Here is a 72,089-nt window from a genome sequence, read left to right on the forward strand (position 1 = left end):
CAAATCTGAATTCTTTGTTCTTCACTTTCATTTCTTCATTTCTTAAGCTCCTTTGACCTTCAAACTCGTCCATTCCTTGTGCTCCATTAGCATACACTCCATTCTAGCTCAATTTTGCTCTAAAATGCTCCATTTTGCACTTCTTTGCATACTTCGTCTCTAAACCTGAAATTGCACGAAAATGACTTTAAACACTAAAATAACTAAAGAAAAACAACATAAATACTTAAGAACAAGCCAACTAAGTCGCATAAATATGCTCCTATCACTCTCCTCTCTGAATCTAAGGTTCTTTCTCCAATTCTGAATCTGAGATTCTTCTTCCTCCTCCCTGTTTTCTTGCAATTTTTCTTTTTCTCTCTTTGTTCTACCCTCCTATTTCTCTTCCAACTTTTTTTTTCAATCAGATTGAATCTGATTGTTGTTTTTCTCTCAAATTTTTGCAAATGATTTTATAAATTTTCAATTGCTAAAGAACCCATCTGCCTCTTTTGGGTCATATCATTCATAACCATTCTACTTTTGCTGGGCTAATTTGTAGCTAAAAAAAAAAGAAGGATTGGGAAAAAAAACGATGAGAATTTGAAAGGTGGGTTTTGCTGGGTTTCTTGTTGCTGCCTTTGTGATGGGGTTTAGTTGAGGGGAGCAGACGGGGAAGAAGAAGAAGGGATAGAGAGGGAGGGAGTTTTGGGGGGGGGGGTTTGCGGCGGAGAGATCTAAGAACAAAAGTGATGATTTTAGTTTTTTTTTTTAATTTTATTTTAAGTTTAGTTTTATTTTAAGTTTGATTCTTCATATCTGGTATAATACCAAACACAGTATAAATAATACGGTCATTAGTCTGATACTGCACCAAACGTTTGACTAATTTAGTCAGTACTATCCGGTGACTATTTATCCTATCTGACAAAAATAGTCAGTGTAGTCCGAGCTGCTAAATGAGGCCTTAAAGTATGTTGTGGGCATTGGATCGGATTGTTAATTCATAAAATTCAAGGGTTTTGAGGTAATTAGAAGAGATTAGACATGAAATAAAGGTACGTATCCCTTTTGATCCTACCATTTTGTGGGCATTGTAAGGGATAAGCATCTTAACGAGTAATCTAACTTCTAATCTTGTGGTTGGACAAAATTTCTTCAAAATACCTTGAATCCAATGCCCAATTCGATCCAATCTTAGGCGCCAAACAAGTCCTCAATGTGCCTACACGTCTAGAATGAGTTAAGTATGGATTGTGTTATTTCTTATTTTGTGCATATATTACTACATTGGAAAGCTGAGCGTAAGAGCGATATATCCAGTTTTAGGATTATTTTTGCTAGAGCTCATAACTAGTAGATCAACAATAGTAAGAGATGTAGCACCTGACCTTCGCGCTTATTTCAATGGGTGGCTTCTAAATTTGAGAGAATGGAAATTGAGAGCATAGTGGATTCAAGAATACAGGGTCAGCACAGCAACTTTTCCACTCGAAAAGCTACAGAAACTGCCACGGCATGTGTGCCTTCGACGTCAACCAAAGGTCGAATATAATGTTCGTCTATAACGAATTGAAGGAATGTTTTGAAATTACAGAGACTCCGAAGAGCATTGATACTAGTTCATTGTTCATGTGAAGCTGAATTATCAAGGGCATACCACCACCTATAACAAAAAACATGTTTTCACATTGTTACCAAATGAGGGGTAGACTGTTGCCCCCTGCACCCGAGGTTATGAAGTTGACTCTCCCGTCCCCATTATAGCTTGCATAAAATAATAATAATAATAATAATAATGTGTATAATTGTTAGAAGGGGAAACTTGATATAGGTCCAATTTTTGTAAGCAATTACTAGATATAGTCCAGTTTTAATTATTAGGTTAGATCCAGTGATTCATTGTCCACATCATCTTAATTGTAGGATTAGTTTTAAACAATACTATCTATTCTTCCAAATAATTACTCCTGTACAGCCAGTCTCTTGTACGTGGTCTTCTACTTCCTCTATTCCGTCTTTTTGTTCCTCCTCTACAAAATCACTTCTTCTTTCTTCCACAAATTGCAAAATCTTATGATTCTTGTTTATGCATATATAATTGCAGGCTCTCACGATTAATTTCTTCTTCAGTTTTTTGGTATGTATTAAGTAGAATAAATCCGCTTTATAGGTATAAAGTATTTGTCTTCCTAAAGAGTAGGTATACATAAAATTGAATGTATCTGGAAAATCAAATCCTAAATGCCCCACCAAAGGAATAAACCCTCCATCCCCAACACTCATAGTCACCAAACTGCTGCTCCACTTTAATTTGCGCCTTCCACCAATTCAGGTAAACAAAATTTTGTTTCATTTTATTGGGACACAAGGGAGAATATTAAACAAATTAAGATGGCATCATATTTAAAGATCCCCAAACACCAAGGTACAAGCACAGAAACTAAGACAAGCTTTGAATCAAATGGGTATATACAAACTCTGGCCATACGAGGAGGGATTGGGTGTGCCATGAATTATACACACAAGGAGAATTGGAGATACATAAATCATTCCACCAAAACAGGTAGATAAAAATAAATTAATTAATTCCACCCATAGAGGTAGAATGAAAACCCTTTTCCACCCACAGAGGTAGACAAAAACACATAACTTACGTACCTCTATCACAAGTTTTTTTTTTTTTTTTTTTAAATTTTTTTTTTAATCTACCTCTCACAATTGTTTTACGTTTATTTTTTATAAACTTATCATATTTTTTGTATATGTTGCAGTCCTATTAGATTAGGAATGTGATTGTGTAAATCCTAGTGTATCTAGAGATATCTTGGAATATTCTCTAGGCTTAGATATCCTATTAGAGTTGTAATCTTAATAAGGATTTAACCTTCTCTGCTACTATAAATAAAGTCATAATGGGGTGATATAACACACACCTCACAATTACACATCTCTCTCTTTCTCTTTATGCTGCACCTCTCTCTCTATGGCCTCCATAATTGTTCAGTAAATTATGCATATAGCACGTTATCAGCACGCTCTTGACGCTGTGCTAAAGAAGTTTGATCTTTAATCAGGGGAATATTACATTTTAATCATTCTTTTTATGATTAATTTATTATTTTGTTGAATTGTTCTACATGGTATTGATTCAATTTAATTTTTCTTTGTTGAACGTGATACAATGCATTGGAGATGCAATTTTGGCTTTCCGAGAATGATCTTCTACAATTTAATTTTTCATCATGATGTCGTTGACATAGACCTTGATTGTTACTTCAATCTGCTTCTTGAACATCATGTTTACCCGTCATTGGTAGGTGGCTCCCGCATTCTTGAGATCAAAGGGCATGACTTTGTAACAGTAGGTGCCTTTCTCGATCATGAACACGGTATTTTCCTTGTTAGGCTGGTGCATGACAATCTAATTGTAGCTTGAGTATGCAGCTAAGTAGCTAGTTCCCGAATGCCAAGCCACTGGTCCAATTTGGGGAACTGGATAAAGGTCTTTATGTTGGATAAAAGTTATGGAAAATTTGCTATATATTTTATTATAAATTATTAAATAATACACAATAAAATCTCTACAAATGCAAGAAGAACAAGGAATAGAAGAACCTTAAGAGATCGAGGCTAGAATTTGATTCTATAGCCTTAAGATAAGATTGCCCCTCAATGGTGCCTCAAGGTTTGCGTTGGCAAATGTCTCCCAGTATACAACGATCTTTCTCTTTGCGGAAGTAGCACTCCAATCCACAAAGAATAGCGAACCAAAAGTGTTTAAAACTCTCTTTGTTGAACACTAAACTACTCTAATTTCTATATGATTTCTGAATGCAAAAGTATATCTAAAATGTTTGACTTGGTGGTCTATTTATAGGCTTCGAAATGCCCCATTTTCAAAGGTTGTGTCTGTTTCCAAAAGGCAAAGGATGCAGCCTTTGTTCAAAGTTGCATCCGTTTCCAAAAAAACAGAGTTTGCATCTGCAATGCAACCTTTTTGTTCAAATGACGAAAAGCTACAAAGATTGCAAACTCAATTGACAAAAGCTGCAAAGGTTGCGTCTGCAACCTTTTGTTCAAATGTACATAACCTTTGAAAACTGCCGATCAAACCCATCCATGACTATTTTTAATTTTCATTCACTTGAACATTTAAAGTTTAAATATTAATAATACTAATATTTAAATATTAAATTTCTAACAATCCCCACATGAATGGAAATTAACAAAATTTAATGCAAATGAAGATGCAGACACTTAGAGAGAGTTTAATTGGACAAATACCGTATGGGGAGAGGTAGCTTTTGGCTTTGAACCTTCCTTAGGGAAATAGTATCGGATTTACTAGCTAATCAGTGAACGCGATGTCTTGAACTGCTCAGCCGTTGATGTAAACCAAGACAATAATATTCACACGGTATTCCTCCAAACACATATGGTTCTACGATTGTGTTCATTTTGGCCCTGAACAATTCTCGGTAATCCTGAGTGCTTTAGAGAATTTAGCCTTATAATTCTCATAGAAACGGCCACTTTTCACACTCATGTAGGTGATATCCCATTAAGAGTATCCTGCACAATACCCCACTTGTTATTTCCAAGTATAGGAATCATTAAAAGCAAAGCTTATCCTAAACACGCTGCAGATAGCACTGTTTCATCATAGGACATAGGTAGGAGATTATCTCTGCAGTGCTCCCACTGAATCATCCACAATTCGGTTGTCCATTTGAACCTAGATCTTGGGATCTCCAGTCAGCTAGGTTGGGTTGCCATTATGGCGATTCTTAAGACATAGGCTTTAAACCCATTCCCCTCGATGATTTATAAACTTGCTCTCTAGTCAAACCTTTAGTAAACGGATCCGCTATATTTTCTTTTGACCTTATGTAATCAATGGTAATTATACCACTTGAGAGAAGTTGCCTAACGGTATTATGTCTACGACGTATGTGTGGAGACTTACCGTTATACATGTGATTTTGTGCCCTTCCAATCGCTGATTGGCTATCACAATGTATACATATGGCGGGCACCGGCTTCAGCCAATTGGGAATATCCTCTAAGAAATTACAAAGTCATTCAGCTTCTTCCCCTGCTTTGTCTAATGCAATGAACTCAGATTCCATAGTGGATCTAGCTATACACGTTTGTTTAGAGGATTTTCATGAGATGGCTCCGCCTCCCAAAGTAAACACATATCCACTTGTGGACTTCGAGTCTTGTGTATCAGATATCCAGTTAGCATCATAATAGCCTTCAAGTACTGTTGGATATCTTGTGAAGTGTAATTCATAGTTCTGCGTAAATTTCAAATAATCAAGAACCCTTGCAATTGCCTTCCAATGATCCTTTCCAGGATTACTCGTGTATCTACTCAATTTGTTAACTGAATATGCAATGTCCGGACGTGTACAATTTGTAATGTACATTAGACTACCAATTATTTGTGCATATTCACTTTGAGATATACATTGACCAATATTCTTTGATAAATGCATATTAACATCATATGGTGTTTTTGCAGGACTATTTACATAATTATTAAATTTTGTAAGTATTTTCTCAATATAATGTCATTGAGATAAAGTTAGTCCTTCAGACGTTCTAGAAATCTTGATTCCTAGTATAACATCTGCAACTCCCATATCTTTCATATCAAACTTATTAGCCAACATTCTTTTGGTAGATTTAATAATCTTATGATTACTACCAATAATTAGCATATCATCGACATATAGACACACAATGACATATCCCTCTTGTGTGCTTTTAGTGTAAACACATTTGTCACACTCATTTATTTTAAATCCATTTGACAACATTGTAGTGTCAAACTTATGGTGCCATTGCTTAGGTGCTTGTTTTAAACCATAAAGTGATTTAATAAGTCTACATACCTTTCTCACTTGGCCATGCACTATGAAACCTTCAGGTTGTTCCATATAAATTTCCTCGTCCAAATCACCATTTAGAAAAGCAGTCTTGACATCCATTTGATGAATCTCAAGATTATGAATTGCTGCAATAGCAATCAACATACGGATGGATGTTATCCTCGTGACTGGTGAATATGTATCAAAATAGTCTAAGCCTTCTTTTTGCTTATAACCTTTGGCGACAAGTCTTGCCTTGTACTTGTCAATAGATCCATCTGCTTTCATCTTCTTTTTGAAAATCCATTTATAACCTAAAGGTTTGTTTCCAGGAGGAAGATCCACCAATTCCCATGTATGATTTTGCATGATGGATTCAATTTCAGCATTAATAGCCTCTTTCCAAAATGGAGCTTCTGGAGAGGATATAGCTTCCTTATACGTTTGAGGCTCATTTTCTAATAAGTAAGTAAGAAAATCAGGTCCAAAAGACGTTGATGTCTTAGCCCTCTTACTACGTCTTGGTTCAATATCTTGTACATGTTCTCGGTCTACAGAATTATCATTACTTTCTTTATGACTGCTACTAAAGTCATCATAAATTCTTTTCAAAGAACTTTGTTCTTGTGCAATTTTCCATGGAAATACGTTTTCAAAGAATGTAGCATTCATTGATTCAAATATTGTATTAACATGTACTTCGGGATTATCCGATTTATGTACAAGAAATCGATATGCACCACTATTTATGGCATAACCAATGAAAACACAATCAATGGTTTTAGGTCCTATTTTAATCTTCTTAGGATCAGGGACCATTGCCTTAGCTAAACACCCCCAGACTTTGAGAAATTTATAAGAAGGCTTTTTGCCTTTCCATAATTCATAAGGTGTTTTATCTAACTTCTTATGAAGTAATTTGTTGAGAATGTGGTTTGCAGAAAGCAATGCTTCTCCCCACAAATTCTGAGCTGCCCCAGAACTTATCAACATAGTGTTCATCATTTGTTTCAATGTACGATTTTTGCATTCAGCAACTCCATTTTGTTGAGGTGAATAAGGAGCAGTAGTTTGGTGAATAATCCCATGCTGAGTACAAAATTCAGAAAATGGTGCAACATATTCACCTCCCCTATCGCTTATTATAACCTTTATCTTTTTGCTAAGTTGATTCTCAACTTCATTCTTATAATTTATGAATGCTTCTAAGGCTTCATCTTTGCTTCTTAGCAAATACACATAGCAGTACCTTGTGCAATCGTCTATGAAAGTAATAAAATATTTCTTGCCTCCTCTAGTTTGCACAAACTTTAGATCACAAATATCACTATGAATTAATTCTAGAGGTTCCGTACTTCTTTCAACGGAGTGAAATGGTGCTTTAGTTGACTTTGCTTCCACACAAGTTTCACATTTATGACTTATATCAATATGAAACTTAGGTAATAGGTCCATGTTAATTAGCCTACGTATAGTATCATAATTCACATGTCCTAACCTCCCATGCCATATATTTGGTGATTCCACAATATAAACAGAAGAATTAACTTTATTGATAATTTTGGGTACAACAGTCATTACATTCAATTTGAAAAGACCATCACTGAGATATCCTTTCCCAACATACATTCCACTCTTTGTTAGTACAAACTTATCAGACTCAAAAACCAAACGGAAACCATTTTTGCTCAACAATGGTCCGGAGACTAAGTTCTTTCTGATATCAGGCACATGAAGGACATCGTTAAGAGTAAGTTCCTTTCCAGAAGTCATCTTTATAATTATCTTTCCTAGGCCTTGAACCTTGGATGTAGAAGAATTCCCCATGAACAGTTGCTCTCCGTGAGTAACTTCTTGATAGGTGGTAAACATGTTTCTATCAGAGCAAATGTGGCGAGTAGTCTCAGTGTCAACCCACCATTCCTTAGTGTTTCCCACCATGTTGACTTCAGATACCACGGCCGCAAGATTTATGTCAGCAATCTCATTAGACAACCTCTTTTCCTCGGTTATGTGTACCTCATTATTCTTCCATTTCGAATTGTCTTGGCCTTTGCGGTTTCGACATTCGCTAGCACGGTGTCCTGTCTTGTTGCAAACAAAGCACTTGCCTTTGAACTTCTTAGAATTCCCTTGGCTTAAGCTTTCATCAGAATGCTTCCTCTTTTTGTTATTCTTTGATCCACCCTCCACAATGTGTGCCTTGGCTTGCATAAGTTGATTGTTAGACTTCTTTTCAGAGCAACGATTATCCTCCTCAATTTTTAATCTTACGATTAAATCCTCAAGTCCCATCTCTTTGCGCTTATGCTTGAGATAATTTTTTAAATCTTTCCAAGCAGGAGGTAATTTTTCAATTACTGCAGCCACTTGAAAGGTCTCACTTAGCGACATGCCTTCAGCATGTATTTCATGAAGAATAAGTTGTAGCTCTTGGACTTGATTGATAACCTTCTTGGAATCTGTCATCTTGTAGTCAAGAAATCGACCGACCACGAATTTCTTCATGCCATCATCTTCAGTTTTATATTTCTTGTCAAGAGAATTCCATAAGGCTTTTGCATTTTTAATTGGACTATACACATTGTATAGTGCATTATCTAATGCATTGAGGATGTAATTCTTGCAAAGAAAATCAGAATGGTTCCATGCATCTACTGCAGCCACTTCTTCTGCGGTAGTTCCAGACACAGGCGCATCTTCAGTAAGAAACTTTGCCAAGTTCAGAGTGGTGAGGTAAAATAACATTTTCTGTTGCCACCTCTTGAAGTCTGTCCCATTGAACTTTTCAGGCTTCTCACCATGATTGGTGGAAGATGGGATCACCACGGGCATAACACTTGCAATTGACGTGCTACCCAATTTAGTAGAAGAATTACTAGTATCAACCATTTTCCCTTAAGAGAGAAAATCACACAATTCAATATTTTATACTTAAAGTAAAAGCAACAAAGTATTATGAAGCAAATAGACTTTAGTTTCTTAACACTGTAACCCACAAGATTATTTAAATAAACTTGGCTAATAAAATATAACAATTTAACAAAACTGGAAGATATTGTTTGAAAAATTAAGGTTTATTTGCTATATCTAAAATTGGTTTGTCAAACAAACAAAGAACTAAGTAATTAATCATATTAATTTATGAGCATGCATCGAAATTACCATCATAATCATCATGAATCATGCTTCATTTATAAATGCAAATACCAATCAGTACTATAATGCAAATGTACTGCTTCACAATATATATCTTCAAATAATCAATTAATATATAGGCAGCACTATTGTAATCAATATGCACAACAATATTGGACGCAAGAAAGAACATACAAAATTCAAATCTTGTCTTAAGTTGTTGGATAAAAGTTATGGAAAATTTGCTATATATTTTATTATAAATTATTAAATAATACACAATAAAATCTCTACAAATGCAAGAAGAACAAGGAATAGAAGAACCTTAAGAGATCGAGGCTAGAATTTGATTCTATAGCCTTAAGATAAGATTGCCCCTCAGTGGTGCCTCAAGGTTTGCGTTGGCAAATGTCTCCCAGGATACAACGATCTTTCTCTTTGCGGAAGTAGCACTCCAATCCACAAAGAACAGCGAACCAAAAGTGTTTAAAACTCTCTTTGTTGAACACTAAACTACTCTAATTTCTATATGATTTCTGAATGCAAAAGTATATCTAAAATGCTTGACTTGGTGGTCTATTTATAGGCTTCGAAATGCCCCATTTTCAAAGGTTGTGTCTGTTTCCAAAAGGCAAAGGATGCAGCCTTTGTTCAAAGTTGCATCCGTTTCCAAAAAAACAGAGTTTGCATCTGCAATGCAATCTTTTTGTTCAAATGACGAAAAGCTACAAAGATTGCAAACTCAATTGACAAAAGCTGCAAAGGTTGCGTCTGCAACCTTTTGTTCAAATGTACATAACCTTTGAAAACTGCCGGTCAAACCCATCCATGACTATTTTTAATTTTCATTCACTTGAACATTTAAAGTTTAAATATTAATAATACTAATATTTAAATATTAAATTTCTAACACTTTAAGGAACGACGTTGGCTAGCCATGTTGAGTGCATCACTTTCGCGATGAACCCGACCTATGACAACTTGTTTATCTTCGTTCCATCATCATCACCCATTCGGGAGCAAAATGTCACCTATTCTGGATCACTGGTTTAACAACAGGGTCGACGTGTAGCTTGTGGAAAGTTATCTCGGGATCGATGTCGGACATGTCAGAGGGTGACCAAGCATAGACATCACATTTTTCCTAAGTAAAATGGTGAGTCGATTCTAACCGTCTTCCCGGGCTGTTGGGGATCAAGAACAATGTGCTTGGCGTCTTCTTTTGGTTTCCATCTTGGCTCATCTGTCATGGTGTCGACCTGGATACCATCTTTTTGATCCGCTTGCATGCTATTAATCAGGTGGAGGTTGAACCGTCATTCTTCACATTTTTAAATGGTTAATTATGTGAAGCATTTTTATTGGATTATGTATATGCTATCAAACAAGCAAACATAATGGTACATAAAATAAGTAAACATATTTGTCCTGTGATTCCTCTAAAATTGAGGTATTAGGAAAATATTTAGCTTTCAAAATTCGAGCTAAGAGTGACTCCGGGAATAACATGACCTTCCAACCAATTTTTGCCAGCATATGGGCAAGGTTGAAAAAGGGTTGTTCATTGAAGCCTGCCCGGTGCACCCCTATTTGAGTTTTTTTATCCCTCCACCAAAAGTGCGCAAGCAAGCGTTCAATTTCTTTGGATGAATTCACAGGGAGCTTAAAGCAGTAGAAGTATTTAGTTTACACTACACACCAGTAAAATTGTGGATTTAATGAAACCCAAAGAACCAAAAAATTTGTAAAAGAGAAAAGGAAAAACATGAAGAACATGGAGAGCTAAGACAAACATACATATATAACTGGCTAAAATATTACATTGATCACTTCATTCACTCTCAAGGTGCATATGATCAAAACATACGTCAAAAAAATTAACAGATGCACGTAGCCAAAATACAACATGACTTAATTACGGAGGTTCCAAAAAAGATTTGTGCATAATCTTTCATGGCCCTTTCGTAACTGTAACACGGCATGGCAGGAACATAACTTGGAACACTGATATGTATATCGATAAGGTCGATTCCTTTGGTTTTGGGAATCTTGGTAGTGAAATCTTGTGATCAGGTATGTTCATTTGTGCTATTGTGATGATCGGCACTTACTGGCAGCTCAAGGTTACGAGTTTTCTCATCTTTCAACGGTGCGCTTGAGGCTAGAGGGTCCTTGCTTTTGCCCCAGACCACAGTGTAGAGCCCGAACACTATGCAAATCGCTCCAATTATACTGAGACAGAGAACAAGGGAGACAACCAGCAAAATAAATAAAACAACTATGATGATTGCTTTGTTTTGTAGAGTTATGCATGCATTCATGAATGACTATTAGCTATTAATAGTACATTTGTACGTGCGAGATTCACTAAATAACTTATATGCATCTACGGTGACAATTATCCACATGAGCTATCATATATAATTTTTAATACTTATAGCAAAGAAATTGGTCCATGAATTGTATCATCTCTCTAATAGATATGTGAGTCATAAACCTCACCAGTCTTTCATTTAATTAGAGAGATGGTTCAACACATGATCAATTGAGACGATAGAAATAGTTTTATTCAATTTATAGAGAAATTTTAGCTTTATATACCTTCCAAGGTGGACTTGCTCAGCTAAAACGATAGCTCCTAGAGCAGCGGTAATGATCATGCAGAGGGGGCTGAAAGCGGTCACAAAAACGGGGCCTCGTTCCCTAATCACAACTCCTTGCACATAATATGCAATCCCAGAACAAACCACTCCCTAATTATGATTCACAAGATTAATATATAACGTGTGAGATGATTTTATTATATGTTACAATTGTGAATATGGGAATGTAGTGTTGTATGTGTACTCACAGAGTAAACGGAAGCAAGAAGCCTTGAGTCCCAACCTATAACCCAAACACTCAGTTTTCGTTCCACTGCAAATGTTATTACTCCACCTTCCAACATACCCATCAAGCATATCCAAGCCGTGAGAGAGAGCTCTGCCGGGTATTTCTTCAACGTAAATGACTGATTGCAACACATAAAAGCTTGGATTAACTTAACTATCATATACATTAATATATAAGAAATCTTCAACACTACAAAAACGCCCTTTTAAGCCAATAGAGAATGTGTTTGCAATGATGTCAAATTTTTTAGTTTAAATAGATTAGTATTTTTATGTTGATGCGTGACATTATACTGATAATTTTATAAGTACTTCACATGCCAAATAGAGTTTTCTTGCCAAACTTATATTGATCGACAAATACTTAAATTGTCAGAATGTTAATTTGAACTTCAAATTCAAACAATAGTCAACCTAATCAATAATCCTAATTCCAATTTGGCAAGAGAGGATTTCTCATTATTTGGCAACAAAATATTACCTATATCTGTAAAAATAGGTAGGTGACAAATATTAATTGTGAATAGCTAGGTACTCACTTGAAGAATGAAGAAACTTGCCCAACCACCGCAGCTGCCTATGAGCATCAAGGGGCCAGCAATCCAATGCTGTTCGATGGAGTCGGTGGTGCTGCTGTTGTGGCTGTGTGAGTGTCCTCGTATGATATCCACAATGGGGCCTTTGTACAATGTCATGATCATTGCTCCTCCCACTGTGACTACGGTTCCAATCACCTTCGCTAGGCTATGTAGCTTCTTAACGTTCACAGTCTCTAGCCTAGTTAATCAAACGATAATAGTTAAAATTAGGACAACGGTGAGGTAAACTTTTTTATTATTTTGGATTTGTACATATCATAATTCCATAAGAAAAATAGGATTTTAATTCGATCAAATATATATTAATATCAACCGATCAAATGAGATTATATAGATGCTTGTAAACTTAGAAAGATTGTATATGATAGTATCAATGTATCATGCAATGTTTATAAAAGAGCAAATCATATAATTTTCGATCAAATAACATTTGGACATTCTGTTATCAAATGTATTTTCTCTAATTCTCTTGGGAGACCGACTTATTAATCTTATCTGATTTTCCTCCAAATTAATATGAATTTGTGGGATAGGAAATAGAGAGGAATTATTCGTGGACAGATAAGGACGAAAAATGCACCAGAAGGAAAGAGAATAGTATCTTATGTCATTCAGAGTAAACACTGGATTAATCTCTTAAGTTTTATTCTAGGAAACATAAATTATACCCATATTACCACTACTTTATACAGCAAACTAGCATTGGATTCCACAAGTAGAGAATCCGAATTTCTTGGTTTACATTTTTCTATTTATGAGCAAGAAGAAGTATCACTCGATCATGAGCTATTTAATTAGTTGCAAGTTTATTATTGCTTTTATTTTGACAAAATGATATTTTAATCTATTCTAAGATCATATAATGAAAAGACTCAAATGTTAGACCTATATTCTTTATATTCTGTCATAATAAAAGGGTGGTGTTTTTTAGTATTTTGATTTTCTCCTCCAATGCAAAGACTTACATCCTTAGATCTATATATTTATATTTTGATTTGTAAGATTTGAGTCAAAACTCAAAGTTGTGCATTCGAGAGGATTGCACTCAAAGCTCAAATCTTATTTTTCTTGGTTGAATAAAATTTATCCTTGTTGGTTGGGTTCCACCTTGGACGCCTCATGTTGAAACCCACAATTAATTTGGGTCTCACTTTGGCCAGAAACTCAAATATGAAGCTTAACTCATATAAGATTTGAGTCATTCTCCAATACATTAGAGATGCTATAAACCACGAAGAATGATTCAAACTTATGTATTGATAAGAAAAATTACATTACTTTAACCAATTTGGCTGCCCGTATTAGCAAACTTACTTTTAATTATTAATTATACTTATTTTTTTTTCTCTTTACTGCAAGTGCCACGTGTGAGGACTTACGTCATGTCTTTCAAAACTTTTCCATAGTAATCTAAACAAGGATGAATATTTCTTCTTTCATATTATATATGTGAACTGATTATGATAGAATCATGTCCACCATGATGTCAGCGAAAATAAGAGGAAGAAAAAAGTCTCTAGTCACATGAAGTGGCACGATGTGATTGGAACAGTATATGCCAATCCCCGTAGTGCCTTCCAATGTTTTGTCTCCCAAACATACCTCAAACCTTTTTATTTGTTTAATTTGCATAAGCGCACTAAAAACACTAATCATGCATGCATAAGTTCAGGAGTGAGTATTAACTTTACCTGAAACAAAGTGCCATTATGAAGGTAATGGCCGGAAGGACATTGACAACAGCAGATGCAAATGTTGCTGAGGTGTACTTCATTCCCAGAAAGTATAAGTTTTGATCAAGAACTGGCCTGTATATATTAATATGTTAATCATATTAGTATATGATGATTGTACGTGCATTAATTTGAAAATTTATTTGTTTCACTCCTTAACCTATACTTTCAACCATATTATATATTGCCATTTTTTCTTGTAATCTCTATTGTCAAATTTCACTTGTTTATCAGAAGAAGAAAAATAGAGAAAAGTTAGAGAGTATTACTCAAGAAAACCAAGCAGAACCATTCGGAGGAATATCGGGAGAGTCATTCTTGGCCTTATTTTCCTGTAAAAGAGAGGTAAAAACAATGTGGTCAAATTAGTAGGGTAAAAAAGGAAATATAATATGTATACAGGCATTAACATGCAGGTACTTGCCACTAAGTTGGCATATTACATGTTAAACTAGAATTTTAAACCATTAATCGCATGTAAAATTTTGTATGAATACCATAGGATTTATATTGGCATATTACATGTAACAACGTACGTATCATTTTCATAACAAGTAATTTTAGTAGCAAAACGCCTATCTATATATGCATAAATGCATATATTTTTGAAATATATGAGGTAATAAATGGTAGAGAGAGATGACCTTTCAAGAAAAAAGGCGAAGGGTGCAATGACACAGAAGGCAACAACGTGACGGTAAACGGAGAGAACGAAGTGACTCATGCCATGCTTAAACGAGACCATGCTAATGATGTACATGCCTGAGTATCCAAACTGAAGGGAGATCATAGCCAAGTAAGGCTTTATCTTGATGAGAAATAAACTCAACTTAGACTCTCCCATGATTAATTTTCTATGCACTAGCTAGCTAGTACTAGTACTAGTAGTAGCGTTGCTCTCTCTACTACCTCTTACACACTCCACTAATTAATTTACTTGTGAGAGGATGCGAAAACTAAACTGAGAAATGTCCCTCTTATAAGCCTCAAAAGCAAAAATAAAGCGACAGCAGCCCGGCCACATTTCAAAATGATACGTACATGTCTAAACCACTCAAACACACATACAATCTCTCTCTGTCTCTCTCTGTCTCTCTCTCTCTGTGCGTGTCTAATGTGTCGATACTCTTATCCATTAACCAAGCACACCCACATACAAGCAATCCTCAATTGGGTGGGAATCAAACAAAACTTTAGAGAGAGAGAGAGAGAGAGAGAGAGGAGTTTAATTAAGTGGATCTATATGAAAATAATGCTTTTCCTTTTCTTTCCATACTTAATTTATTAGAAGTGGGGATTTGATTCATTGACCACCAAATCATATTTAGGTTGAGTGCAGCATGATACATGCAAGAGGTTAAACTTACGTGGTGCTTGGGTATAGTAGAAGTGGGTGCTATGAAGAGTGGACGCCACTTTAATATATTAAGGCACTTAACCCATGACCAAGTTAACTCACCATATATACTTGGGGACTTTTTAACTATGGGATGATCAAATTCAATAAATGGGAGAAATTTGAGTGTGACGTGGTGTAGTGGCGGATCAAAGATTTGAATCTTGGGGGGTCTCGGTGTTAAATACAAGTTTTTTAGATAGAAACAAAGTGCAAAGTGCGAAAAAAAAAATTTATTCGTTAAGGCATTTCGTTGAACTCTTGGCGGGCTTGTTGTCGACAGCCAAACCATGTTGCGCACATGTCAACAGATAACGGCCTCTGCCGAAACAATCTGCTAAGTGATCCAGAGAATTTGTTGGTGTTGTCGACACAATCTCTAGAGATATGCCTAACATGCATTACACATCAAACATTTAGTAGGCAATGACCCATACCAAACACTCGGAGTGTCCTCGGGGGACCTTCACATGTATATTTTCCGGACATTGAATGGTCTTGGTACCTCTACTTCCATCCACCCTTGACGTGATGTGTTATTAATTTATGTGTTATAATTTGAGTAAACAATAAAATTGATATTTTACGAATACATGTGTTATAACAAGCATGAATAACAACATGTATGTTGTAGTATGGCAGTTATCATACTATAAAGTTTCTCCCATTAATAAATCTCATTCATATCAAGTAATGTTAGTGGGATTGACATGGAAGGTAAATTTTGTCAAGGTTACGCACTACCTGTTGATCGTCTTTATATAATGTCTCCTAAAACAATCCCTAAAACGTGGTTAAGGTACTCATCTAAATTTCTTGTAGAGTATAATATAATATAACTTTGCCAATCAGAAAGACACTAATGATTCTTTATTTTGTATGGCGACAAATTGAGGATAATAATCGAAAACCTATTCTCCACATTCAGGCATGTTTTGGCTTATAAACACGCTACTATTGATTCTTTCCTGGATTAATTTAGTGCAAACTACACAAAATTGTTAATTTAATACTTCCATCGCTTTCGTAGCTAATTAAGGTATGGAAAAGCACTTACTGGTTTAAACCAAACGCCCTATACATATACATTTTCACGTTAGTACATGTATTTGTCACACTTTTTTTAATATTACATGTAAAACTCACATAAGATATGTGTATTTAATCATTATTGAAAAATTAAAATAAATTAAATATTTCAAATATAAATATTAAAATCTCATATGTGTTCAAATATTTCATCGTATTTTTTTGAGAGAATTTCTGAATAATGTACATACATATTTTTCGGAACTACATTTCTTTTATTAACACACAAAACTATAGATCGCCATAACATGTAGTTCGTGGGCAAACTTGCAACCATATGATGTACCAGAATGGGAAAAGAAAAAAAAAATAATCAACCGATTAGGTGGAATATGCACTTTTTAGATATATAATATAATATGTAACTCACACAGTATTTCCATTTTAACTACTTTTATATGTATAGTCCCTTTACATTGAGGAATTTTTTTTAATAATTTTATTTGAGCGACATCCTGTGGGCTTTATTCTGCAAATTTATTTTCAATGATCCAAAATGTATATATTTTAGTACATAATTCATGGATTATCTTTGTAAAAAATTAGACAAATTCAAAACCACTAAGACATCCTAGTGAATAAAATAGAGGAATATGGTTTTTCAAGAGAAACACTATTATACTATTTAATCCAACGTTTAAATAGTTCGGAAATCAGATGATTTTTTGTAGAAGTAATCTTTGAAAGAAATAATTAAATTGGTGAGTTTCATACACTAGACCTAATTTATACCCATATTCTCCCTCACCATAGGCTAATTAACACAAAATAACTCATATATGTATATGTGTGCGTGTGTGTGTGTATATATTAAACTCACAGTACTATTGCCATTATTTTCCTGGATGAGTGTAAAACACTTGGGGAGATAAAGTCCAAACATATAAAGATGGTGGTTTCGTGTTTGGATTCCACGCAAAATTTAAATAGTTTGGTGGAATCCCACCCTAAAATCTTTGGTTTTTGAATGGAGAATTGGTTGTGGTTAATAATTATTGCAAAAAGAAAACCAAAAACAAAAAACAACATATGTACGCATTTGGCCGACTCTTTTTTTTTTTGTGGTTGTGTTTTTTCCTGTCCTACTTTAAAATTTCTAAGGGTAACGTCATTAATATGTGTGAAATGAAGCTTTATAATTTGGAACTAGCTAGTTGTTATAACAATTGCAATGTTGGGTTAAAACCTAAAATTTGAGGTTTAAACTCTCTTCCTCCCCTTGTCTCAACAACTTCTGTAATATTGGACTACAAATGATTTTGGGTTAATATCTATTTTTGGTCCAAATTCCGTCCAAAATATGAATCTAGGATAAAACGATGGCCTGCCAGTGCGCGTAGACACACTCCACTTTCCTCCAGCAGTAGCAAAACTTTTAGGTATTAACCCAGACAATTGCACATGGTCGTAGGGGAAGAAACAAAAGTAAGAACTATTTATCCAATGTATAAGTGTAAATTTGGACTGTTGGGATAGGACTTTCCTCTTCAGGTAGCTCACAGTTGTAATATCAATTGTAATAGAAAAAAAAAAAAACTAATAAACACGGTCGTCAATTTATTACAAAATTAGCAAAATCACTTTTTTTATTAGAAAACCTCGGCAATAGCCATGAAAACCCCCACGCACCATTTGTAAGTTTGTGTTCGCAATACTGATATTTTCTTGTATCTGAAGAGTCCTCTACCAGTTCTACTTCTACTAACTAGATTGCTCCATGGTTTGAATATGATTGCCTCACTGTTTCGAGTTTCTTCATCAAGCTTGGAAAGAGGTAAGTTGGGAAATATTGGATTTGCAAGTCCGTTTTAATCAGCCATAAAATAAGTGTCGTATCGTAAACGAAAGCACAAAAATGTCATCTAATCAGATATGCGAAAAGAGTCACCTACCGCTGCAACTAATAGCGTGTACAAACGAATTTATAAAGGAAGTGACGAGACAATTATCCTGAATCAAATTCACATGTGTTTGCATGCATTTGCACCAGTTACAAAAAAAGTTAATGAAAAGGACCTCACAGAATTTCTTTTCAACCAAAAATACTTAATGAATTTTTATTAATAATAAAGACAACATAAAAAAAATTAAGGCAATGAACATTTTGTAAGTAAGTTGAATTTTGGTGGCACCGACTGTTTATATGATTAGGTTAATTGTTTGTACACAGGTCACCCTAAACCCTAACTTGTGCATAAACAATTGGCCACATGTGAAGCCTAATGGCCACATACGCTCCATGACTCCACTTGTGTTGTTCGCGTGTTTGACTTGAGTATTTGCACACGTATGAAGGCCAACGGTCACACATACTCCATGCAAGGACGAAGCCAGGGATACTTATAGATGGGGATATCTTCAAACAACAAAGTCACAAAGTAAAAAGCTAAGAATTTAATAAACAAAATACTTATATAATAATTCATAAGATTTTTCATACAACATATTACAATATCGCTCGACTCGTTTCATGTTTTGACAGCGCTGCATGACAACTTCATTACCAACCAGAGGTGATGCACACTGGGATGAAGGTGATCCCAGGATCACCTGAAGTTCAAGAAATATATATATATATATATATATATATATATATATATATATATATATATATATATATATATATATAAAGATCTTCTGAGGACCCTCCGAATGTTTTGTACCTGTTCTCTTTGTACCTACCAAGTGTTTGATGAAATACCTGCTAAGCATATTTCAACATGTTGCGTCGGCAACACTCAACGAATTCTATCGATATCACTCATCTAATTGCTTCCATATATGTCAATATATGTTGACATATGCACATCATGATATGACTCACAACAAGAAGTCCACCCAGTGTTCAACAAAATGCCTTAGTGAATAATTGAAAATCTTTTTTGCGCTTTGCGATCTATTTCTATATAAAAGAAAACTTGAACCCAAGATTCGAATCCTAGATCCGCCATTGGTACCAATACCATCAAACCTCTCTCTATAAGAATAACCATGTTATCATTCATCAATTGATCTCCCATGGCCAAAAATGCCCTTTCAATGTTGGCAATAGCAACTAGAAGAGCTAAGGCTAATGTGACAAGCAAATAAACTAGTGATCGACCTTACTTATGTCTCAAGCATGTACATTTTTTTTTCCAACAAAATAAACTCAGTGAGGGCATCCACCCCCACCTGGCCCAAGGTAGCTCCATTCATGGCTCCACGTCACCCAACTTGTGTAGTATACGTGCTTTACTTGATTATTCTCCAAAGGTGAGGGGGCCACATGTCAAGCCCAACACCCTCATATTGCTAATTGGTTTTATGGTAGAATCTCAAATTTCTTCAACCTTCACATTTAATTTCCGTTAGCATTTAATCTATAAATTACGAGAAATGTAAGATTACACTATAATCCTCATAATTTATAGTCCAATGTTATATGATAAAGGTAAAGTTATAATTAATAAATCAAACGACACTATTATTACAATAATATTATACTATTTTAGTCGGATGTTATTGGTGAGCTTGATTACATTACAAAAATATCATTTGATAAAATGTAATATCACCCATTTTATTTTAAAGAGAGTACCATATACTAACGGTAATTTTCATATTTATGGATGACATTGCTCTCTACTTATAAAAAGTATATATAAATTTCACTCATATGTAAGTGGTTCACCTATAGAAGTAATGCTATTTTTCTTCCAAACAATAGTAGATGTCATTGATAAAGAGTTGCTAAATACAAAGATTTGGACTAATGCCAAGCACGTCATACGTAGATGGGTTTTAGTAAATACACAAGATCGAACAATAAAAACAGATTACATATAAGTAATGCTATTATTAGTAAATAGAGTATTTAATAGCATCATTCCAGATCTTAAAAAATGCCAAAAGCAGAAGAATAAACAATTGGAGAACATTGGGCAATATAGAAGGACGAATAGACCCATGGTATATATTCTTATTGTGGCTTGTTGACACCGTTCTTTGTGTCAGTCCATACTACTACATAAAGCTATAGCTAAGAGCTAAAGAAAAGAGACTTACTACGTAATTACAATCAAAAGGGAATATAATACAGAGGCATTATCAGATTCTTTATACATATAAAGTACTAGTTCCTTCAAGAGCATCCGATAAAATTCGAACGATACATAAAAAGTTCTTGATCAGCATTATATTTGGACTGTCTTTAATTGCATTTGGGAAGGCTGGTCGATGCTACTTGTATCAATCACCAATTTTGCACCACTGATAGCATTTGCATTAGTAATTGGTAACTCCTGAGGTTCATCCTTCACAGTAGTATTGGATTGCACAGCTGGGTTAGTGCCATAATCCTTGCTTTTACCCCACACCACAGAATAAAGGCCAAATGCAATGACCATGCCTCCAATGATACTATATGTCAAGTTTAAATTTGAAAAAAAAAAAATTAGGGGGAATTAAAATGTATTATGTACTATTTAGAAAAAGATAAGAATGATACATATCAAATGCATGCTTAAAGTTGATTGATTACATCACGAAGATACCTTCTAGTAAAATAAGGCAGTATTTGTTCCAAACAAAAGTTATGTCACAAGATGTACAATATCAGAACATATTGTACATTCCATTATTCCTCATTATCAATACTTTTTAATCAGAATTTGTCACATTAGGAGAAAATTTATAATTAAAATAAATATAGGAATAATGCGCAAATATTGCCAAGAAATATCGCATACCATGAGATAATTAGAATTTAGAATTAAGATAAAAATTGCAGGGGAAATACGACATTAGCTCTTTATGTTTACCTGCCAAGGTGAAGTTTCTCAGCTAGAATAATGGAACCCAGAATGGACACGATGATCATGCAGAGTGGGTTAAAAGCCGTTACAAAAACTGGGCCCCTAGTCTTCATAACCAAGCCTTGCACGTAATATGTAATCCCAGAGCTAATTATTCCCTAAACCATTGAAAAAGGCTTTAGTTTCATTTTCCCTAATTCGATTAAACTTAAAACCATCTAATTAAAATGAAAATTCTTGTTCGGGTTGAATTCGTAATAAGTTGTGTGGTAATAATTACCGTGTAGAGAGGTGCAAGGAGCCTTGAATCCCATCCAACCGCCCACGCGCTAGGGCGACGCTCTACAGTAAATGCTACAGCTGAGCCTTGCAACGCTCCCGCCAAGCATATCAAGCAGGAAAGTGAGATGTTTGCTGGGTATTTCTTCACTGTTATAGACTGGATTAATATATAAGTTAGTTAAGTTCACTGTTAATATATTCGAGCTCACGTGCGCATGCATGGAACATAATTCAATTAATACTTATACTTACTTGCAATACGTAGAAACAGGACCAGGCAACACTGCCTAGGAGGATAAAGAGTGTCCCGGCTATCCAGTGTTGGTTGGAGGTTGTGGAACTGCTACTTTCATGGTGGCTGCTGGTTTTGTGCGACCACAGGAGGTCAATGACAGGGCCTTTGTACAGTGTCATCAGCAAAGCACCAGCAAAGGTTACTAGGGTTCCTATCACCTTGGCTTGACTTCGCACCTCTTTGATTTTTACAGTTTCGACCCTGTGTGCATATGTTTCAGGTTTATATAAGTTGTTATTAATTAATTTATGCATGCAAATAGATTTGCATGCTAGCTAGCTACAGACGGAAGGGGATGTAACCGACATATAATTATTTTGTCATACAATGACCTAGGAATGGATTAAGACTATATAATTATGAAGTTATAAGCTCGAAGACCATTTCGTTGGAGAGAAATCTACCTATTTGATTAATTGATTCTTACCTAAAAATAACTGCGATTACAAAGGTGAGAGACGGAACGGCATTCATGATGGCAGATGCAAATGAGGCGGATGTGTATTTCATCCCCAAGTACGTAAATCCCTGATCAATGACTGGCCTGCACAATCAAGTGTTTGTTTTTGTCATAAATATTTTTGAATAAAATTATATGCACCATATATTGATTACATATGTGACAAAGGGTAAATTCACTTGATGGTCAATCATAGAGTTAATATGTGTTGTGTTAATCATCGATGTAGTATAGTATATGCGTGTTAGTGAGATTGAGAGAGTATCTTTACTCTAGAAATCCCAGCACCATAATGTTGAAAAAGGTAGAAATTGTCATTTTCGGCCTCGTTTTCCTGCAAAAATAAATAAATAAATAAAATAAAATAAAAACATTAGTATACCGAGAATTAATTAGTTAATTGATTAAAGGTTATTACTTACATGTGATTAATTAATTAATCTTATGGTAGTTTTAGCTAGTAACCTTTCAAGAACCAAGGCAAAAGGAGCGAGGACAAGTGCTGCAGTAGCATTGCGATAGACGATGAGAACATATCGATTCATACCATGATTGAGAGTGGCCATGCTGATTATGTACATCCCTGCACTGCCAAATTGCAAACTCACCACCAGCAAATAAGGTTTCAGCTTCTTCATCATCACACCAAACCTCCCACCTGAGTTGCTCTGCTCATCATCTCCCATCTCTCTCTCTAACAATTTAACTTAACCCAATTATTTTTTCTTTGTGCAAGAGATGAAACTGTTTAATTAGGGATGGAACTAAGAGGTGCAATGCAAGCTCCTTCTTATAGAGGAAAAAAAGATTAATTATGCTAGGATAACAAACCCACTTCAAGAAAAGGGGTATTATCTTGCAACCTTTGTGGATTGCGTGCATGGCCCTGTCTTGAAACACTATTATATGCTTTCTTTGCTCATTATTTACGATCCCTTTTTTGGTTTTTCTTCATCTTGTTGTAGATTTTATTTTCCTTCAATTGTGATAAAATTTGGAAACATTTGATGGGATATAGATTTTCTTAAAAATAAATTCTAAGTAGTAGTGAATACAATCAAGAAACAGTTGTATATTTTTCACAGCTATTCACGATGACATTGATGTTATAATTACATCATGATCGATTAAAATTTATTAGAGAGTTCTGTATTGAAATGACTATATATGCATGTAAAGTAAGTCCTATATAGAGAGTGTTTGGCTTTAGGGGTGAGAGATTGAAGCCTTGGGATTGGATGTTTGTATGCCCTTAAATGAATTAAAAATTTACCTAAAAGATGGAACACCCGATCCAGCCAGATTATCACCTCTAATATCACATCCATTGGATATAAACAATAAATTAATTAGGAATATTATCCAATTTTATGCATCATACATGACCATTAAATCACTAATACAATAAAGGTTGAAGAACCTATTAGCTTTGATACATACATCTCTAACAGCTGGTTTGCCTAACAAATGGAATAACAATCTTAATCGATCATGATGTAATTATAACATCACTATGTAAACAACTAAACGCAATATAATTAATTGCATTCATTTATAGATCATAAAATTCTTACTTTTTCTTATCCTTTTCCCCCTCTGTGGGGAAGGGGGGTTGAACTGTGTATTATTTTGACTACATAATAGAGATATCACATAACAATATATAACAAATTAAAAAGAATTTTGAAAAATTTCGTGTACTAACTATTTTAGTTATTATATTTTAATTTTTTTTAATTTTATTTTGGGTGTGGCTTCAATGCTACATATCATTCATGTTACGGATGTTTTAGCCGTTAGATTTGATTCCTACAACTGTTTAGAGATTTTATTTTCAATCTCAGTTATTCATTTCTCATATCATTGAATTCTACGTAGTCTTGAAGAAAAAAGCTTTAACTTTTTGGTATATTAGTTTTATTTTTTCTTTGAAAATTAAAAACTTGTTTGATAACTATTTTTAGTTTCAACCAAAATCTACGCAATATTTTGGAAACTCACAAAAATAGCTTCCATTTTTTGGTTTTTCATTTTCATTTTTTTTAAAACCAAAAACAATTATCATATAAGTTTTAAATTTTCAAAGAAAGTAAAAATTAAAATTAAAATTAAAACTATAAAATGAAACAGTTATCAAAACAGTCCCAAGTAAACTGATTAACTCGGTACTCAGACACATACACAAAGGAGGGCAAATATTCTCTGTTTATCTACCCAGTACAAGTTTTGAATATGTGATTTCTGATATTATGCATTGTGAAGAGAAGTCCACTGGAAATAGCCATTAGCCAGCTAAGTAGAGAGTAGTCGATCTCATCTTAAACATGAACTGAAAATTTGGGCAAATGTGTATTGGTACTAGGTTTTGCATATTTAGTCAATTTTACACGGTTTTGCTTAAATTGTGGGCTAAGCAAAGATATAAGATGAACGTAAAATCTGTTTTGGATAACATGAATAATTAAGATGATGTATACATGCACCTAACTTTTTTTATAAGGTTTCCAATTATTAGTGGCTGTGAAAAGAGCCACATATCATCATAAACTTCTGTGCATGCATAATTGCAAACCATTCAGCATGCATGATGAGGACAGGTAATGCTCCTTCGTTATTTATTATTAGGTTTTTAAGAGTACCATCTTTAGTCACCCACTGAATACCTATTTATAAAAGAAGACTGAACTAGTCCTAAAGTCGAAAGACAAAGGCAGCAAGGCAAAAGAAACATTGCGTTTAACTCACCAATCAAAACTAGGGGAGGAGATATTCTAATATAATCTAGATCAGGGGAGGAGATTCTATCTTAGATTCAAAGGCAATAACGTATTGCTTTAGTCCATTTGGTCACGCATAGAATTTACAAATTTGAAATTGAATCATACATTAGCGCAAGAGGACACGATTGCTGACACACCCCGACTGAAGTCGAGACATGTTGGGCGTCACCAGTGGCGGATCCAGAAAATAATGTTTGTGGGGTCAATAAGGATAGCGCGCGCAGCGCGCAATTTTTTTTTAACAGAAACAGCATGCATATCGTCATTTCATACCTGAAGGAAGAAGCTATGACTTTTGAATTAAAGTCCCCAAATTTATTGACCTGTTCTTACAAAAGGATTACCACACTTCTCCAAACCCCACTAAACAAGAGAGGAAGGCAAGGCAAAACAGGGGAAATTAACCCAAAGCTTGAACAAAAGGTGACTAATGGCAAAAGAAATCGAATCACAGGCATCGAATCCTTCCGGTAAATGCAATACATACACTTACACACGAAGGGATTCAACCCTATGCAGAGAATTGAGTACCATCATCAAGTTTTGAGGCAGCTGCCTTGTCCAAAAACCACACCAACTTCCCTTTCAGTGGCTGGAGCACCGAACCTTGAACTTGACAGCATCCTTGATTCTTTCAAACCTTTCGTCGAACACTTGGTGTGCAACCAAGGGGTCTCACCAGCAGCTCCAAGGGGTCTCACCAGCAGCTCCAATGGGTCTCTAAGGTTGTTTCCATGGCTTCCAAGGGGTCGTGCGACCCCATTGACCCCACTGTGGATCCGCCACTGGCCGTCACGTAAGCATGACATAGCCTTGTGCGCAAAGCGGAAGCAATAAAGAATAAGGAAAAACAAACAATTTAAAACCAAGCAACTAGCAATTCCAGTTAAGAAAGGATGCTAGTGAGGGTCTAAGTGTATAAATACACTTTCAGAGTAATCAGTAGATCTTGTTGCAGTTAAGTAGGACAATTACTAAGATACAACACCCTCAGGTGCATCCTACTTTTCGGATTCTGTCAGAACATCATTGGATTCCTCGTGGCCACCAAACTCTGCTACCTAAAACCTAGAGGGGCGAAAAACAAAGTTGAGTGGGTCAGTAAAACACATTTACACAAAAACCTTATTTTCCTTTGAATATACTAACCCCTCGCCGTAAAACAAGTATATAGATACTTTCCCAGAAAATAGAATACATAAATATGTATATATCTCAAATCATGCTCAAAATCAAGATTCATATTTGCATGTATGCCATGCCTATATATAACAAAATAAGCAATTCAGGTAAGAATAGTTTCATAGAAATATAACATGTTAGCCAGAACCTTTGTGGTAGTCTGTACGGCTGAATTCATAGCTCAAAAGTCAATCTAACCGGAGTCACTACAATGACCTATACGGCAATATACTGCATAAGAGTCGGAACCAAATGCAAGGGTCTGTACGACGATAATGGGTGTAATATAATTATACTCAATACTACTCTCACATAATAGCAGGGCGATAAATCACTAGTCACCTACGAGTCGGAACCATAAGTAAGGTCTGTACGACAAGATTGTGCACCTAAATTGGATCAAATGTGAGCATATGGTGCGGGAGGTGACATAATAAACAGGCATGTGTCATACCTCTGGCTAAAATCACAATCACCCTAAGTGCAGTTTTATGAGCTCAGCAATATTCAATCACATATCACATCATCGACAATTCACATAACCAAACATAACTTACCTGAGCTTACCTGAGCCTCCACAGCACCATGCAACAATATGCATAATTATGATAATGCATATACTAAAATATAATATAGGCATAACATGGCATTTCAATCACATTTTCTTAAATACGTTTTCTGGGAAAACGTCAAGTGTATATATATATATATATATATTGAAAATAACTGCCTATTCACTGATATGAAGTCGGGTCGTAACCCCCATGCCTAGCCTGGTTACGCTCATCCTCCGGATAGGTCTCGCCTATAGGAGAATCAACTATATAAACGTCACTTTAATGCACATATACCAAACTATGTAATAACTTCTCATACATAGCTCAAATTGGGCATATGAATATACCACAGTGACCTACACAATGTCAAAATCACCCAGGAATTTTTAAAATAATTTTCTGACCCCGTACGCGCCATCGAGTGCACGGCAATACGCGCAGCCACACGCAGGGAATCCTGATGGATTCTCTAACCCCGTTAGGAATATTTCGTGGAATATTCCTTTAAAAGCTAACAGATTCTGTTAAGTTTACCTGACGGCGTCAGAATATTCCGTCAACTCTGACGGAATATTCGCTCGTCTTCTCCGAATGCTCGCCGGGTTCCTCGTCGTCACCGGAGAACTGGGAAATCGAGAAACCTTCATATCTCAACCAATGCAACACCATTTTCCATGAAATTTTCACTAAAATGAAGCCCTAATCATGAAGAACACAACCTTACCAATTTGAAGTTCCAAAGTTCACGGGATCTCGCCGGAGGAATTCCACAAAATCCGGCCAAGCTTGAAACTCACGATCTCGACGTCCAAAACACATCAACGGACTACTCTGAGCTTCTTGGAGGCGTCTAGAAGCTCCCTATGATCTCCAAAATCACTGAGACCTTCGATTTTACATGTGCATGAACAGTGCACATTTTTGGGTTCTCGGGGAAAATGGAGGTTCTAATCCAATAGAATAGTACCATTCAACTCATAAGGTCACGAGGAACAAGATGGTGACCTTGAATCCCTCGATCTGTGAAGATTTGGCTTAGTTTAGGTGTGGTCTGTAAGGAGAAGGAAGAGAGAGAGAGAGAGTCTGAGAGAGAGAGAGGGCACGGGAGTGAGAGAGAGAGAGAAAGTGGTACTTTTATGTGTGTGTCGTTTACAAACAACCAACCAATCACCACTAATTTCCTTTAGTTCCAATTGGTCCCAAAAACTTAGGAATTTAACATATTAGTCCACTTCTAATAACATGTCACACACAACACATCTCAACACCTAAGGGCATTTTAGTCTTTTCACACCATCGATAATTGAATAATATACTTCTCCGGGACGGGCTGTGACAATCTCCCCACCTTATAAATTTTTTTCCTCGAAATTACATATAACCAATACATCCACTAATAATCATAAAACAATCTGGGATATATCTCTCTCAACCGATCTTCTGACTCCCACGTAGCTTCTTCCACTGAATGGTTTCTCCACAAAACTTTTTCCAAGTATATTGTCTCATTTATCAGGACTTTCTCTTCCACTCCAAAATAGTCACTGGTTCCTCATCATAAGTCAAGTCCGGATTAATCTCCAAAGGTTGAACCAGAATCACAAGCGACGAATCTGCTACATAGTAACGAAGCATCGAAACATGAAATACATTATACACCTTAGCCAATTTTGACGGCAACTCAAACTTGTAAGCATTTCACCGATTCTTTCAATGATCAAAGATGGCCTGATGTACTTAGGTTTTAGCTTGCCTTTCTTTCCAATCCCTACTATCTCTTTCCATGGTGTAAGCTTCAAAAATACCCAATCATTAACCTTGTATACCTGCTCAGCAGCATGCCTGTCAGCTAGGCTCTTTTGTCGATCTGGGGCCGTTTTCCGATTAGGTTTAAGTACCTGAATATTATGAGTAGTCTCCTTCACTAACTCAGGGCTTTAAATTTTTCAAACCTTTCGTGGTTGAACTTTTTGCTTCCCAAAATACCTTCCGTCGACAAGTCCCAAAAATTTCGATACACATGACACCGTTTTCATGGGTCTTATGGTGTCACTTTAGGAAAACTGACGTGGCCAACATACCCAAGAAGCTCAACAGATCCATAAGCCCAAATCTCTTTTCCATAAAACAGATAAATAATTGTTGCACTTACTGGAAAGGTCACTGCTCCCTCACTGAAGAATAATGCACTGACTTAATAAGCCAATCAACTATCATCCAAATTCCATTGTAGCCAAATATGCACGAGAAAGTTTGTACACAAAATCCATAGTGACAATTTCCATTTCCACTGTGGAACGGGCAGTGACTGCATCAATCCAAAAAGTTTCTTCCTTTTTGCTTTAATTTGTAGACAATTGGTACACTTACTAACATATTCAGTAATTTCTCTTTTCATACCCAGCTAATAACAAAATGGTCGAATGGTATGATACATTTTAGTACCTCTATGATGCATCGCATAAGCTGAATTATGTGCTTCATCCAAAATCGCTTTCTTAATTCCACATCATTTAGCACATACATCCTATTCTCTTGCATAAGCATGTCATCTGATTCTCTAACTCTGAGGTCTTCTTTTTCCCGCCGTTTCTAGCTTCGATTAATTCTTGAATTTCTTCATCAATCCTCTGAGTATCAAGTATATGATCCACTACAATTGGCTTGACCTAAAATTAGCCAATAAGGTTTCTTCTCGTTCTTTCACCTTAAACTTCACTCCAGTGGATCTCAAATCCGCAATAAGAGAAACATGGCAAGCATAACAAGCATTAATTCTCACTGGAGTCTTCGTACTAAGCGTATCAGAAACAACATTTGCACGATCACCCTGGTCGTGTAATCATAATCACTAAGCAACTTTATCCATCTTCGTTGCCGAGGATTAAGATCTTTCTGAATAAATATATTGGAGACTCTTATGATCGGTAAAAATCTTGCATTTCTCACCATAAATATAATGTCTCCATAACTTCAAAGGAAAGATGATAGTTGCAAATTCCAAGTCATGATTAGGGTAAGTCTTTTCATAAGGTTTCAATTGCCGTGAAGCATAGGCAATCACCCTACCATGTTGCATCAACACATATTTAAGACCATTCAACGAGGCATCACTGTAGACCACAAAATTACTACTATCATCTGGGAGTGCTAAAACAGGTGTATGAGTGAGATAATACATTTAGCTGTTGACAACTTTGTTTACAATTTTCATCCCACTCAAACTTAACCTCTTCCTCGTCAACTCGTTAATGACAAAGTAATTAATGAAAAATTCCTTAACAACCGTCTATAGTAATCTGCTAAGCCAAGAAAGCTATGTACCTCAGTCACGGTTCACGGTTGCTCCAAATCCTCCACCGCTACTACTTTTTAAGGATCCACTTGAATACCTTCAGCAGATATCACATGTCCCAGAAATGCCACTTGATTCATCCAACATTGGTATTTACTAAACTTGGCATACAACCAATGTTCACTTAATTTCTTTAATACCAAGATAAAATGTTGAACATGGTCCGCTTTCAACTTAGAGTATACTAGAATATCGCCAATGAAAACAATAACAATTTGCCTAGATATTGCTGGAATACTTGATTCATCGAACCCATGAAAGCAGCAGGCACATTCGTCAATCCGAATGGCATCACCAAAAACTCATAAAGACCACAACGAATCCTAAAATCAGTCTTAGGAACGTCCTCACTCCTAATCTTCAACTGATGATAACCAATCCTCAAATCAATCTTTGAAAACACACAGGCACCTCCAAACTGATCAAACAATCATCAATGCGCAACATTGGATAATGGTTCTTAATCGTTACTCGATTCAATTACCTATAATCAATGCATAGCCTTAATGTCCCGTCTTTCTTTCTCACAACAAAACTGGGGCTCCCCAAGATAACGTACTAGGTTAAATGGAACATTTATCAACCAATTCATACAACTGAATTTTTCAGTTTCCTTAACTCAACAGGAACCATTCTTTAATATAAGATCTGTACTTGGAAATAAATCAATAGTGAACTCCACCACTTGGTCTGGTGGCAATCCAGGTAACTCATCCGGAATTACACCAAGAAAATGTCTAATCACCTTTACATTTTCCACACTACTCAGAGTAATATCATTTAGCACTACATGAGCTAAATATCCTTGGTAGCCTTTCGATAACAATCTCGTTGCTCTTACAGCAAGATTAATGGCATACCTCATTCCACTTTGCTCACCCATAAAAGTAATCTCTGGTGATCCAAGACGATGGAAAGTAACTGATTTCCCATAGCACTCTATATTAGCACGATCATAATGCAACCAATATGTGCCTAGAATAACATCAAAATCCATTATATCTAATGGGAAAAATTTGATGACATAACTATATCTTCCACTATCACTGGACATCCTGAAAACACCATGCTAACATAAAATGACTTACCTATTACTTGCTTAAGGAATCCAACGAATAAGTTATTAATATTATAGTCTGCAGCCTGCAATACTGATAACTCACTGTCGTCTTGATAAGTAAGTAACAATTCCCGAGGGTGCAATATTACCATCTTGTCCTTCATTGGAAAAATACATATGCACGCTTCGATCGTGCTCATTCACTACCTTCTTTGGCAACATCGTCCAAAATATAAAATTTCTGCATTCACAACCAATGAACTCTGGCAAAGTGACCAAAATTATTAACGTGCCCATAATTAAGTACGAATGATTCTGAGTATCTTGCAGCGATATGTTAACCCTTCCTTGGCTTGACGTCGTCCCCCACGACCTCTATTAGCTTGAATACCTCGCCCCTACACACTACAGCCTATCTGATCATAACTAATGGATCCAGGAACTTGCTGGATCGGCACTAGTGGTGGCAAAGAATACAGCTGAGGCATCTACTGATTCTGGGAACAATTCGCAGCTCTTTGTTCCATTTGTCCATATGTAAAGCATCCACTGTTTTCTCACATACACCCTCCAAAGTGATTATTATTGTACTTACGACACAAAGATACATTTCCTTTACCAATGTCTCCCTACCTCCGGGATGTGGGACCTTCAGTGAATTTATCACCTCTTCTCAGACCAACAGTACTAAACTTCTGCTAGAAGAACTAGAATTAGCTCCACTTCCTTTTGAAGTTCTGAGTTTTATGAAGTTCTTGATATGACTGACCTTAACCTTGGTCATCTTTCCTTTGATTCCCATTCTTTTCCTCTTCTTCATCACTATCGCTGAACATATTCTCTTTAACCCTTAACAATATCTCATAAAACTCCTGGTAAGAAGTACAACGGGTAATGGTCGCCAAAGAACGCCACTTTTTCTTATTACCCAGCTTAAAATGACGTAACATCTCAACCGGATTAGCAGCAACATCTGAATGGTAACGAGACAAGTCAATAAATCTTCTATAATGCTCATTCGTCGTCATCTTTCCTTGTCTTAATTTGTAAACTCTTGTTTCTTATCATTCATATGTGCTGGAGGAATAAATCTTTTCTTAACAACTCTTTAAACAATTCTCAATCAGCAATTTCCTCTGGCATCAATTGATGAACCTCCTGTCCTTACCAGGATGCAAATTCAGTACTTATAAACCAAGTAGTTGTCTCGATCCACCTTTCAAAAAGAAGATTCCCTTGACTTAGCATAACACGAAACGTCTTTTCCAATGATTGAGCCATCGGTCTGCTCCCTTAAGTCCTTCATTTTTCCATAACATGATTCAGTTTCAATTTATAACCAATCTCAAAAGGAGTCCTTTAAGAAGGACAGACTGAATCATATTAGCAATAGCTTCCCCTTACTGAGCTATGTTAAGGAAACTAGGCTCATCTGAATGACGTGGCTTTCTACGAGGTGGTATAGTTCTGACAAAAGATACTAGGAAATTCTCAAGATATAAAGGACTGCAACCTAGGCTCTGATACCAAACTGACACACCCCGACCGAAGTCAAGACGTGTTGGCCGTCACGTGAGCGTGTCGTAGCCTTAAGCGCAAAGAAGCGATAAAGAATAAGGAAAAACGAACAATTTAAAACCAAGCAACTAGCAATTCCAGTTAAGAAAGGATACTAGTGAGGGTCTAAGTGTATAAATACACTTTCAGAGCAACAAGAAGATCTAGTTGCAGTCAAGTAGGACAATTACTAAGATACAACACCCTAAGGTACATCCTATTTTTCGGATTCTGTCAGAACACCGTTGGATTCCTCGTGGCCACCAAACTCTGCTACCTAAAACCTGGAGGGGCAAAAAACAAAGTTGAGTGGGTCAGTAAAACGCATTTACACAAACCTTATTTTCCTTTGAATATACTAACCCCTTGCCGTAAAATAAGTATATAGATACTTTCCTAGAAAATAGAATACATAAATACGTATATATCTCAAATCATGCTCAAAATCAAGATTCATATTTGTATGTATGTCATGCCTATATATAACAGAATAAGCAATTCAGGTAAGAATAGTTTCATAGAAATATAACATGTTAGCCGGATCCCCTATAGTAGTCTGTACGGCTGAATTCATAGCTCAAAAGTCAATCTAACCTGAGTCACTACAATGACCTATACAGCAATATACTACACAAGAGTCGAAACCAAATGCAAGGGTCTGTACGACGATAATGGGTGTAATATAATTATGCTAAATACTACTCTCACATAATAGTCGGGCAATAAATCGCTAGTCACCTACGAGTCATAAGCATAAGTAAGGTCTGTAAGACAAGACTGTTCACCTAAATTGGATCCAATGTGAGCATATGGTGCGGGAAGTGACATAATAAACAGGCCTGTGTTATATCTCTGGCTAAAATCACAATCACCCTAAGTGCAGTTTTATGAGCTCAACAATATTCAATCACATATCACATCATCGACAATTCACATAACCAAACATAACTTACCTGAGCTTACCTAAGCCTCCACAGCACCATGCAACAATATGCATAGTTATGATAATGCATATACTAAAATAAAATATAGGCATAGCATGGCATGTCAATCACATTTTCTTAAATACGTTTTCTAGGAAAACGTCAAGTATGTATATATATATATATATATACTGAAAATAACTGCCCATTCACAGATATGAAGCTGGGTCCTAACCCCCATGCCTAGCCTAGCTATGCTCGTGCTCCGGATAGGTCTCACCTATAGGAGAAGCAACTATATAAAATCACTTTAATGCACATATACCAAACTATGTAATAACTTCTCATACATAGCTCAAATTGGATATATGGATATACCACAGTGACCTACACAACGTCATGATCACCCAGGAATTTTTAAAATAATTTTCTGACCCCGCACGCGCCGCCACACGCCGGCGAGTGCACGGCAATAAGCGCAGCCACGCGTAGGGAATCCTGACAGATTCTCTAACCCCGTTAGGAATATTCTGTCAACTCTGACGAAATATTCGCTCGTCTTCTCCGAATGCTCGCCGAGCTCCTCGCCGTCGCCAGAGAACTGGGAAATTGAAAAACCTTCATATCTTAGCCAATTCAACACCATTTTCCATGAAATTTTCACTAAAATGAAGCCCTAATCATGAAGAACACAACCTTACCAATTTGAAGTTCCAAAAGTCACGGGATCTCGCCGGAGGAATTCCATAAAATCCGGCCAAGCTTGAAACTCACGATCCCGACGTCCAAAACACATCAACGGACTACTTCGAGCTTCTTGGAGACGTCTAGAAGCTCCCCATGATCTCCAAAATCACTAAAACCTTTGTTTTTACGTGTGCATAAACAATGCACATTTTTGGGTTCTCGGGTTCTCGAGGAAAATGAAGGTTCTAATCCTAGAGAATAGTACTATTCAACTCGTAAGGTCACGAGGAACAAGATGGTGACCTTGAATCCCTCGATCTGTGAAGATTTGGCTTGGTTTAGGGTGGTCCGTACGGAGAAGGAAGAGAGAGAGAAAGTCTGTGAGAGAGGGCACGGGAGTGAGAGAGAAAGAAAGTGGTACTTTTGTGTGTGTGTGGTTTACAAACAACCAACCAATCACCATTAATTTCCTTTAGTTCCAATTGGTCCTAAAAACTTAGGAATTTAACATTTTAGTCCATTTCTAATAGCATGTCACACACAACACATCTCAACACCTAAGGGCATTTTAGTATTTTCACACCATCGATAATTAAATAATATACTTCTCCAAGACGGGCTGTGACAATTGCAGCAATATACTAGCCCAACAAGTCAGTGAGTGTGTTATGCTCATGTTATCCAGCAAGGGGCAGACAACAGACTTCAATGGCGTAGCCATCCCCAAGGCTAAGGTGCTAGATTTGTAGCTCAGGGAGGTTTTCTGTAAGGGTAGTGCTATCCACGCACTCATTTTTACTTCTTGTACACCTCTTTCAATTGTCGGTTGTTCGGATCAAATGAGTTGAAGATGATCACTAACAAAATATTAATTAGGTTGTGTTGGAAGTAAAAGTGGGTTTGTGAATAGATCTATTCTTTTGTAAACTCATGCTTATAGCCTAGTCAATTTCAATATAGATTATTTTTTAATGTATATTTAGTAGAGGAGAGGTAGTAAATAATATGTTTTATGCTAAAAATTATAAATTAGTTCTATCTCCAGTCCCTTTTTATCCTACTCTTTAAAGAAAAAGACCATTTACCTATGTAATTTAGCCTCTGTGCTTCCTACTCAAGAAAAGAAACATAAGTTCTTTAAATCCACAATTAAATCCCTATCTCTGCAATTCTTGACTTTCCGTTGCAATTTTCCAATGAATGCCACCTTTGGTACGTTCTTAATCTCTTTATTTACTTAATCTTGATTTAATTGGTAGGTTAATTATTTATATGGTCCTTGAATTTATCGGTTAGGGTTATGATTTTGAGAATAATTTATAATATATTGTTGTTCTTTTATATTTATAGTTTATATAAGCAAAAAAAAATAAACATATGATTTTATGGTACTATTTTCAGCTAGCCCAGCCAAAAAAAAATTATGGCTTCGCCCTTGGCAAACTTGCACAAGAAAATGAGTAATGGAGAAGATCGAGGAGGCAGTGGAACATTACTGGTGCAAATACTTGTATGGTCATAATCACACGGTGTATATTGCTCAAATTAAACTAAATTGGCAAAACCCTTAAAAGTGTTGGCTTACCATGTTTGGGGAACCACTAAACCATTCACTAAATTATGATGTTTTTTTTTCCCATTAGATTTGAGATTCAGCTAAGATGGTATGAATTTCAAAGCTCTAATTTCATTGGAGAAGTTCAAAATTACCAACTACATTATTTCTACCACTTGATTTTGTTGTTGTTCCCACTGGTCCCTTCAGTTACCCAAATGGGCAAAACAACAATCTTGTGCAAAATAATGCATATGACAGTCCCTGACAGTCCCTGATCCCTTCTGAATTCTGATCAATGTGATAAATTTGCAAGGAGAAATCCAATTTGACCCCCATTTTGAATAGAAATGTTTGGCAGTGCTTGTCTAAATGTCAAGCAAAGGTTTGCATGGATATGTTTGTTTAGGCAGATTCCTATCAAATAAAGGATATCTTTCTTTAGGCAGATTCTTGTTAAAGAGGGAGAATCTTTCTTTAGCAAAACGATAGTCTAAACCATTCCAATTTATGAGAGAGTGATTCAAACTTGACAACAAAAAAAGGATTGTGACGACTCGTCCCTAATTTTACAATTTTATAAATTTCAAAAGAGTGAATTTACGAAAATTCCACTAGAGGTGAGATCTTTGACTTTTGTTGACCGTCATTCGTGGTGTGTATGGGCTATCACTTTACCGTATTCTCAAAGTACTCAACCATACGAACGTGTAGGCGCGAGCAAAATCAAAGCCAGGGTTACGACGGAGGTTTTACATAACTACAAATCCGAAAAATACTTTTGTAAAGATTACTATTTATTATTGTATATATTTCTCAAACTTATTATATTATTAATTTTAATATTGGAAGATAAAGAATAAAAGAGGAGGTGGCAGGGAGTGACCAGAAGGAATAGGAGATAGCCTCGTCAATTGGGGAAATGGGACAAATCAGAGAACAAAAGGGGGATGTATCAATGAGTTTTGGTGTTATTTCTCGAAGGAAACTCGAGGAACGAACGTGTTCTTCCTGGAGTCCATGACGACAAATCCCACCATTTTTTAATGGTATCATGTCAATCACCACCACCATTATACTCCCTTTGAGGCCTAGAACAAAGCCCAAACAACTATAGGGGCGACGGAGCATCGTAAGTGACGGATCGAAGCCACCTATTTCAAGGGTTTCTGACGAGTTCGATGGAAATTAGAGCCAAATTGGACTTGGCCACAGGTATAAAACTTTCTCTACTCATTGAGATCTTCATTTATGAAAAATTTGGTAATTTTTGGAAATAGTTGATTTTTCCGGTGAGTCGGGGCTGCCGACCGCCGCTGGGTCAAGACCTGACCTTCCCATTGTAGGTTAATTTGGATGCCCTAATTCCATATTTGACATCTGATTGACGGAATTCCATTGTTTGGGTATAATTTCGTTAAGGTCCGCCACTTGAATATTATAGCAATCGACCATTCAACCATTGGATCGTCACCAAACTTTAGTACATTATAGTACGTAATATTTGAGGATACTTACATATCGAGAATCCGACATACGGATCTTCTCAAATTGGATTTGTAAGTTCATAAAACAAAGCGTTGACCGCCACTTAATTTTAGCGATTGGTAGAGATTCAACCGTTGGATCATCCCGAAACTTTAGGATGTTGTTCTAGAAGCTTATTGAAACCCTTGGGAAGTTACAGATCGGTTATCCGAGGTGCAGATCTTCCAGATCGAGTTACATAGGGTTGTGAACCCTACCGTCGACCTTTGACCGACGGTTGACTTTTGGTCAATGGGTTACAAATCATTCTAGAACATCCTTAAGGATGTGTTTTATGTAAGTTATATGTTCTATCGATAAGAATTCTGAGACGTAATTTGATAATTGTTTTAGGCGACGATCGTTCGTGACACCTCTATATTCGTGTTAGGAAGTTGTAACGCGGACTTCAGGTGAATGGGTCTTTTCCTTTTTATGGTATATATATGATTGATAGTTTCTATTTATGCATTTGAAAAAGAATTTCTTACATACCCCTGGATTAGACTAAAGTTTATAAGAATTGTCGAAATATATGCTAAATCCTACGGGATGCGCTGGTAAGTTTATTATGTTGACTAAAATTATTGAATCGTTATGGCATGCTTATAGCTATGTAGTCTGCTCATCATTGCTGCACCCCAGTGTTAGTGCTCGCCTAGGCCCAAGACCAGTCTTTCACGTGTATGTTCACTTCCGCACCGCACGCTCGCCTTGGATCCAAGTGGGTGCTAGTCTTGTCGTACATGTTGCATTAGGCAATTTCGACTCATAGGTGACCGCGAATCACGCCAGTGTTCACGTGATTGTAGCATTAAAGCGTATATTATGATTGTAACCAGTCTGGCCGTACATGCTGCATTAGGCAACTCCGACTCGTGTGCTAGCATAGATTGATGAGCATCGGTTCAGTCGTATAGGTCGCATTAGGCGACTTCGACTTATGTGCTAGCACAGATTTTTTGAGCACCTGATTTTACTTATATTACTGTTGAGATTTTGTGATTTTGGATATCCTACCCTTAGTTACAAGATATTGTGCCATAATGAATTCTTGAGATTTTGCAGGCTACGGTAAATATTTTTATACTATACATAGTAAGTATATTTTGGAAATTATACTTGTTTTACGGCGAGGGGTTACAATGTTTTCATAAAGGGTTTTATAAAACTTTATTTTCAGGCCCACTCACCCTTGTTTTTTGCCCTTCCAGGTTTTAGTAGCTAAGCTTTCTTATCAACGAGGATTCTTTGCAAATCTTGGTGTAGACGATTACCTTCGATGGTATAATTCTCACCCTATCTTATTGTACTGTACTTATGCTCTGACATCACGTGCGAAATGGTTTCATTCCTGCTCACAATGCACTCTTATACTTAGGCACTTTTAGGTTTAAATTTACTCACATTTTTCCACATCACTACACTTTATGGCTTCGTCACCTTCCAAGTGTCGGCCAATGCAATTCAATTTTAGAGTCCTAGTGGACATTTCAAGTCGGGGTGTGTCAGTTTGGTACCAGAGCATAAGTTTTGGCAGTATTGCATTCATCACACTCATGATGTAAGCATTCTCAATTCTTGAGCCTAAATGTTGAATTTTTCCACCTCATCGACTACGAAAAACGTGTTAGGTTTTCCTAAGTTTTGGGGGGATTAGGTGACTTATTGACATTCGAGAAGAATGTTTTGGCAGACGCCTATAGATTTAAACGAAGAACCTCTTTGCCAAGGAAAATCCTGATTTGAGATAAGTTGATGGCCTTGACGCAGGGCTACTATATTGATAGTTGTGCATCACAGGGGGATGTACCTACCAATTCTACTATCATCTAGTCATTTTTACCAACCCTTTCAAGATATGAAACCAGAAATGGCGTTGATTCCTTGACAATACCTGTTAGTATACCACCTACTTAAATTCCTATGAAGTTTTACTTTTCATCCAAAATGTCTTAAGCTACAATGTGGTGCTAAAGTGGTGGTACTTGATAGAAGAACATCTGGAGGGACAATCACTTTTTTTCCTCGATAGCACTAATCTTTTCAAACACACTAGTGATCATTTTGGATCTTCAAGAGGAAGATCGACTTTTGTTTCAGTCTGTTCTAAAGTAAATTATTAGCAAATTATTTTTCCGATTTTTGGATGTTCCCACCAAAACAAGTTTCCTGAATTTCTTTTAGTGTTAGACTCATCATTATGATGAGCATAGGCACAGGAGTACGAATTGTTATATCTACGGTTAGTAGAAATCCCCGAAGTAGTAAGCATATTCCCTAGAATTACTAAAACTACTTTTCAGGATCAGTTCCTTACCAATCATCTGAGACAATCTACCGAAGTGGGCTCTAACATGTAATCAGCCTACGGTGGCGCTACTAATTAATGATATTGTCCGATATCCAAAAGCTATCAACCAGTATTCAGGTGGTATGATTTCTGATACCGGAAACATGCTAGTATCTGAGAGTGATACCTTTATGCCAGAACACCGGTTCACAGTTTCAGGGTAGCGAACAATATCAAAATATTGTATATGCATTAATTAGGAGCAAGCTCTTTTGGAGGATAGTTTAAACTCATAGTTGTATTAACTATTTTACCCATCCAGGTAACCAAAACATTTTGACCATTCATCCTTGTGGTCATTGCCACCCGGTAAACACTACAATTGAAGCACAAGTTAATTTCCATTGTAATAGCGATTTGAATATAGAGAAAGTTATGAAGACCTTTTAGTTCGCGTAGTAGTGAAAGGAAGTAGTATAGTATGTTTCGAGAACGCGTATCTTTGGCATCATTTCTCTAAATTTTACCTTGGATATCACCAAATGGTGAAGTGGAGTACACCATCGATCCACTTTCTTGTACTACACCAATTTTCCCTTGTGACTTTTCGAACAAGTCTTACTTCATTGAGGGAACTTAGTTACTAAAGCTTACCAATTAGGAATTTATCCAACCAAACACCTTATCTAGGAAACCTCTAACCTATTCATGAAGGCGAAAGGCCGAACCTTAGGGTCGTACCTAGATTTTAGCAATTCAGTCAGGTAATGATTAAAAACAGTTAATACCCATACTTCGAATTGATGATCTACCTGACTAACCTTTGTAATTCAATTTTTCTTCCATAGCCTGGCGAATTCATAGTGGTCTTATCGATGACATTCTCATCTACCTGGGCAGTAAGACCAAATTCTTCAAACTTATGTAGAGCATATACGTTTCGTGGGGAGACGTGCTCTCAGTGGATGATATTCTTTTCTTCTTCCCAAAAAGGTTTAGTGGAGGAAGGTTGAAAATCTCACAAAGTGTTGTGAAATTCGAGATATCTTCGATCTTGTCGATTTATCGACAACTTGTTAAGCGATTTTTTTGGCTATAGTGTCTTTCCTCACTTACAACCGAGGAAAGTTAGTTTAATTTAGGATGTTGACAATGAATAAAGTTCTTGACAACTGAACTGTTGTCTCATCTCATCTCACATTGGTTTTACACCTTTCGATAACTTTGACTATCTCGAAAATCCATGATGATGTATTCTTTGGATGTTTCTACTGTGCGGAAGCAGTATGACAAAGTATCACTTATATTTCCAACGATTAGAACTGTACGAAATGAACCATCTTACTTATGACTTTAAGTCAACAGTTCTGACAATGGCGATGGAAGAACCAGGACAACGTCTACGCTTGCACTATCGTGTATCATCCCAATTGTGCAGACATAGTTACTATTTACATCAGCAAAAACATATTTACCTTTGAGCATTCTTAGCCTTTCTTATTTCGTTTCAGCTGGAATTCACAAGTTTGGATATGATGTTATAAGCGAATCATCAAGAAATCGTTTGAATGATTATAATCACTTTTTGTATCCAAATGGAGATAGGATATAACACCGGTGTCACATCCCGACCTGAGCCCCCACCACATCTCGGGCTCAACTCCGCCGTAGCAAGATATTGACCGCTTTGGACTCGACCACGCCCTTACGATTTTGTTTCTAGAAACTCATGCGAGCAGAACTTCCCAGTAGGCCACCCACCTTGGGATTGCTCTCACGCGAACTCGCTTAACTTCGGAATTCCGATGGAACCCGAAGCTAGTGGGCTCCTAAAAGGCCTCGCGCTAGGTAGAGATGGGATTATACATATAAGGCTTACAGGATCCACTCCCCTGGGCTATGTGGGATGTTACACATGGTACGAGGTATCTTCTATATGTGGATATCATGATGATATTTCAGTGATTATCGACCGATTTGACAATTTAGCTCACTTTCCGTTGGTCTAGAGGGACTACATTTTAGACCATTTAGTTAAATTACTCATTCTTGAATTTTTCAGATTTTCTAACATTTCGATCAACATCTACTAGACCATGATTCCATAGTCACCTCTTTGTGTTGGATGACATTCCAGTCAACCTTGGGTATGTGTTTACTCTATTGCACTTTGTATTATTTCTGAGGCAGGTAGACTGTTCAGAAGAATCATTCGGACATTGAAATCTAGTAGTGATAATTAATTCTTCAATCACCCAACAAATACTCTGCTGAACGAATTTTACCGTTGGTGATTGAATCTTCTGGAAGCTACCATCGTAGCGAGATGTGATGCATGCACTCCAGTTACCTTGTATCCTAGATTTGATGGACTTGTTTTGACCCTCAAATTCTCGAGTGTTATGTTAGCCTTCTCGACATAATTTTTCCCTAAATTCGAGAGAAATTCAATATGAATCTACTTATTATGGTATTGTGAATTGCATTGTTTGAATATATAGTGTGTTTATGACTACTGCATCTTGCAGTGACATGTGGTTCACTTCCAAGCCTTGGGAAGTCTCCTTGAAGGCTATGGGTACAAAGTTGTTGTTAGGTACCTCAAACGAACTATCCGGATCCTTATGGCATGTTACGTTATCCATTTTATAGTTTTAGCATGATAATGGTATACACTTATCTTTATTTTAGTTGCTTGTAACTACTGTTACAATTTTTGGTTTTGGGTATGCCATTGTTGAGACGTAGTATGGAAATTTTATGCATAGCACATGATTGACAGAAGAGTATTGTGAATAGGTAGTTGAATGATCGAGATTACAGTGTAGCAAATTGTGTGCTATTTGTGTTGTCGTCCGAGATGGCAGTACATGAGTGCGATGGAGGTAATTGGATGATTTGTGTAATTCCCAATGAGGGGCATGATGGTAATATTGTACCCTCAGGAATTTGTTACTTATTTATCGAGTCAACTGTGAGTTGTCGGTATTACAGGCTGTAGACTGTAATATCAATAACTTATTCGTTGGATTCATTAAGCAAGTGGATAGGTACCTACCGTCTACGTTAGTATTTCTATTTATTTATACGTTAGGTTATTTATTTATTATTGTTTGGGTGTGACCCAAAGATACTACACGCTTATCTTCGGAGTACATGACACATCGAGTGCATAGGCGAAAAATGTTCTATGTTCAGTTTTAATCTTAGTATAATTACTTTAGCTTTACGTTATTATATATATGTATTTTGACGGGATGTTACTATACATTTATAAATATTTTTGAAGTTATGTTTTTATAAAAAAAAATTATTATATTATAGTATTGTGCTAAAGGAGAAGAAAAATATGAGTTTGGGGGCATGAAAGAGGAATCACTGCACTCTGATCGCGATGGAATAGCATTCTCTTTTATGCAACCGCTCTAACTTGATATCTTCTTTACATAGTTATATTTTTTCTGCTGTCTTTTAGCTATTTTTGTATAACAAATTATTTCAAATTTCAGGGAGGAAATTTTTTTAAGGTGGGTAGATTGTGACGACCCGTCCATAATTTTACTATTTTATAAATTTCAAAAGAATGCATTTACAAAAATGCCACTATAGGCGAGATCGTTGACTTTCATTGACCGTCATTCGTGACGTGTATAGGCTATCACTTTACCGTATTCTCCAAGTACTCGAAGGTAGGAACGCGTAGGCCCAAGTGAATTCGAAGCCAAGGTTATGACAGAGGTTTTACGGAACTACAAATCTGAAAACTACTTTTGTAAAGATTATTATTTATTATTTTATATATTTCTCAATATTAGAAGAGAAAGAAGAAAAGAAAAGGTGGCGGGGAGTGACCAGAAAGAGGAGGAGAGACCCCCGTCGATTGGGGAAGCGGGATGAATCAGAGAACAGAAGGGGGATGGACCAATAAGGGAGGAGAGAAAGGAGAAAAATGACAGAAAGAAAAGGAGGGAGCCAGCAGATCGGGTCGGAGAATAACCTGTGTGACTCAACTGTTGACCCAACGGCAACAACCTCGAATTCAGGCGATTTTCTAGCGAGATGAAGTCCGCCACCACCTGTAAATATCTTGTCGTCATCCCTCTTGTAATTTCCACTTAAGTATCGATGAGTTTGGTGTTATTTCTCGAAGGAAATTCAAGTAACGAACATTTTCTTCCTGGAGTCCACGGCGACAAATCCCACCATTTCTAAATGGTATCATGTCAATCACCACCACCATTAGACTCCCCTTGAGGCCTGGAACAAAGCCCAAACAACTATAGGGGTGGCGGAGCACCGAAGGTGATGGATCGAAGCCACCTATTTTTAGGGTTTCTGACGAGTTCGAGGGAATTGGAGCTTTTCCCTGCCAAATTGGACTTGGCCACAGGTATAAAACTTTCTCTACTCATTGAGATCTTCATTTCTGAAAAGTTTGGTGATTTTTGGAAATAGTTCATTTTTTAGGAGAGTCGGGACGGCCGACCCCCACGTGCGGCGACGTATGAGTCGAGACCCGAACTACCCATCCTAGGCTAATTTGGATGCCCTCATTCCATATTTGTTTGGGTATAATTTTGTTAAGGTCCACCACTTGAATATTATAACAATCGACGATCTGACCGTTGGATCGTCACCAAAATTTAAGACGTTATAGTACGTAATATTTGATGACAGTAGGAACTTACAGATCGGGAATCCGACTTACGGATCTTCTCAAATTGGATTTATAAGTTCATAAAATAAAACGTTGACCGCCACTTAATTTTAGCGATTGGCAGAGATCCGACTGTTGGATCGTTCTAAAACTTTAGGATGTTGTTCTAGAAGCTTATTGAAACCCTTGGGAAGTTACAGATTGGAAATGTAAGATGCGGATCTTCCGAATCGAGTTATGTAGGGTTGTGGACCCTATCGTCCACCTTTGACCGACGGTTGACTTTTGGTCAATGGGTTGCAAATCATTCTAGGAAATCCTTGGGATGTTGTTTTTTATGTAAGTTACGTGTTCTATTGATAAGAATTTTGAGACGTGATTTGATAATTGTTCTAGGCGACGATCGTTCATGATGCATCGATATTCGTACTAGGTAGTTATAGCGCGGACTTTAGGTGAGTGGGTCTTTTCCTTTTTATAGTGTGTGTATATATATATTTGATAGTTTCCATTTATTCATTTGAAAAAGAATTTCTTACATACCCCTGGATTAAACTAAAGTTTATAAGAATTAGTGAAATGACGAAATTTATGAAATATGCTAAATCCTACGGGATGCGTAGATAAGTTTATTATGTTGACTAAAATTATTAAATCATTATGGCATGCTTATATATATGTAGTCTGCTCATCATTGTTGCATCACGTGTATGTTCACCTCCACACCGCACGCTCGCCTTGGATCCAAGTAGGTGTCAATCCTGTCGTACATGTTGCTTTAGGCAACTCCGACTTGTAGGTGACCACAAATAGCGCCAGTGTCACGTGATTGTAGCACTAGAGCGTATATTATGATTACACCTACTCCTGTAATACAAGTTGCATTAAGCAACTCCAACTCATGTGCTAGCATAAATTGATGAGCATCAATTTCGTCGTTCAGGTCGCATTAGGCGACTCTGACTTGTGTGCTAGCATAGATTGTTTGAGCACCTAATTTTTCTTATATTACTGTTGAGATTTTGTGATTTTGGATATCCTGCCCTTAGTTACGAGATATTGTGCCGTAATGAATTCTTGAGATTTTGCCGGCTACGATAAGTATTTTTATATTATACGTAGTAAGTATATTTTGGAAACTATTTTTACAGTAAGTATTTTTATGGCGAGGGGTTGCAATGTTTTCAGAAAGGTTTTTATAAAACTTTATTTTCAGGCCCACTCACCCTTGTTTTTCGCCTCTCCAGGTTTTAGTAGCTGAGCTTTCTTATCGACGAGGATTCTTGGCAAATCTTGGTGTAGACGATTACCTTCGATGGTATAATTCTCACCCTATCTTATTGTACTATTCTTATACTCTGGCATCACGTGTGAAATGGGTTCATTCCCACTCACAGCGCACTCTTATACTTAGGCACTTTTAGGTCCAAATTTACTTACATTTTCCCACATCACTACACTTTATGACTTCGTCACCTTCCAGGTATCGGCCAACACAACTCAATTCGGAGTCTTAGTGGACATTTCGGACCGAGATATGTCACACAATATCTTAACCAATTGGCATAACTCACGTCTGCGCTTTAAGAAAGAGAATTGACTCATCATAAGGAATACAATTCATACATGACTATAATGTGTTATAATAGGTCCAAACTACCAAATTTTAAGGCAAAATTTAACCGTGTGCCATAAAGCAAGTTCCACTTAAACTGTTTTTGAAAAATCTGAATACCAATTACCTCATTTTAAAAGAAGAAAGGGAAGTTAAAGCGGCAAAAACAAGCTTAAGAGATATTTAGAAGCTAAATCATTGATGCTTGTAGCTACTAATCAAGTTGAGAAGTGTTTGGAACAACTAATCCCTCATCAGATTCAGGAAAAAAAGTTAGTCATAATTAACTTGAAACTTGAAAAAGCATGCATTAGTATTACTGTATTAGGGATGAAATGTAGTTGGTCAAAGAATATCAGCATCCATTACTTTAATCACTACTTTTCCATTTTCTGTGATTTGAAACTTTATCATCGATCGGCCTTCTTGTGTTCTGCAACATGTCCAAGACCTAGGGCTTTTACGTATAATTCCTCCTCTTCACCATCTTTTTGAAGTGCGACTAGCAAAGTTGAGTTGATAACTATAAATATGCAATATATTATCAATGATTGCTCCCTTTAGGATATTTGTTTGTTCAATTTGCCTTCTTATTTATATTAGCAACTTGACCAAAAATAAATCCATAGTACGTTTTATTATTTCTTTAAAAAGTTTTTTTTTTATTATTAAGTACCTAAAACGTCAAACCTTTTAGTGTCATTCTAAATTCACTGGGGCTTAATGCCATCATATACGCAATTGGTGGGTTTTGAATATAATCTATGTTTGAAAATTTCACTAGGGGTTAAGGGATGTGACATTTTCAAGAGGTTGGTTACTTGCTTTGAATGTTTAAAAAATATATATATATAGGTATCTAAAAAACCCCAACATTTTAGTGACATTCCAAATTTGTCTCAAACTTTTTAAACATTCAAAGCAAGTAACCAACCTATTGAAAATGTCACATCCTTTAACCCCTAGTGAAATTTTCAAACATAGATTATATATATATATATATATATATAATATCATATCGTGTATTAAGTATAATACTTTCTTTACAAGTTTTTTTATGTCAAATTATTTGGGTGGTATATACTAATCGAAAAAACGTCATTAACTGGATACCTAATTCTGCAGATCTATGTTTAGTTAAGTTAGGTAGAGCAATGTTGATTTCCTTTATGTACTCAAGTAGAATCTCCAATTTACATAATTTAGATGAATTTTGTCTGAATTATACCTATCTTTTCCTAAGAAAAAATAAATACATCACTTCCATTAAAAGATGATGATGATGATGATCTCACCTTGTAATGCCCTAGAAAAAGATATAGAAAATGGAAGATCATGTAAAGGAAATTAAAGTGATTGAAATCTGTCTTCTTAGGAGAAAGCAAGAGAGACTAATTAAAGTGTGGAAAACCTTTACATGAATTGTAGTTTATTGCTTCAATAATGCATTAAAGTGGTAGATCAAAGTTGAGAAATCGTTGTTAAATATGGTTGCTTTCTTTCCTTTTCTTTAATTGCAATGCAAAATGGGGCACGTAAGGCAGGACCCTGCAATTGCTACGTATTATCGAACTAACAACTACAGAGCCGTCTGCTTCAACAAAAGCCAGAGACTAGTTGGAAAATGTTTGAAAATTGGTCTGGTTCTTTAAAAATCATATATAACTTTGAAAACGTACTGACATTGTACTTATTTCTTTTTATAGACGATGGAAATAGACGTATAATAATTATAAGCGACATGATTCTGCAAGAAAAATTAAGAATTTGGGTTGAGTTGTATCGTAACGGATACATTCATATATCTCGACGCATTCAATTAACATGTCGTGGTTTAAATGCTGGATAATTTCATACCAACGCAACACAAATACAAAAAACATATGACATGCTCCTTTTTTTTTCTTTTTTTTTCGCTTTTTAGAAATATCACATTGTTGTTGATTGTGCGTTAGTCTAAACTCTCCTTCCATAAACCATCGGGGACCAATTATTGACAGAGGGAGAGAAAAAAGGGAAAAAGTGTCTATCTTTGCATACGCAGTAATGGAATTGAAGTGCATTTTTCATAGATAGAAACAATGTAAAGACAACAAAAGGCATCAGGAAAGGAGAGTCAAGGAAACATTTTTTGACCATTCACTCGACGTTGATACAAAGTTCTCGCAAGTTTTAAACGATCAAAGATGTACATTCAACGAAAAATAACTAGCACTTTTACAAAGGGGCTCCAATACCCCACTAATGTTTCAAGGCAGCAGATATTTTCTTCTGAACAAGCTCCACTCCAAGACGGGGAGATAATCTGGGTAGAGTTTCCTGAACGGGAAAACAATATTTAGTCAGATGAAACTACAAATGTGACCTGCGAAAACAAAAAATTCTAGATTGTTTAGGAAAAATAATGTTAACATGCTAATCATCAAATTGCAGAGTGAGGAAACAAGCGCAAGTCTTGTACTATCTACAAAATATCTAAGCCATGCTAAAAGGAAACGAACAGGGTAAGTAAACTTGCGATGATTCAAGCAAGATAGGCCACCTCATAGAGGCAATTCCATCTAATATTGAGTTGGGTGTTGATTTGATAGTCAATCCACTATCTAAAGCAAAGTAATTGCTTGATACTTGGCAAAGAAAAAAATTTATATATCTTGAAAAGAGATTAACAACTAAAGCCATATCATCGCAATCATGCACAACAGCAGAGGGAAAAATGCAAACTCTAATCATATAACTATGACTGAGAAAATTTGATCATGGATCTTACGACAAAGATAAGGGAAAAAAAAATCTGAGACACCAGATAGCAAAGGGGTTCTGCATCGTCAGCAGGCATTTAGAGTCAGAATCATATGTGTCACAAGACAGTTCAAAGCAGCAGGAAAAAAGAAAAGCAAGAAAGCAAAAACGAAGAATGATTTTTGAAAATAATGTCTTTAGAATTGATTACAAAAGGTATATGTCCTCTGGGAGGACCAACTACAAAAAAGTTATGGCAAGATAAGGGCATGTACACATCGATTCAAAAGTAAAAAAAAAAAAAAAAATATCAAAGGGTAATGGAACACATTATCTGATTGTTGCACGTGCATATGATGCCTATGCCAATTTTAATCAATCTCAAAGAAGGATAATTGGTTTCAGCATCTAATTAATCAGCTGGTATTGATTGATATTTTTGCACAAAAAAGTTCATTAGAACAAAGTTCCAAAACAACCAAAAATAATATAATCGACAACGAATCCTAGGTAGCATTACAAATTACAGTTACGAATCACTCAGCTTAGCATTGAACCAAACTGAAATAGAGACTTTGCGTCAATTATAAGGGCTAGCTCACAATCTATGACACAACAGACTATCATATGAAATGGTTCACTTGATAATACAGAAAATTTTATGGGATGTCCATTCCTTTCAGCCATATGATTCTGAAAAATTCTAATCCCCATAATAGACAATTTATGAGATTCATCGCATCATAGACATACAGGCATTAAAATCATCTTATTTGTATGCCATATTTATTGTTTCTCAAATGACTGCATTATGGAGCCCATCCGTAAAATAGCTTCGTCAACAAAGATGTGATTCAACCATTCACAGTCAATAGGAAGATATTAAATCTGTCTTTGGTGTCATGATGGCCATCACACTTTAAGAAATTGCGCCAGGATATTGGAAAACTATTATGAAAGCAAAAATGCAATATAAATTATAAAGGATACAGTAATCCAATAAAAAGGAGCATTATCAAAACATATTTGTTGATAAGACATTTTGAATTATATTACTAAATAAAATAAGATAAGTTGAACAATGATATTAAGACAAGAAATTAAACTAATAACAAAATACGTACAGAAGGAAAGAAGTCTACTTTGGAAGTAGGCCTCATGTTACGATATGGATCAGCCTATCAGGCTTAACAGGTACCTCAACCATTATTCGGCCCGAGCTAAACTCCAACTGGGATTTCTGAAACCAAACCTGCCATAGGTTTGTAAAATACCAAAGCATAGTTGCTTAAGGTCTGGCCTAGGCTTGGGTCTAGCCACGATAGTTTGCCTAAATTACATTCCTTGTGAAATTTGGTTAGGCAACACCTTACTAAATTGGACTATTGGACATGTACAATGTAAGTCTTTCTCAAAACTTGATCACAAGTTTGAATTGCTTGTGTGATTTCATTTTGCAGTTTCCTTGTTTATTCTAAAATTCACGGAAAGCGCACATAAACTCAGTACGACAGCTTCATATGCTTGTTTTGCATTTAATGCATTCTTCACAGAAAACAAGTTTGTTCCAAGCCTCCAACATAGGTTCATGAACAGAAGTTCAATGTTACTATGTAATTGAGTAACATTGCTCAACCTGAATAATACCCCCGGTATTCTATTTAAACAATAATGCTGTAAAAGTTCCAAGTGACTTAGCAGAACAAATAAGTTACTGAATTTGTGAGATTTTCCAATGCAAAACCAGCACATTGCACAAATTAATCTTGAAATTAAGGCCAACCCAACAAACTAAATAGAAGAAACAAACCTCAGTGCCATCAGATAGCACTCTGGCCAACACTGGTATCTCAAACTGATAAGCTCTTTCCCACTCTGGATTGCTTGTAATATCCCTTACCTGAACAAAACCAACACTGAAAACTCCATTAACAAACAGAGAAAAACAAAAATTTTGAGATTATAAATGTTAGGAAAGAAAACAACCTTCGTGGGTTTACCTTCAAATCAACGTCATGGAGGGAATCAGGACCGGAAAGTAAGAAAGCGGCCTGAAGTTTTTCTTTGAGGCCATCGCACAAACAGCATCCGGGCTTGGAGTAGAGAATGAGTGCTCTTGAAGGCTTTGAAGAAGAAGAAGATAAAGAAGAAGAAACGGCAAAAGGGGTGAAGACCCACCTCGCCCTGCGTGTTGTTAGCAACAAATTCGAGGCTGGCCTTGCCGCCAGTGCCATTGTCGCCGTCGCTGCTGCTGCAATAGCCATGTTTCCGAATGCTTAGCAAAGTGGGACTGGCCCAATTCTCTGGTCTTCTGCACCGGAAGCAGTGTAACTTTTTCTCGGGCCGGACCTTCTTTAGGCTTGGTGTCAGCGACTCGGCCTAGCCCATGTTTTTTATTTGTCTGTTAATTTTTATGACATATTAGCAGCATTGCAACTTGCAAGTGGGATTTTCAATTTTAATGATTTGGAATATCCCTTTAATCAGTTAATAGGCTGGATTAAAGGGATGAGTGTATATATATATATTAGGAGGTCCCTGCACTCACAGTATTATCCTATCTCGTGCTAAAACCCTATTTGATAGCAAGGACTCTCGGCTGCTTGAGTGTAGAAGACTCCTTATGAAACCCTAGCAGTCATGGCTTCTTCTTCTTCTTCCTCAACTTCGGAAGATAAGTTTCCCTTTAATTGTTTGATTGGTTTATTGTAATTATTTTGATTTTATCTGTGATCCTAGTAACTTGTTGATTTTCGAATTACTTCTTATAGCTATTCTCGGAGGTGAACATGAACTTTCTCTCTCGCCTGTCTCGAAGGTACGTAGAGAAGAGAATGCTTTGAATTGTATTATATTCTTCTCAATAAGAGGTACTTATAGGTTTACAACCCTAACATAAATGGAAAGAGAACTAATTACAAGTGATTACATGAGAATACACGGAATTACAATCAATTAGGGATCCTACCTAAAATACAAAAGTCAACACTCCTCCTCAAGTTGGTGCATATATGTCGCTCATACCCAACTTGTGTAAGAAACTTGAAAACTTGTGACTTGAAATAGCATTTGTAAGGATAATTGTCTACTGATCTTCTGTTCTTATCGCCGGTACTTCAATTATTTTCCCTTCCAATTTTTCTTTGATGAAGAACCTGTCAACTTCAACATGCTTTGTTCTATCATGTTGTACCGGATTATGTGCGATGTCATGGGCAACTTTATTATCACAAAATAATTTCATGGGCTGATCATGTTATATACCCAAATCGCTTAACAGAAGCTTAAGCCACAAAATTTCACAAATTCCCAAAGCCATACCTCTATATTCGGCTTCTACACTGGAACGGGCAACCACATTCTGTTTCTTACTTTTCCATGTAACCAAGTTACCCCCAACAAACGTAAAGCAACTTGTCCGGTATTGTGTGTGCCAAATACATCAAACGGCCTACTAACCTTTGGTATCTTCCTTTGTCAACTGGTACTTGATTAGAATTAACACTAAGTTTCAATCCTTCTTCTAATGGTGTAGCTATTGGCTGACAAGCTGACATGCCAGTTTCGTGCAACAAATCAATAATATACTTCCTTTGAGACAAGAAAATTTCAGAACTGCTTCTCGACACCTCAATCCCTAAAAAATATTTTAGGGATCCAAGGTCTTTCATTTCAAATTCTGTAGACAAGTATCTTTGCAAGGCCGCACGTTCTTCCGGATCATTACATGTTACCACCATATCGTCTACATACACAATAAGTGCAGTAAGCTTCCCATTCTGTCTTTTCAGGAACAAAGTATGATCGAAGTTACTTTGTCTGTAACCAAATGCTCTCATATATTTTGTGAATCTTCCAAACCATGCTCGAGGAGACTGCTTCAAGCCAGACAAGGATTTCTTCAACCTGTACACCTTTCTTTTGTATTTATCTGGAGCATTACATCCAAGTGGAAGATCCATATAAATCTCTTCTGTCAAATCTCCATGCAAGAAGGCATTCTTCACATCAAACAGTTGTAAAGGCCAATCAAGATTTGTAGCCAAGGACAACAAAACACGAACAGTGTTGATCTTGTCCACAGAAGCAAATGTATCTGTATAGTCAATTCCATATTTTTGAGTGTATCCTTTTGCTACCAGTTTTGCCTTGAAGTGATCCACAGTCTCATCAGCTTTATACTTCACAGTATAAACCCATTTACATCCCACAAGTTTCTTATCAGCTGGCAAGTCTGTGATCGCCCATGTAGCATTCTTCTTCAAAGACTTTAACTCTTCATTCATTGCAGTTTGCCAACATGGATCAGCTAAAGCCTCCTGCATATTGTTAGGAATAGATACAGTAGATAATTGATACACAAATAACTTATTTGATTCTGACAGGTGATTGGTCGACACATAATTAGTTAATGGGTATAACACATTGGATTTAGGGTTAGGCTTATTCATTAGATACCTAGTTTTGCATTTAGGGTCAGCTTCATAAGTAGGTTTAGGAATACCTCGGTTTACACAGTCGGGGAGGCGACGTGGCGGTGGTGCATCTAGGATCGAAGACAATTGATTATGGTTATTGGGGCTCAAGGGCGGTGAGATCAATTGTGAGGTAGTTGGCGACACAGGGTTGTCCGTTGGTGAGGAAACTAGCAGTGAGCTGTCAGGCGAAGATAAAGGCTGTGAGTTATCTGGTGCAGTCAACTCGTTACTTTCAAAGTTTTCAACATTGTTTCCATGTGAATGATCACCACTTGTCTCTAAGACATTACCACTTACCTCAAATTCATTCATATTATTATTTTCTTATGAATGATCACCACTTATTTCCAGGACATCACCACTTAAATCCAAATCATTTATACTATATGTCTCCGGAATAGTATAGTTAAGAGTTTGAACTTCTATTTGATTCTCCCCCCTGAAGTGAAGACTCAGGACTGGCAAAGTACATATCATTCTCATGAAAGGCAACATCCATAGTGACAAACAACTTTTTCGTCGGAGGGTGATAACAACGATATCCCTTCTGATTTGAGGCATACCCCACAAACACACACCGTATGGCCCGAGGTTCAAGCTTACTCATCTGCTGTTTATGAAGATGAACGAAGGCCACACAGCCAAGCACATGAGGTGGAAGATTGGGGACTGCAGAAGCATCAACATGTGAGGAGAGAGCCTAAAGTGGTGTTTGAAAATCAACGGATCGGGATGGAACACGATTAATAAGATACGCAGCTGAGGTGAGGGCTTATCCCTAATAGGATAACAGGAGATGAGCCTCGAGTAAAGAAGCACGAACAACCTCCAAAAGCTGACGGTTCTTGCGTTCTGCAACCCCATTTTGTTGTGGAGTATATGGGCATGTGTTTTGATAAACAATGCCATGAAGATCAAGAAAGGCACGAAGGTCATAGTTGATATCTAGCATGACATACTTTTCCAAGTTTTATTGACTTTCATAGCGTCGTTCCTCGCTCTGAGACTCGTTCAACAGGAAAGCAATCTCGCCTACCTCTTCTGAGGCTTTGCCACTCATGGTGGTGTTTCTTTTGGATCTTGGAACCATTGAATCAAAGTTTCGACCTGGTCCCCAGTGAAGTCGCCAATTTATGTTGGGGACCTTTTGATCAAATTAGATTTGGGCCTCGGTAGAAACAGTTTTTACTTGTCGTGGTTTGTTCCAACACCAAGTCCCGAGATACCTTAAAAGAATTAGCGTAGTATCTTGGTCGAATTAATGGCGCAAAAATGCATTGTTAAGGCAAATTATGGCTTGTCTAAACGAGGCACGTGGTGTGGAGGCTAAAAGCTTTTCAGTTTAGCGTGAGAGAGAACTTGTGCATGGTTGCATGGTTTTAAAGGATGAATAATCCGGATTTCTTAAGGGTTAGATGATGCTTGTATCGGTTAAGGAAACTCAAAAGAAACCTTTAAAACTCTAGGAAAAGCTTTCTACACTTGGAAAATATTTTCCCTACCTGGTGCAATATAATCATGAATCCTCTCTCCATTTACGTTGCTTCTCTAGGTTATGTTTGTCTCTCCCCTTACATTGAATTAATCCTTCTTATTTATAGGTGTAGGGTAACTTTTTTGTCTCTCCCCTTACATTGAATTAATCCTTCTTATTTATAGGTGTAGGGTAACTTTCTAGCTTTCCTTAGGGAATCCCTTGATTTCCCTGTTTCTTCTCAATATGGTTAAGTCTTCTTCTCTCTTTCTTGCAATACTATTATGACCTTCCTTTTTAGCGTAACATTGAATGAATATCGTTGCTCTCGTGAAGATTGAGTCGCATACTCTGCCTAGACCGCATTCTTCCCTAGTCAATTTCCACAAGCATTACTTTTGGCAATGCTCCTCCTTGTTTTCCTTCCTCGTTTTTCTGTGTGAGTTGTAAGGGAAAGATCTCTTCTCTTCTCCTTAATAGATGCTTTGCACTAGACCTACATGTGATTTTAAAGTTCTGAGTTCTAGTTTCTTCCTAAGTGGGTTGGTTAGCTTGCATAGGGAAAAAGAATATTGGTTTGTTCTCTCCCAGACCTACGTATGTGGAACTCAAGAATTATGGGCTTGGACTTTTGGTACCCTCAAGCAGCCCAAAGTCTTCCACACTTTTGGTTTCGCATAGGCTTGATAAGCTTATGTAACCATCCATACCACAATTCACTTGGCAAGCCTCGATAAGTGGCTTGGGCTCACTATAGCGTGTAACGTAGTTAGCATGACTTGTATACGATGACAACATCGTGACAAAGCTTGGCACAATAAATATGTATGGATTTGCATGGGCTTGGCGTGATCATATGAATGCCCAACTCATAGATTATTATTTTATTGGCATGACATGATTGTAAATGTGCTTCTTTCTCTATTTCGCACCTTTTCATTTATTTAAACTTAGTTTGGAGTATTTTTACGACAATCGGGCTCGAGATGCAATTAGGCTTATACGTAAGATTTTTGGACCCCAAAACCTCATCTATCTGAATTGCATGTCCATCCATCAAATGTTTTATATGATTGAATTAGAGAGATCACGAAGTCAATTATGGCATGTATCACCTTAAAACAAGACACATTTACTTAGTTCTACGAACGAATCTAGATATCGGTTGATTTATTTATTTATTTAAAATTATTATGTAGACTGTTGGTCAATGTAAATGTATGATCGTGTTTGTAAAATTTGTTAATCGACTGTGCAATTATTAAGGGTACAAGTGTAATACAGTTAGTAAGGTTGTTAGTATTTGGTTAAAGTAGTTATGATTTCTCTTATAAAAATAGAGTGTGTAATTTTCATTTGGTCGGTTAATACAAATTCTATTTCTCTCTCTAAAACTCTCTCTCTCTCCAATATCTCTTTGTTCATCATTATGTTCATCATTTCTCCTTATTTTCCCTCCAATTCCCAAACATTGTGATGTAGTTAACATGGTATCAGAGCCACCAGGCTCACGCCATTGATTATGGTGGTTCCATTTCTCATTATTTTTCATCTGTTTCTAGCTTAGTTTCTTTCCAAATTTCCATTAGATTTTCGGTGCTTCTGCAAGCTTAGGTTGTTTTTCTACGATTATTGCGATTGTTGGGTTGATTGTTCTAGTTTGGAGATTTCACCACTGAGAGCTTCTTTTTCTTGGCGTTGGGTTCGAATCGAATGGGTACCCAGAAGATGGATGGCGGCAGAGAGCTTCAGTTCTTGAAAGCAGATCAGAAAACTATCGTCATGATTTTGTATTGTTTGTTTGTTGGATTACTATCAGATGGAGTTGGTGCCAGGAGTCCCATCGAAGAGTTGGCGATAAGGCCTTGAATAAGGCAAATAGGGCGGCTTTCGAGCGATATCTTTGAGAGCTCAGCCTCATTTTCAACTTAGTGCAAAAGGGTCTTGACTTGACCTCTCAGCAAGGCCTATCCAGACCCAGCTGTGTTCATGGCTCTGCAGCTTCTCTGTTTGAGTATGGTCTCCGATGGAGTCTCCAAGCATCATATTGCAAATCCAACCATCAGAGAATCGTTGGTGATGTAAATCAGTGCAGACCAGTCTTCTTGTTACTTCCTATTTCTTGGTCACGATTTCGACTTCGATAAATGAATTTCTTATGCTTCTTGTTCGCTACAATCTAGGTGTTTGACAAATTGCCCCTAAGATGTTCTTTCTTGAAGCAATGGCTATGCGTTTGGAAGTTGCAGACAATCGTGAAATCAGGTTATTTCTTTTCGATTCTCAGTAAAATTGATCAGTTCTTGAGGTTAAAATTTGGGCACAAAGCCATTTCCAATCTCTGTAGTTGTTGAAAAGTGTTGAATTGTTTGGAAAATTATTGTGGCATAAAGCCATATATGTTTCTTGCCTATGAAAATTGTTGATATATGGAGTTATTCAGTTGATATAGAGTCATTCATTTTCTGGGTTCTTCTAGTTGGTTGTGATATTTGCTTTCAAGATTCTTCATTTCAAGATCAGCGTTTGTGATATTTAGGGTATTTGGCTTGGTGCTATGACTGCACCTGCTTTGCTTGCTGTTGTAATCGTTGCTGATACTGAAAATTGAACCCCCAACTCTGAAATTGGGAGATGGGGACAGTTGACTGGATTAGATTTTATTCGCAACTCCAAGATCCCCAATATTGATTTTGCCTTTATTCATAATTCTTTATGAAGTTGCTTTACCAACGCTTTATCTGATCTTACTACATTGACCTTTGCATTAGTAGTCACCTCTTTTGCACAACTTGGAAAGAAGAGTGTGGTTTTCGATTGCTTAACATGACTTCGTGCAGGGCTCAGTGTGCAAATGACGATTGTCCTGGCATTGCCTCCTAACTAGTTTTATAGTATTCTTGTTAGCTTCGTGCAGGGCTCAATGTGTTTGTTTAATTGAGGAGTGGTGCAGTATTTTCCTTATTACAACCTATAATGTTGAGTCTAACCAACTCAGTTGTTAGCATGAATCTACAGTAAGTGTAGTTATACGATGAAGTTTGAAGAAGTTGTTAACGGTAAATCCCACGAAGGGTAATTTTGTGATATGAATAAGTAAAACCCATAAAGGGTAGAAGAAGTTTTTTAGCGGTAAATCCCATGAAGGGTAATTATGTACCATGAAGGGTAATTCTGTGATGTGAATAGGTAAAACCCACAAAAGGTAGAAGAAGTTTTTTAGCGGTAAATCCCACGAAGGGTAATTCCATGATGTGAGTAGGTAAATGCCACGAAAGGTAATCCTACATAGATGTTGATTTTCTGTTGTTGAAATTGTGAAGGTCGATGCCATTGTTCATAGAAGTTGTTTTTTGATCAAATCCACAAAGGGCGATGTAAGATCCCACATCGCCCATGGGAGTTGATCCTCTAAGCCTTATATGTACATTCCCACCTCCATATAGCACGAGGCCTTTTGGGAGCTCACTGGCTTCGGGTTCCATTGAAACTCCGAAGTTAAGCGAGTTCGTGCAAGAGTAATCCCAAGATGGGTGACCTACTGGGAAGTTCTCGTGTGAGTTCCCAGAAACAAAACCATGAGGGCGTGGTCGGGGCCTAAAGTGGACAATATCGTGCTATAGTGGAGTCGAGTCTAGGATGTGGTGAAGCCCGGGTCGGGATGTATCAGATTGGTATCAGAGTCAATCCCTGGGTGGAAGTGTGCCAACAAGGACGTCGGGCCCCTAAGGGGGGTGGATTGTAAGATCCCACATCGCCTAGAGGAGTGGATCCTCTAAGCTTTATATGTACATTCCCACCTCCATATAGCACGAGGCCTTTTGGGAGCTCACTGGCTTCAGGTTCCATCGTAACTCTGCAGTTAATTGAGTTCGCGCGAGAGCAATCCCAGGATGTATGACCTACTGGGAAGTTCTCGTGTGAGTTCCCAGAAACAAAACTGTGAGGGTGTGGTCGGGGCCCAAAACGGACAATATCGTGCTACGGTGGAGTCGAGCCCGGGATGTGTCAGGTGATCCCGTGGTACTATAGTTAAGGCTGATGCCACACTATAGTTTGTTAATTTTCTGTTTTGAAGGCATTGTTAAATGAAGTTGTTGATGGTAAATCTCACGAAGGGTAATCCCGCAAGAAATTGTTATAAACGGCATGAGGGTGTGTTACAACTTTATAAGAGGTTGTTCTTTGATTGAAGCTCCTATGAGAGGCAGAGGAATATTGGACTTTTGGTTGTGTGCAGCATAGACATGGGATGTAAAGGTTTTCTGCAGCTTTGATACATGGGATTTTGGGTTTTCTGCCATATGATGAAAAGGTTTTTTGCAGCTTTGATTTTATCGTGCCCAAATCCATGGGATGAGAGATGATGCGAAAGTAATCGAGGATTCTCTGCTTCACAGGATCAACTTGCAGTAATCACAGTAACTTCCAATCAAGTCACCATTTGTTAATGGTCATTGTTCTTCCAATCTCAAACTGGGATACCTAGTTAAGATCGAGGGGGAGTATTAAGGGTACAAGTGTAATACAATTAGTAAGTTTGTTAGTATTTGGTTAAAGTAGTTAGGATTTCTCTTATAAAAACAGAGTGTGTAATATTCATTTCGTCGGTTAATACAAATTCTATTTCTCTCTCTCTCTCTCAAATATCTATGTGTTCATCCTTTCTCCTTATTTTCCCTCCAATTCCCAAACATTGCAATGTAGTTAACAACAATCTGTTAATGATAGTGTTCTATGGAAAATTCCTCGTAATTGCTGTAATGACATATTTACTTACTGTAATCTAATACACGAAGAATTAGAAATTAAATAATGGAAGGTAGTTGATCTCATACCCATTGCTTCGTTCACATATTCTGATTTGTATGATTCATGACTTGTTAATTCGAAGTAAGTAAACATTCCATTACTGATGATGTTACAGTGGTGCATGTAGTAATTTAACTAGAAGTTGGATTATATATGCAAATGGATAGCAGATGACGTTGGTTAACATGTTAGGATGCCAGATGGCATCATCTTGTGGTGACAGTTAGAGTTGAGCACGAGTATAAATAGTACATTGTAAGAGAAGGAAGGGGGTGAATGAAATGATATTGTTGTTCTGTCACTATCTCTCTGTGTAATTATAGAAGATGTGGAGCTAGGTTCTAACATTGGTATCAACCAGCGTTGATCCTCTCAATCCTTCTTCGTTGTATAACGCCGCAAACGTTTTGCAAAAACCATGGAATCGAGGGTTTCCAATCTGGAAGCCAAGTTCGACGAATTCAAGAAGTCTCACGACTTGATTCTTCTTCAATTGCAGTCCCTCATGGCTAAGTGTCACGATTCAATATCGAATTCGAGGCAACCATTCATCAAAATGGCATCTCATATCTCTGTTTTGAAATCAGATGAAATTGTTCTCAAGCTTCAATCCTTCCATAACGAAAAGATTCAAGCCCATGAGAAAGTAGATGAATTCTTGTCTCAGTACCGTCCAAAATACAAGCCCAATTTATGACCAACATTGAAGAAATTCAAGAGGGTTCGCACCTACGCCAAATACCACGAAGATGGTTCTGCAATGTTTCGTTCCAGTTCCAAATTTCAAGAAAGTTCTGGGTTCTTTCAAAGTGAATTGGCTAAGGAAGAATGAAAAGGTTTTCGATTTACTCGAGAAGCAAGTTGAAGATTCTGTGAAAAGTCCTCCATTTCTTGATTATGTTTGCAAGACAAGCATTGCTAAGGACTTGGTTTCTGGGCTCACTATTTCAGAATTGTGGGAGAGGAAAGATGAATTGTCTTCTTTTCGGCCTATTCTTGAAAATGGCATCATCTTGTGGTGACAGTTAGAGTTGAGCACGAGTATAAATAGTACATTGTAAGATAAGGAAGGGGGTGAATGAAATGATATTGTTGTTCTGTTACTATCTCTCTGTGCAATTGTAGAAGATGTGGAGCTAGGTTCTAACATAACATAAACATAATTATCCTTGATTAAGCTATGCGCATGTTATGCCTATGTCCTAAAACAGTGAATTGAATTGTTCAACATCTCTCTTAACCGTTAATTATAGTCACTTGTTATGTCATTAATTAATTTAAGGAAAATTAAGCATTAGACCTTTGACTGGATCATCACCTTCACTCATGAGATTTTACAACGATTGGAAGAAAATGATAAACAAAATTAAAATCAGGGAGCAAGGTCGTTTTTGTCAAGCATGCGTGCCTGGCAGTGGTTTCTTGGTGCTTACTATAGTCAGTCTTTAACTTCTTTTTTTTTTCTTTTTTTTTAACTTGTGTTTCCGTAATTCAGTGGTTTTTTTTTTTTTTTTATACAAATAATTTTGAGAGAGCTGAGAAGAATTGAATTTATAAGATTGCTTCGGGTGTATAAATAAACGCCCTTCACCACTCTAGCTAAATATTAGGGGTAGTAGAGGTTTGGCAAGATCGACTGTTGTCCGTGGTCATTTATAACTTCATCCAACGCTGCAAAACCTCCAGCCAAGTTCACATTATGTAATAAGGTAGAGAGCTTTAATTGCAATCCTGAGTTCAGTTGCATGCGGGTCATGATGCTATCAAGTATCACTGATCAGCAGAGTTGTGGAGTCAGGATTTCACATCACGTACGGTTGCGTTTTACGGAATATAAACCTTCGTTTTCTTAACTTCTAATACACACCAAAGCATTATATAGATTGATTTACTTTCATGCTATGTAGCATTTGTTAGTTTGAATTCACGGGACCACAATAAAAGTAATAATCCAAACAATCTAAGTCATCCAATGCTCATAGATTAATCGATAGTCTAAGATAAGGAGAGTTAAAATCACTACTCACTTGGCCGACTAGGATTTGAGAGTAGAACTTAAGAAAAGGAATAAGGACTGAAGAAAATAAGGGAGTTTCAAGCATAAGAGGCTTAGGACTACATGATTCCTTAGTCGCGTCTGACCGCATGACGCTATATGAACCATTGATTAGTGTGGGATCCAAATGTGAATGACGCGTTATATTCCATAGGGGTAGAAACTGGAATGCCAGGTACATGTAATATTTTAGGTTCAAAATGCCTCTCCTGTCTACATCTACAGAAATTGGGACAGAAAGTGGGATGGATGGATAGACAAACAGAGGAGTATATGACATGCTAAAAGTCACTATCTTGAAGCTGTGCATGCATTATGCATACCTCATCAAGGTTAGAAACTTATATAGCTGCTAGCTGGAATATGATTATAATTTAGTTCCCACAAAACACAGCCACCAAACATTTGTTACAATTACGTGATCCAAATTTTTGTTTATATAATTAATTATATATTATAGAGTGGATAGTATGGATTTTGATTGAATTTTGATGCCATGGACCTTTTCCTCGAACTTTCTCGTTGATACCAAAAACAGGGGATTTGATTCTGATATATTTAGACCTTACGAACCCACATGGATCTTGCCTCTTCATTATCCAACACACTCCCACCTTTGAAAACCTTCACTGCACTTTCGTATATGCCCCATGCCCATCCCTCCTAACCCAATCTATTTCCCTTCTCTATGTTATTATACTTTTACATTATTTTCTCGGACTTATATTGTCAGACAAATGTTTATGTTCAAACGGCTGAAAAACAGTCAACATGTAATCAGTGGTCTAGTTAGCGACTCTCATTCTTTGGACCAACCTATGGCCGAAAATATGATTTTGTCAATCTCTTCACATACACTGGAAGAAAGGGTTAGAACTCCAAGTTCCTCCACGGCTGAAGAACCTCCAAGACAAGGGAATGACAAACAATCAACCACCCTTGAGGTTCATATTAATCAATCGATCTCTTTCAATAAAAATATCTTATGTTGTCAAACAGTCGGCCAATAAAAACGTGGTATCGTTTATATATTAAACCAACAATTTGGGATCTCTAACTATTTGGGTCAATGACACTTTGGCCTCAACCAAATTGGTCCCTACTCCTTTTAATATGGGACTTCTTTATTAGATGTGTTCCTTTCACTGATATGCAAGGTACGGGAAGAGAGACCCAATTGGTACGGTGCATGCCAGTTAAGAGATGGTGAGGATTTGAGTTCTTCAGATACTACTTAATAATTATTAAAATATATATAGTTTATAGAGAGAGAGAAGAGAAGAAGGAGCAATGAATCTTCATTCATATATTGTGGTTGGTAGTTGAATCATTTACATAACAAAAAGAAACTACATACGTGTTTCCTTACTTGGAAGGATCCATTTATCCTTTTCTGCAATTACTGTAATTGTCCATGTGATTTATAAATGAGTATGAATTGACTTCTTATGCGTAAAAAGTCAAATATTATTAACCAAAGGATAGTGGCGGATTTGAGAAATATCATTGGAAGGGTCAATAAGAATAAGTGAACGTAGCTCACAATTTTTTTGGATGGTATAGCATAAAAATTGGCATTTCATCGAGTCTTGGTAGACCTGAGGTCATATTGCACTTCTATCGACAAATGCCAACAACTTCCAAACAAGCATGTCGACTGATGTCAATAGATTTTGTGCGAGCATACTGACAGATACAAACATATGCTGAGTGAGCCTATCGAAAGATGCCCATCTCAAAGCATACAAAGGCATGAGGCTATCAGCTACCTTGCCCAATGCCAGAGAGGTAATTCGTAGAACAGTTGGAGATCAGCTTTGAAAGGCATCTCAAATTTCCAAAGGGCAACACCTAGTTCTTCAATGGAGAACTTTTGAGTTTGGGGGATCAGCTAACCCACCTTGTCCCAATGTGGATCCACTTTTGCCAAAGGATCAGCTACTTGAGTCTAAGAAGTCGACAGATGTGGTTATTCTCCTATAGATGTAGTTTATAGACCATATTGACTGAAAATGATGCTTGTTCTTTGGCAATTAAAGTTGTAAATTTCCAAAAGTAGAAATTATTATTTTTTGGAATATATACAATGATAAGAGTTAAGTCTAAAACATCCTATTTATAAGTGACGATAGATCACACTAGACTATAGTGGCTCCCAGAATGAAAAACAAAATAAACAATATAAGCATATGACATCATGTATTTCATTATCTGCATGCTTATTTTGAAGACATCACATCGTCCCATGATGATGAATATTGAATACAACTCACATCCAGACCAACAAAATTGATATTAGTCCTGCTTTCCCATCTATATAGGCAGCTTCTTAGTAAGAGACCCTTGTGGCTCTTGTTACTTGTACGGTAGTTCCAAAAGTAAAACACCATAAAAAATACTCTTTATTTCAAGTAATCAATAACAGAAGGGTTAGTTTAGTCGGCAGGGTGATAAGTAGAAATAGACTCCATGTAACTAAAATAATAATATTAAGAAGCTCCCTTCTACTATTATCTTCTCGCCAGCTCAGCACTCGCAATGCATGTCAAATAAAATTACTATGACCTTTCTGTTTGACATTTACTTAAGTATTAGTTGAACAATGTGGAATATAATTCATCCTAATTAAACTATTATAATAATAATAATAACGAAATTGCCTTCTAATTGCCAAGAAAGGACAAGTCTAGTTTCGTTTTCCAGGATTTCTGACAAATCGAAAATTTTAAAAAAAATGAGAGAGCTAATGTGGGATTGGCATGTGAGAGTGGTCATTTAAAAATTTCACATTATTCATGGAGAATCATACTGTCAGCTGCACCTGATAGTATATGATCGAAATACCATATTTATTTATTTTTTAAATTGAATGAATTAATATACAATTATGGATAGAATGCTGCAGCTGCGTTTTAAGAAAAGGAGATGCCTTTAATGCTAACATGATTATGTTAAGTGTGTGAAAGAATCAAAACGGGAAGGGAAGGAAGGAGGGAGGAGGGAGATGACCCTCGTACGGATTGACGACACTATTCTTTTCACACACATGTATTATCATTGGAGAAACCAATTCCCTTCTCGACATTCAATAAAAGCCCTAGCTCTTTATCTCTCTCATCTCTCTTTGCTCATAGTTTATTATTCATACGAAAATTTTCGTATTTAAATATGGCATATGTACATGGAATGTATCGACATAGCTGAAAAAATGTTGATTTTTTATAACAAATAAGAAAGAAATCCGGCTTAAAATAGTTTCAGAAGAATAAATTGGCATTCAATAACTTTCTGCTTTCTGCAAATGAGAAGATGAGATGTGTATATATAAGTAGTTCAAGCAGACCACATGGCCAGGGTGGTGGTTTGAAAAGGTCGAAAACCCTATTCACAATGGTCTCCTAACCAAACTGTACACAAGGTTAAGGGTTACATGGCTAGTTGATATTGACCGCAGATTTTCCCATTACAATACTACGTTTTGACCTTCATCATTTTGTATATGGCGGAAATGTTCTAGAATATGTCGACCATTCTTATTTCAGTGTGTGATCACAGTTGGAAAACATTATTTTGCGTGACTCTGCTTGGTGATATTATGAGACTAGACAAATTATAACACATGTATTGAAAGATTTGCCATTCAGATAGAGTCGTTTGACCATGCAAAGTCCACACAAATGTGTACTGAAAGACTTACCATTCATATTTAGGGTTTCAATCATGCCATGTCAACATGTCACATGATGTTATAATAAGTCCATAAAAACTATAACATGTGTACTATCAAGTTTAAAGTTTCAGGCATGCCAAGTCGACACGTGCCATGTGATATTACAAATCCACATAAATATAACACGGGTATTGAAAGACTTACCATTCAAATTTAAAATTTCAGTCATGCTATGTCAATATGTCACGTGATGTTACAAGTCCAAACAAACTATAACATGTGTATTGAAAGGGTAGTTTTAGTTATGCCACATGATGTTATAAGTCATCACAAACTATACCATATGTGTACTAAAATTTGATAACTTTATTATTCAATACTAAAATTTCCATCCCACCACATTGACATGCCACATATCTTCAGTGTCACACCAAAAATTTCTCAAAAAGTTGTAACAACACACTACATATCGATACCTCATCATAACAACATTACCCAAGTAAGGTATCTCATCATTACTCTTTATTGACATATACTTAGTTGTAGTTTAATGAAACTTGAAAATAATTTGGGTAAGCTTACAATTCTTACAAATTCAGAAGGCATTGGTGATCATGACCTTATAATGGCGACAACTTTGACGGAAAGTTAAATAAAATAGTCACTGCATGCAGCATGTACTGAATTGGCAAAGGGGCAAATGCCCCGTTCCTTCTTGGTCTTGGTCCATTCAAAACATGCAGCTATGTGAAAACTGAGTTCATCCAATCCAACTCCAACTGTGTCTTCACAATAGCGTATGTTTTTGCCACATCCCCCACGACTCCATGCATCTGTTTGCATGCTGGCATCTTTTAATTCCCCAAAGTAAGAAAAGTAGCAGTTGAATTTATATATGTTTTGGTCTGTGGCCGTACACCTAGAGAATCCATCTCTCCCCTCCCACATCGACCGAATAACTCAAAATTTTAGGCATCGGAGTATCGAACAAAACAAAGCAAAGTCAAGACATGCAGGCGTAAGCAACCAAATTTGCCATCAAACAGTTGAGTCCTTAAATTAATATAAAAAAATCCACTCTGAACTTATTTCTAGTGAGAGAGAGAGAGAGAGAGAGAGAGAGAGAGTAGAATTTCATATTTTTGCATGAGAAGAAAAGGACCATGAGACGCGGTTTTAGCTAGGGCTCTGCGGGACAGCAATACACAGCTGTGTGTATTACCTATGCAAATGCAAAGGCTTACAGCAGACTGCGCGTACGTTTTTGAGTGTTGTGTTAACTTATATTTTAAACTATATATATAACATTTTTTATTCTTTCCTTTTTCATTAGTTAGAACATTAAAAAAATTATACATGTGTGTGGATATCACTCTTTTATAAACTGTCGTGGAAGCTGCCTCTAGAGAGAGAATCCTATGTTTCTCTTATAAAGATATGATGCTGCCCTGATTATGTAGATAATATATATATAGATATATAATTTAGACATTAAAGATTAAGATAATATATAAGATAATTTACATGGATATATATCAAAATAACCCTTTTGCCCTTCGTTTCATTTTCTGAGTAACTTTTTTTGTTAATTAAGTATTATGTGGGTGTCAACTAGGGGAGGAGTGACTTCTTGTGTAAGTCATAAACTCTCTAGACAGAGTCATTTTACTTTAATATTTCATAGAACTTTCCATGCTGGTTACTGATTTGGGCATATGGATCCCAGGTTTGCAATATTCGTTGACAATGAAAACTTTTACACTTTTAAGTAGATTGCTCTTGCTTTTATTTTTGAGGTGTGATATTCACATATCCCATTTTACTTTTCACACCTTTTTAATTTTCGGCCGTCAGATCGGATGAATTGAAGAAAATCAACGAATATAAATTAACAAAAGGTGTGTAAGAAGTAAAATGAGATGTGTGGATAGCACACCCCTTATTTTTATGCAATTGCCAGCATCTTAAAAAACTTAAATTTAAGTATCTTTTTCTTTCTTTTTCCAAATTTAACCAACAATATATCATTATAAAATCTACATCGACTGGTCTAAAAAAAATGATTTCGACACACATTTTTTCTTTTTTCACAAATCCTTATTTATGTGTTATGTTGATTTATTATACTTGAATTGATTAAAATGTCAATAATAAGCATAAGTGTGCGTGAGAAGAAAAAAAAAAGTGTAGAAGTAATTAATTTCCTAATGTAAAAACCCTCACAAACTTGCAAACAATCTTCATGGAAAGTTAGAAGACTAGTACTTTTTTTTTTCATTGAATTTGTGAATTTTGGGCCATGTGAAGCTATAAACCCTACTTTGACTGTAATACGACGGGAAAGTAACTTCAAGGATACAAGATATTTAATTTCTATTTTAATTATACAAACTTGAAATTATCTGTCACCCACCATTTTCAATAATATATTAATTAACTAACTATAGAGCCATACTGTTTTCCTTTTTCGACTAAAGATCAACATCTATAAATAGCAGCAACCTTTTCTCCATCACATTGAGTTCATTCATTCATTCACTTTGCACAAGAAACTAACGAAGAAGCTAACAAACTTTGAGAGAAGAGAAACACAAAGGCAGCCAATCACCTTCAACTTCATCTTCCATCAACAAATCAAGCATTGTGTTCCATTGCAACAATGGTGAAGACAGATCAGAGGATTATTCAGCTGCCTTCAGAGATGACATCATCGAAAACGACATCGAAGTCTCCACCTTCTTCTTCTTCTACCTCAGCATGCAAGAAGAAGAAGTTTAAGGGAGTGAGGATGAGGAGCTGGGGCTCTTGGGTTACAGAGATTAGAGCCCCAAACCAAAAAACAAGAATATGGTTAGGTTCATATTCGACAGCTGAGGCTGCAGCAAGAGCCTACGATGCTGCCCTACTGTGCCTCAAGGGCTCTTCAGCCAACCTCAACTTCCCCACCACTGCCTCCTCACATTTTATCCCCCAGGAAATGACCGTCATGTCCCCCAAGTCCATCCAGAGAGTGGCTGCAGCCGCTGCCAATAATAATGCCGCTACCACCACCGCAAACATTGCCTGTCCACCATCACCCCCTCCTCAATCTTCTTCTTCGTCTTTGGTCTCGTCTCCGTCTCTCGTCTCGTCGCCATCAATGTCGTCCTCGCCGTCCATTAACCTCATCGATGATGACATGTCATCGCTAATGGGGTCATTTGGGGGGTCCTACACTCCCACTTACTATGATCAAGCAAATGATCAATTACCAATGTCTAGCATGGATTCATGGAACAACTTTGACCAAATGTTCGATGGCGCATTGTTGGATCCACAGCCACCTATGATGTACGACTTTTATGAGGAAAGTGACATTCGCTTGTGGAGCTTCTGCTGATCGACGACGATGAAAATTATTATATTCTTTTTAATCACAATTATTCATATATTCATTCATGATCTTCGAAGCCATTGTTTGAAGATTTTACTGACAGTAACACAAATTATTTACATTCTATATGAGTGAATGAGATAGGTGAATTAGAAATTCCAAATGGAGAGATGTGAGACATCTTTTTGGACTCTATCTCACATGGGTTTCTAATATATTATATTTGTATTTATGTATTTGTTAATGAAAATTACGTGTGTAATACTATTGTTTGTTATTATTATTAAAGAAAATCTTGTCAATCGTCTTATGTACATTTTAATTGAATAAGGAGTGGAAATTTTAATTTTAATTTCTTCCAGTTTCAGCTATGTCACATGTTATGCCTCTTGTCTCATGTGGGAGACTCACTTATTGTGTTATGGAGATGTCAGATATGCCTATCTCAGTTGGAACAAATTAAAGAACAAGAGCAGGAGAGGGTTGTGGAGACTTGAAACCATCTGAATTTGTTTTCATCTCAAGGAACAATTTTGTACTCTTTAAAAAAAAAAAAAAACTGCTATTAACACTTCAAAAATTTTATTATACAACTTCTCACAAATGTAATTGTTTTACTAATTATAAAAAGTTTGAAGTACAAAATAAGATTTTAGAGTGCCAGTAATAATTCCAAAAAAAGAAAAAGAAAAATTCTACCTAAGGGAAATAATCATTGTGATTAGAGAAACAAAGACTTGTATTAGACCCAATTCCCATGGATTTAATTGCATCTAGTCATATGATAAACAGTGACGAGCGTGCATTTGGATTACTTAATTTGGAACTTAAGCAAATAAACACATCAAATATACTACTAGATTCTTATTAATGAGTATTCAAAAGATCAAAAACTTATTGGGTGTCAGATAGTCTACATATGCTAATATTATCAAAGTACTATATTAATCAAGTGAACTTTTCTTAGAAACTATAGTTGGATTAACAATAGGACAATACAAACTTTGTAAGTATGTGATTATTCTGAGTGTGGAATAGTCTAGCTAAAAGATAACACAAATTTAACTGAACTGTTTTGTCACCGTATCGTGACAAAAACAATCCCATGAACAAGTCAATTTTTTCATCCTAAAAGAATGACATGCCTTCGAAAGTATGTGTGTAATCAACTTCTTTACATATTGAATCGACAAATTTGATACTTTGTGATCAACTTTTGAATCTGGTCAAGTGTTTTGAAGCAGTAGTGGTTTGAGCCAAGATTACACATGATCTGCCCTCAAAGGGCAGTGGTTGAGAGCATGGGATCCCATACTCATTTGCTCCCTTCACACTGTATTTGGACTCTTCGCAATTTTCTCTCTGGGCCATACAAATTTGGAAATATGTGAATTTCTCATAAGTTAAGAGGAGTGACTCATCACTTCATGAGGACCCCTTCTGCCTTTGGATATTAGAATATGGCCATTTTTGGGCCCTCAGAATTAAGCGAGTACATTGGATTACTGCATTTTATAAAACTATTGAGCCACATGATAGCCCTAAATGACAAGTTTCTAAAACTACATTCCACGAGATAGCATGTGATTTCTCATTACAAAGCTTCAAATATTAATCCCAAATTTCCATGGTCCTACTATATTATTGTTGCCCTAATTTTGTTGATATTAAAAGGTTCGTTGTTTGGCATAATGCAGCAAATTTTATGTTGTATTTTCTGCAGGATTCTACTCTTTGGAAGTATATATGCTATATTGGTGTTTGGGATAAAACTTGAACTTTGGGTTAAAAAGGGGTTAGCCCAAAAGAAGGTCCAGAAGGAGGAAAAGTCCAAGGCCCAGCCGAAGCCCAGAAGAAAGAATGAGCCTTTTTCCCGACACCTGCTCACCTACCTAGAGGTCAAGTGGTGTAGACCAGAATCAGCCCAAAAGTACTTTACAATGGCAGTACAAGTAAAAAGTTGATAAGTCACTGCCCTTCAGATGCATTCGGACAAAATCAATACTGCAAGCAACCAAGCCAAATCGTCTATAAAAATAGGAAGAAAAATCAGAGACAATGACACTCAATCAAACAAACAAATACACAAACTCTGCTCAAGCCAGATTTTCATACGAAGCTGTAGTCAGCACCAAGCCTTCATCCCTTTCAGGATCAACCTTCACCAGAAAGCCTTTGTAAAAGCTCTGCTACCCTGTCTAAATCTTGTTGTAATATCAATTCCCTCATGTAAACTCATCTTCCAATTTCCCCTTCTAGCACTCAAACCCTTTGTAAATCACAAAGAGAGGAAGTTGCAAGACGATCAGCCTTTCCCGACCTCCTTTGTTTTTGTCTTTCATTCATAAATCTAGTAATATGATGTATATTTCCATCTGCATCCAAGTTATTTCTAGCCAGTTTATGATTAGAAGACTTCTAAGTTCTAACCATTCGGGCAGACAAGATTGATCAATTAAAAGTCCTTGGTCTCAAGGCATAAAAAAGAAACCTATTTGGACTTATCCCATCCACGACAGTCCTTGATAACAAGAAGTCCGAAGTTACTTGGGGCGTAAGTAATTAGCCTATTTTCTAGTTTTACTTCTGTTATATCATGATTGCTACAGAACGCTTGAATATAGAATTAATTCTGATATGAAGTCTCAAGGTCTATATCTAAAGCCCGACAAAGGCACCTATCTGAGTTTGTTCTGCTCTGCGGGCTCGGGTGATTAAAGTATAACGGTTGTGATACTTCTGCAACAATGAAACAACCAATATATATTCAAGTATTTGGTTAGTTTTGACTGGAAGCCTTAAGGCCTACACCTAAGGCCCCATAAAGGCACCTTTCATAACTAACTTGGTCTCTCGGACATATATATATAATAAAACTTAACATCGGTTTTACATCTATCATGCTAAATATGGTAGTGGCACGCCTAGGTACTTAAAGTTAATTTTGATTACGAGCCTCAAGGCCTACACGTAAGGCCCTACAAGGGCACATTTCGAATTAACTTTGTCTTTCCCTTACAGCCCACCAATAAGCAGAAGCCTGACAGACGATATCAACTGGCGCCAACCTCTCGGGGAGCTATGTGCTCGTTGGCCAGGAAACGTCTCCACTTGATATTCCTCAAGATGAACATAGTTTTGGCACGCCCGGTGGGATTCACTTTTTCAATCTCGCAAAAAGAGTACAAAGTACGAATCA

The 72,089-nt window shown here is 36.6% G+C and overlaps 4 protein-coding genes across 4 annotated transcripts; 1 reads left to right on the forward strand and 3 right to left on the reverse strand.

The window, feature by feature from the left end:
* Nucleotides 1–10,779: 10,779 nt before the first annotated feature.
* On the reverse strand, nt 10,780–15,175 carry LOC126633555 (WAT1-related protein At1g21890-like). The gene is made up of 7 exons (XM_050304201.1): nt 14,864–15,175; nt 14,489–14,551; nt 14,178–14,294; nt 12,427–12,664; nt 11,848–12,006; nt 11,598–11,749; nt 10,780–11,228 (listed from the first exon to the last, which is right to left on the reverse strand). Exons 1-7 carry the CDS (start codon nt 15,061–15,063, stop codon nt 11,066–11,068), a joined length of 1,092 nt encoding a protein of 363 aa, XP_050160158.1. The 5' UTR covers nt 15,064–15,175; the 3' UTR covers nt 10,780–11,065.
* Nucleotides 15,176–20,635: 5,460 nt separating this feature from the next.
* Nucleotides 20,636–23,332, reverse strand: LOC126631280 (WAT1-related protein At4g08290-like). Its single transcript, XM_050301458.1, has 7 exons — nt 23,003–23,332; nt 22,809–22,871; nt 22,505–22,621; nt 22,035–22,278; nt 21,781–21,939; nt 21,507–21,658; nt 20,636–21,105 (listed from the first exon to the last, which is right to left on the reverse strand). The coding sequence occupies exons 1-7, from the start codon at nt 23,221–23,223 to the stop codon at nt 20,880–20,882; spliced, it is 1,182 nt and encodes a 393-aa protein (XP_050157415.1). The 5' UTR covers nt 23,224–23,332; the 3' UTR covers nt 20,636–20,879.
* Nucleotides 23,333–48,401: 25,069 nt separating this feature from the next.
* Nucleotides 48,402–51,389, reverse strand: LOC126631070 (uncharacterized). Its single transcript, XM_050301228.1, has 3 exons — nt 51,028–51,389; nt 50,838–50,927; nt 48,402–48,604 (listed from the first exon to the last, which is right to left on the reverse strand). Exons 1-3 carry the CDS (start codon nt 51,289–51,291, stop codon nt 48,527–48,529), a joined length of 432 nt encoding a protein of 143 aa, XP_050157185.1. The 5' UTR covers nt 51,292–51,389; the 3' UTR covers nt 48,402–48,526.
* Nucleotides 51,390–68,022: 16,633 nt separating this feature from the next.
* LOC126632527 (ethylene-responsive transcription factor ERF014-like) lies at nt 68,023–69,245 on the forward strand. The gene has a single exon (XM_050302951.1). The coding sequence runs from the start codon at nt 68,177–68,179 to the stop codon at nt 68,894–68,896; it is 720 nt and encodes a 239-aa protein (XP_050158908.1). The 5' UTR covers nt 68,023–68,176; the 3' UTR covers nt 68,897–69,245.
* Nucleotides 69,246–72,089: the final 2,844 nt, after the last annotated feature.

Source organism: Malus sylvestris, chromosome 8 (genome assembly GCF_916048215.2).
Source record: "Malus sylvestris chromosome 8, drMalSylv7.2, whole genome shotgun sequence".
Classification (NCBI taxonomy): Eukaryota; Viridiplantae; Streptophyta; class Magnoliopsida; order Rosales; family Rosaceae; genus Malus; species Malus sylvestris.

Bases quoted from the DNA above. Each gene is read 5' to 3' on its own strand.
- LOC126633555 (XM_050304201.1), bottom strand. From the start codon at position 15,063: ATGGGAGAGTCTAAGTTGAGTTTATTTCTCATCAAGATAAAGCCTTAC. The intron at 12,665-14,177 runs GTAAAGTTAATA...TTGATTAACTAG, and splicing joins ATAATGGCACTTTGTTTCAG to GCTAGAGACTGTGAACGTTA. The intron at 11,750-11,847 runs GTGAGTACACAT...AATCATAATTAG, and splicing joins TTCTTGCTTCCGTTTACTCT to GGAGTGGTTTGTTCTGGGAT.
- LOC126631280 (XM_050301458.1), bottom strand. From the start codon at position 23,223: ATGGGAGATGATGAGCAGAGCAACTCAGGTGGGAGGTTTGGTGTGATG. The intron at 21,940-22,034 runs GTAAGTATAAGT...ATATTAATCCAG, and splicing joins CCTGTTTCTACGTATTGCAA to TCTATAACAGTGAAGAAATA. The intron at 21,106-21,506 runs GTAAACATAAAG...CTTGACATATAG, and splicing joins GAGAAACTTCACCTTGGCAG to TATCATTGGAGGCATGGTCA.
- LOC126631070 (XM_050301228.1), bottom strand. From the start codon at position 51,291: ATGGCTATTGCAGCAGCAGCGACGGCGACAATGGCACTGGCGGCAAGG. The intron at 50,928-51,027 runs GTAAACCCACGA...GGTTTTGTTCAG, and splicing joins TCCATGACGTTGATTTGAAG to GTAAGGGATATTACAAGCAA. The intron at 48,605-50,837 runs GTTTGTTTCTTC...TTTCCCGTTCAG, and splicing joins TGCTATCTGATGGCACTGAG to GAAACTCTACCCAGATTATC.
- LOC126632527 (XM_050302951.1), top strand. From the start codon at position 68,177: ATGGTGAAGACAGATCAGAGGATTATTCAGCTGCCTTCAGAGATGACA.